At 39.4% G+C, this 72,089-nt stretch overlaps 2 long non-coding RNA genes across 2 annotated transcripts; one reads left to right on the top strand and one right to left on the bottom strand.

Annotated features, from left to right (window-relative positions):
• Positions 1–26,382: 26,382 nt before the first annotated feature.
• Positions 26,383–35,431, bottom strand: Gm35615. The gene is made up of 3 exons (XR_382030.2): positions 35,345–35,431; positions 28,658–28,700; positions 26,383–26,831 (listed from the first exon to the last, which is right to left on the bottom strand). It is a non-coding gene; the product is annotated as a predicted gene, 35615 (long non-coding RNA).
• Positions 35,432–53,572: 18,141 nt separating this feature from the next.
• On the top strand, positions 53,573–66,064 carry Gm35671. Its single transcript, XR_382031.1, has 3 exons — positions 53,573–53,645; positions 65,603–65,639; positions 66,021–66,064. It is a non-coding gene; the product is annotated as a predicted gene, 35671 (long non-coding RNA).
• The last annotated feature ends 6,025 nt before the right edge of the window (positions 66,065–72,089 follow it).

Below are 72,089 nucleotides of genomic sequence, written 5' to 3' on the forward strand. Positions count from 1 at the left end.
GCACTACATACTAACACTGTACACACAATGTTAATAAGAAGCAATTCATCTCATCTCCTTAATAACTTGCAAAAGAGATATTGACCACATTGTCTTGTTAATGAGGGAGAAAGTGGAGAGAAAGCAGATTCAAGCTATTGACAATAAGGAGTAGACCTAGATTCCCATCCAGAGAAGAAGGTAACTGAGGTAGAGAGTTTGATGTACAGGAAGGCATGAGAAAGAGATTGATGTTGAGGCTAATAGGCAGAGGAAACAAAATTGCTGTGGTGTCCATGAGACAGGTGAGCTGTCCAGTGCAAATGGCAGACTCCAAGCTAGATGAAATAAGTAGGATTACAACTTCATTTTTTAGAGCCTGTGAAACTTCTAGAAGGTCACCAAACCCAAGAAAAGTGTTGCTTTCCTTCTCTTCATGATTTGAATGCAAACTGCCTCCAATGGGTGCATGTGATTGGTCCTCAGTGGGTGATGCTCCTTGACAGACTGTGGATCCTCTGGGTGCTGTTCCTATCTGGTAAGCACAAGACATTAAAGGTGATACTTTGATTCTTGCTTCACCATGTTTGAAGTACTCTGCTCTCCATTCCCACATCCATTGAACTAGTTTTCCATGCCTTCCTGCCAATGATGAACTTCCTCTCTGAAACCATGAGCCAAAATAAATCTTTTTGACCCTTAAGTTGCTTTTGTATAGTTTTGTAGTCAGAGGAATGAGAAAAATAACCAATGTATTTATTTGTAGAAATTGGATAAAGTTAGGAGCCTGAGTTTGTATTTAGACTGAGGTACAATGACACGTGTAATGTTCTAAGTATAATGTGACTCCCTAACACATTCCTGTCTTCTCAGTGAGCTCTCAGCAGGCCTGTCACACAGAGTCCACAATCAGCAACAAGCAGGATGCACTCCATCAGTGAGACTGTGGAGGTATTTACAAATCTGACAGCCAAAGAACAAACACCAAGAGGTCATAGACATTCCTCAAGATGGATCTTCCAGCTCTTTTAGTTCAGGCCTACGAGTTCTCAGGATTTGAGGATACAAGAGGCATGATGTCTGCTTTCCCCCAAGGGGTTGATTTTTCTATAAAGAGAAAACTATGAGGTTAGCACGCAATGTGTCGGCTTACTCATCTGCCAAGGGAGGCAAATTCTAGTGGGAGTTTTGCCCATAGGATTTCAATACACAATTTATGGGTAATGTCTTGTGAAAATAAATGAGTTACAGTTTATACACACATACACACACTACACACACAAACAAAAACCCCAATAACAACAACAACATAATGGTTTTAACAGGCCTCTTATCACCTGAAATGGTTCAAATTATCTATAGACAGAAGTATAAGGAGAGGTGAAATTGACATCTGATGACTGCGAATAAAACAACCATTTGTATGGTTCCTTTTAGATCTGTATGAGTTCATCCATCTGGCAATTCTGCCTTGGGAATGAGCCAGCTGGGTGAAAGGAAGAGGACTTAACTTCCTTGTCCTGCACCTCGGGATATCCCCACAATGTGACCTTGATCCTTTTCTCTACATGACTCAGCCATATGGGTTGAAATGCACTGCGTATAATTGTCTTTCCAGACCTTTCCCTTGCAGAGGCTCATACAAAGTCTTCAAGAAGGTTTGTCTTCAAACAGCGTTCAAGCACAGAGACACATCGCTACTACTATTGGCTACCCATGGTATTTCATCTAGCCATGGGAGCATTGAGAATAGTAGAAAGTAAGACCACAGGGATTTGACATTACTTTTTAATATAGAGTGTAGGATCCATCCCCTGATGGGAAATCTGAATACTCATCCAGTGACATCATCTGAGGAGTTGATTATATGTCACTTGAGAAATATCTCATGTCCTACCTATTTCCCAATATGTATAATTCCTCTAGTAGAATTACTCCTCTGCCTTGGACTACCTCCATAGCACTTAGGTTAAAGTCAATATAACCACACTACCATTGAGTCATGTCCTGCTTTCTATCCAACAAGATAAGAATAAGACTCCTGAAAGGCAGGAAATGAGGTAAGCAAGTATGTGTTAACCTTCACATTAGTTAACTGTTCTCATCATGACCAATATATGTCAGAAACAACTTTTCATAAAAATCTGTATGTGTGTGGTGCATGCACATTTGGAGAAAAGAGGTTGACATTGGTTATCTTTCTCTATCACTCATTACCTTATTTGAGGGAGTGGTAACAAAGTCTCTCACTGACCCTTGATCTGGATGTTTGGCTAAGCTTACTGAACAGTGAACTCCTGGAGTCCACTTGTCTCTGACTCCTAATTAGGTTGGAAATATGTGCTGCTATGCCTGGCCTTTCCATGGGTGATAGAGATCTAAATTCCAAGTCCTTATGTTTATATAGCAACCAAGCACTTTACCCACTGAGTCATCACTCCAGCCTGACATAAACAACCTAAAGTAAGGGTTTATTTTTGCTCAGGATTTCAGAGGACTCAAGCACTTCATAACAATGTGGCATGTGGCAAACGCTTTTTTACATGAGGGCTGTCACAGTTTTAATTGCCTAGTAGACATAATTTAGAATCACTTGAGAAGAGAGGTTCAATTAGAAATCTTCTAAATCTGTTTTCCTGTGGGCATGTCTATGAGGGTCTTAATTATTAATTAATATAGAAAGACCTAGTCTACAGTGGGTGGCACCATGCTATAGCCAGGAGGTTCTGTCTGTGTAAGTGTAGCAAGGGTGCTGAGCATGAAGAATCATGTTTACACTGATACTTTCTCTGCTCTTGAATGTGGATGGGATGTGATTAGCTATTTTAAATTCCTGCCACCTTGCCTTCTTTTTTATGATGGATTGTAACCAGGAACTGTGAACTAAATAAACTCTTTTTCCCCTAAGTGATTTTTTTTTTGGCTAGGTTATTGGTATAGCAACAAAAAAATTTGAGCTAGAACAATACCTAACCAAATAGTGGAGGAAATGAGATGAGAATCAAGGGTGGTGAGTATCTCCATAGTAACCTATTTCCACAACTCAGGTACCAATCTATAAAAACTTCTAGCCTTCAGCATGGTGCTACAAACATTGGATTACATGTTAAAATCTTGACCTCATGGGGAGAACATTACAGAGAAAAACCATCATAATGTCTCAGATACAAGGCAGATACAGGACCATTAACTAAATCAGAAGCACTTGAGAAACTTTGTCTTTTCTGCATATCACAGCATAGTAACATTCAGATAGGTTTGGATGACTCATTTTAGTTTTATGTACCAAAGTCAGAGCTATACCCTGTCCACCGCTGGAGTAGTGAGTGAGGAAGGTTGTGCTATACCAGAAATGCATGTCTGCTTATGGACAGTTCTACAAAGATGCCTTTCAGCCTTCATGTACAGTGTAAGGAGACAAGCTAGGGCAAGGCAAACATTCACGATCACCCACTCAATGGACTTGCCTTTCCCTAGAGCATACAAGACATAGTAAAGGCTTCTGTAGAACTCTGCATGACAGAAACATTTCCCAAAACTCATCCTCCGCCTTTTTGCAGAAAACCACAAAAATGTCCCATGAGACCCACTGAATATGAAAGTATTGAATACGAGAGAGAGAGAGAGAGAGAGAGAGAGAGAGAGAGAGAGAGAGAGAGAGAGAGAGAGGGAGGGAGGGAGGGAGGGAGGGAGGGAGGGAGGGAGGAAGGAAGGAAGGAAGGAAGGAAGGAAGGAAGGAAGGAAGGAAGGAAGGAAGGAAGATTATATGGTCATGCATATGGAAACCAGAAATGTTGTCTACATTCTTTAATATGAGGCCTATCATTCACCTGAGGCTCACTAATTAGGCTACCCTGGCTAGCCCTCAGGATCCACCTATCTCTGCTACATTAGCAAAGGGATTGCAAAAGCATGCCTTCACCATGCCCATAATTTTCATTTAGGTTCTGGCAATCCTACTTGGATCTCTGTGCTTATAAGGCAGCTGCTTTACTGATTGACCCACCTCCAGCCCCCTGGCCCAGGCTCTAATCAAACTTGTTAATATGTTGTCTAAGGTCTTTTCAGAAGTATGAGGTTTTGACCTGATGCTTTGTCATAGTCATGGCAGTGGAGCCATTTGGACATTAGTCAGAGTATATCCACTAAGATTACACACCACACACACACACACAAAGAAATTTATATATAATTTTAGCACCAAGTGCAGGATCCTGAGAAGTTTATGGAAAATATCTAATGGAAAATAATTTGTCCCTAATGATCCTCATCTCTTCTGTATAATCCTTTGTTATTTATTACAGTATTGAGAGTTGTCACTTTTGAGATTAGGTTATGATTAGGTTTTGCCTCCTTTTGTCTCTCCCTGGCTTTCTTCTATGCCTTATCTATTAGAGGATCCACTGGGTGAGGACAATAGGGTTGTCTCAGCTAACAGTCTAGATTTTACTAATTTAGACTGGAGATAAGTCTACCAATCCTGGAGAAACAATCCTGGCTATATCCATGGAAGGGAGCTCAGAAGCAGAGGACATTGAAGTAGAACTTTCCAACGAGAACTCCACCCTAATTGTGAGCCTCTAAGGAGCCCTGGGCCAGCTTGGCTCCACAAAGAGTCATGTTCTACAAAATATGTCAGATGATAAATGTGTGTTGTTTCAAGCTGCCAATACTGAGACAACATATTGCACAGTGGGAGATAACCAGTAAGCCAACACACTGGTCTGTTTCATATTAGAAGCCACCCTAAGTATTTTTTTCTTCTGTTTTCTTCAACAAGATTGCCATCAGCCTTTCTCTGTGACTGTCTGATTCTATTTTTCAACATCAAGAAAATTTCTGTCAGGCCCTCTGAAGATTCTGATTACTTCAGTTCATATTGAATTTTTCATCTACAAGGCACAGACAGTATCTATTGTCTTGACAAGGCCAAAGTCACTTTGAGCACTCATTCCTGACCTTTGAATACCATAGCACAAAGTAGCTACATGTGGGATTGACTGACAGCAATGTTAGATGTGGGACTCAGAACCATGCGTATGCTAAGTACTCATCTACTGAGCTACATCTTCAACCCTTTGTTATTGTTGCTATAATTACTTTCATTTTGGAGCAGAGTCTTGCTAAATTCTGCAGGCTGTACATGAATCCTCTGGGTAGACTACATGGGCTTGTAAGGTGAGATCTTTCTGCTTGAGCTGCCCAATTAATGGAGTTTACCATCATGTGCCATCATGGGTTTTTTGTTTCCATTTTTGTTTTTATACTTTCTGTGTTCATCACAACTCTATGACTTCCCTCTAATTCTTGTTTTGAATATTTTGAGAACATGATGCATTGATACTTATTATATTCGCTGTACTATACAATAGACCTCTTGAATTTACTCTTCTAATCTAACTGTAAATTTGTTGATTTGACCAACATTCCTCCATCTTTCCAAAACCGTACTCATGAAGAGGTCAGCTCAGGAACTTTAGAAAATTCTACAGGACCCCTCCCCTCTGGAAGGGAGGGACTAATTACATTCCTCAGACCACAGGGAGGAGGAACCGACCACCAGATCTCATAGGCACATTCTGCTATCATTGGCCACCCACCTCATTCCCTATAGACCAATTAGTTTAAAAGTCATACTTTTCTGCGAATCACATTGTGCCTAATGGCTGCTACTTGTAGAACTGTATGGCTCGCTGGACAGGCTACGCATGGCCTTTCTCTCTCTCCATGTGCAGGGCGACCTCAACATGTTGAAACAATAAATCCCTCTTGCTATTTGCATTGATTCCCATCTCTGTGTCATTCACTCAGGGAGTCCCTACTAACCTAAGGCTCGCCAGAGTCTTACATTCACAACCACTATAACTACCACTCTGATATTGCATTCATAAGTTCAACATTTTCAGATATCTCCTATAAGTGGGGTTATGTAGAAGTTATCTTTCTACATTAAATTGAACAGTATATATCCATTATCCAGTTATCTGTTCTTTCATTCTTTCATACCTCTGCTCATTCCATACTCTGCCTAATTTAAAAAGTGCTGCTGTAAGAAACATGGGCTTGTGGATATCTCTTTGACATATGAACATCTATTTCTTGGGGGTAGATTCCCAGAAATGATATTTCATGATCCAGGAAGTGTTTAATCACAAACAGATGAATTGTCGTCATCAGCAGGAATCACATTTCTTTAGAAGCAAAACAGGAGGAGAACAGAGATTAGAATTTGGGTGAGGATTAGTTGTCCAAATAAGGCAATTATAGGGCTAAGAACAAGGAGCAAAGGGCAGACAACAACTGGAAATCAGGAGCAGAAAAACCATGAGGCAGGAAGCAGTTAGTTTGAGTGTGGGATATAGAACTTGAGGAGACTAGCAATGACGGAAGTGGGAGTGATGTTTGCTGGACTGGCTCAACTTTCCTCTGAGAATACCTCTGTTGATCTCAAAGGGAAAATGTTTAGTACACTGTGTGTGTGTGTGTGTGTGTGTGTGTGTGTGTGTGTGTGTGTGTGTGTGAATGTTGAACTTCACTTTAATTTAGTAATGGCTCCCAAGGGAATGGGCAGCTGGTAAAATGGAGTGCTTTGAAATTCCCTTGGTAAATATTCCAGAATATGGAAATAGAATCCTTGCTCATTCCTTGCCTTCTTGGCACTCTTTAAAAACAAAAAGAATATTTATATCTATGACTAACGGTTCATTTATAGACTCAGCCCTACTCCTCAAGCTATAGAGTGATTTTTAAAATGTGCGAAAATGTTAAAAGTCAGTTTATTTTGATGACTACTTAGGCTGAGTTTGCATTCAGTTTAGCAAAGCAAAACAACATGTTCAATAGGAATGCAAAGGTATTATAAACAACCTAATAAGCACAAGGTTGTTTTCATTTGGTTCATATTAAAAGCAGACTTAAAGAATTATGTAAATCCATACTTAATACCAAATATGTTTATGTATGTACATTGCATTGTCAATTCATAAATATTAAGAAGCTTTCTGAATAAGCTACCTTACTGCCTCCTAGAAGGTGTAATTCTAACTATGTAACAGTTTAGACAAGCCAGGCTTAGTCAAGTTGTATCTATATACATAAGCACCTTTTTCTACATTAATTTAACAGACTAGAAATCAGTAAATACAGTTGTTTTGGATTTTGGTTGTTGCTGTTGTAGTGTTTACAATGGTAAATTACTGATCTGACCAAAGTCCTTGTTGGTCTGTAGTGTGCGTTGTTACCAAGAAGACAGTGAGAAAAGGGGAGCCCAACAGTCAGTCATTTTAGACTGCTGGCTGATTTCCCTAATAGAATTTAAATTCAGACATTTTAGAGAATGGGTTCTATTTATACTGGCTACAACCAGTTTATAAGAAAAGACATAACAACATAGAAAGAGATTTGGTTATTTTTTTCAGTGTAGCCAATAATTTGAGACACTGCCGCCAACATTATTGAAGGTTGACTCATCTTGTTTTGTGACCAGGGCAACCCCTTCATCATCCTTAATGTCTACATACTCTTAGCGGTGCTGTTCTCTTCAAGTTAATTTAGACAGAACTCCTAAAGGAAGAGTGAATGTAATACATTAAGTATTGAAGCAAAATGGAAATGATCTGGAATAGAAAAACTAAAGCGTGTGGACAGAAAGAACAGTTCCTCTCATACAGTCAAAGTGGAACTGAGAGCGTTAGTGAAACTGGGAGATGCTAAGCTTTAGATTTCAGGCTGTATTTTCTTTACTTTGCAGTTTAAATAAGCATCCTGCATGCAGATGGATAGGGTTTGTAATTCGATTGGAATGTTGTGACTACACCTGTTGTTCTTATTATGAATGCCTAATTCTTACTTGAAACTGTTTGTCACAATAATATCCTGTAGCAAAGACTTATACCAGGTAATTGCTTGGCATGTAAACAGTACAATGCTCCTCTTAGCTGTTTTAAATGGGATGTCTTCTAATTTTATCACCTCCCTTTTGTTCATATATTACCCGAAAGGTAAATAAGAACCAGGGAGAAGCCTCCATTTGTTATCATCCCTTCTACTGTAATCTGAAATTAACAAGCAATACTTAATGCTCGCCATTTCTCTGGGCTTATAAACATCAGCTCCCATTGTTTTCACACAAAGTGAAAAGAATATTGAGTTGAGACTTTTGCTGTGAATACTCGGAGCTGGGTTTGTGAAATGCTCCTCTGATACTACACCGAAGAGAGTACTGTCCTCTTCATATTGTGTTTCACCCTGAGTTGCTCAGTGCTCACCCGGCAGGGACAGAGCGTAGAGGTGTGGTTATTACCATCCTTGTTCTTGAGACTCTTAAAACCTAGCAGAAAAAAAATCAAGAAAAGAATAGGTTTATCTGGGGGTACAATTTGGGGTATATTCCCCACATGGTGAGAGTGGCTGGTTACATTGTATTTCCAGTCAGGAAGCGGAGAAAGATGAACACCAGTCACTGGCACTCAGATGTAGCTTTCCTTCCATTCTCTGGAACTACACACAGCCTTGGAAATGGTGGCTCACATATTTAGTGTGTGTCTTCTTACCTTAATTAAAGTAATCTAGACACTACCTCCCCGACACCCCCAGAAAGTTGTCTCCAAGATTGATCTAGATCATGTCAAATTGACAATCAAGATTAGCATCATCAGAGGCAAGTGTGGACTTCACTCTGTTCTCTTTCCTTTTCTATTTCTCCCCTCCCTGTTTCTTTCTCCATCTTTTCATCCTCCTACCTTCCAACATTGACAGAAGAATCCCTATGAGCAATGCACTCACTTCATAATTAACAAATATTAAAAATTAGAAAAATAAGCATTTAGGACATTGAATACCTTATCTGTTGTTGTGCATCTAACAAGTTGAAAGTTTGGGATTTAATGACTATTGTCTGTCCCTACATAGCACATATTGTTACCCATTCACTTTATATCCTTTGCAGTCTGACACACTCCAGCGAGAGCAATAATGTCACTGGAGACTATCTGGAGAGCATCCAGACAAGGGGCTCTTTCCCCAGAGTCAATTTTCTTACTCTTAGAGCTCCTTTAGCTACTTCACTGTGCCACTAGCAGAGGACATTACCACACTTCTCCTTAGGGCCAGCAGCCTTCTACACTTTGCAGCAACACTCATCTCCAAGGTTGGGTGGGGGGGGCGTGCTCACTTTAAAGGCTTTCAGATAACAAAGGCATCACTTGAAAGTGGGGACTGAGCCTGGGAAAGCTGAGCTTTTGTTAGGGGTTGATCTGATGGAGCCTTGAAGGTCTGTGCTGATGTGGAAGGAGATGTGAATTAGCACAATACTGAACAAGATGTGCACATCCACGAAGCTTTGCTCAAAACCAGGAAGGTTCTGGAACCCATGCACAGCCTCAGATCAGTTGTCTTGTGAAAGCACAGTTTCATCATTGCATGTAGACGTAAATAGCCTACTCATCTCCATAATGACTTCATTTGGCCTCCGGGTAAGATATGTTTGTTTGAGTGGCCATGTAACATAGCATACGTATGGCACTCATCCCACACAGCCTCAGAATGCACAAAGTGGGATGTTAGAACACCTGGTATGGAGAAGACCATATGTTATTCCTGGAGTCAGTAAGTGTGAGATTCCTGTGTTAGGACACTGGTTAATTAGTGCCCCCCCCAAGGTAACAGTATTTGTCAATTAATATGATTAAGATTGTTATAGTCTCTTGACTTGTAAGGGTTGCACAAGGCCAGAAAAGGTTGTATACACCTGTCGTCTCAATAGTTTGGAACATGTGGCAGGAGGATTACCATGAGTTTGAAACCACCCTGGGTTTTATAGTGAGTACCAGTCCAGTGAAGTCTACATAGCAAGACCTTGTCTCAAATACAGGGAAAGGTACTACATGGTGTTTTCATTGAAACAAGGCGGAAACTAAGCAGTGTGTGATGTAATAATGCATGTGTCTTAGAGAACTGTTTCCATAGTTCTGTGCATCATCACTCCAGAGGGTTAGAATGTGCTAAGATGTGATTATTTCACTAGGTCATCCATGTACTTGTGAGCATAGTGTGTGTGTGTGTGTGTGTGTGTGTTTGTGTGTGTGTGTGGTGATGAGTGTATATATGCATTAATGTGTTCATTTATGTGTACATTTGCATGTTCATACATATGTCTATCACAGGCAGCGATTGTGAAAAGCTCCTAGATAATTTTGCAGTTCCCATTCCACAGTAAACATTTCTCCAAAGTCAAGTATAATATGAATTATGGTTAGAATTTATCTAAAATAAGTTTAGTTCATTAAATGATAAGCTTCTAGCAAGTAAATGCCAGGTGTTGTGCTAAATATTGCAGACTGTTTTCTTTAAAAAAAATGACATCACTTATAACTTTAAGATTTCTGAATCTTCAAAATATGTACTGAGACCCTGGCCTCCAGAATAACTATGTTTGGAGATGGGGTTGGGTGGGTGGTGTGGTCAAGAAGTGGAGTACTTTTGCATGGGATTCCTGTTTAAAATAAAACCTGGAATCCTTGTTTTCTTCCTGTCTCTGCTTTCCGATGCCCTCTGAGGACATAGCAAGAAGACCGCCCTCTGAAAACCAGGACTTTCATGACATTCTGAAACTGCTGTCTCTGACTTTGAACTTTCCAGACTGAAATTGTGAGCAAACTTTTTCCAATTGTTTAAACCACCCATTCTGAAGTATTTTGTTTCCATGATCTGATCCACACCTGCCATTCATTCTAAATCAGACTTCGTTATTTTTTTTTAACTCTCAAACTGTGTATACAAATCTTAACAAAAATAGTCTCCTAAATGCTAATTGACAAAGGAGAACCATGGAGTATGACTTGAAGCCTTGATTCTTAAAACCCAACAATCCAGACTCTGTGTTCCCCATTTCTAAACGAAGGGCAAGATATGAGTGCAGAAGAGGAACCCTCATTCCATGTGGTCTTAAAGCTGACTTTTAAAAATGTGGATGCTTATGAAATATAATTACTGCCAGCTCCCCTATTCATTCATGCCTTTCTTCCTTGTCCTTGCATGCATTAGGCATTCACTGGATGCTTGTGTTATCCTAGACAGTGTTCTAGTTGCTGATGGGTGTGCTACATCTTAATCCCTGTATGACATTGAAAGGACTCCAGTCAAAGAGGCTACAAAAGCTCAACAGCTGGTCATGGAATAACCAAGATTTGAACCTGAGTCATTAAGATGCCACCTTCTGTGCCCCTGGTTGACTAGATGAACACAATGACTTTCAAAATATCTCAAACTAGTAAGTCTAATTGGGATTCAAGGAAGATATCATCTGATTTATTTGCTATTTTAAAGGACATTGTACAACAGAGCATTCTGAACGTGCTGTATTAGAAAAAACAATTTAGCAAATTTTCACGCAGTCATAACTCGTCTTCAACAATTTTCAATGATTCCCTTGGTTGATACACAAATCTCCACCAATCTTTATTCTCCCTTTCAATAAATGAAATAAAAGAGCTTGCATTTGAAATCCCTGTTCTCCCTGTAATGTTGGAGCAGAGCACTAGTATCAAGATGCCTAAGCAGGATGGGACTCTCCCTGGAGTCAGGCATAAGCGTCTTATGACTGTCCTTTCTCCTTAGACGTCTTCCCATTTCCTGTGGTTTATATTCTCACCTCTATGTGCTAAATTTCTGCTTCATGCCTAAATTCATTCCCAAACTAGCCCACTCTTAAACCACCTTCTTAATTGTGCTCTGCATCTTATTTATTTATTTATTTATTTATTTATTTATTTATTTATGTGGCTGGAGTGTGTGTGTATGTGCACGTGTGTGTGATGTACACATTCTGGTGTATGCATGTGTGCAAACGAGTACACTTTCAAAGGCCAGAGCAAGATGTCAGCTATCCTGCTTTGTATCACTCTCCATTTTGTTGGTTTTGAGACAGTCTCTCACTGCAAGGCTACGTACCAGCAAGCTTCAGTGAGCCTCCCATCTCTGTCCACCTCAGAGCATGCTTTACAGGCATGTGAGGGCAAGCCTTGTAGGGCTAACTAGACTTATGCCAATGTGACACAAGCTAGAGTTATATGAAAGGAGGAACCCTCAACTGAGATTCCTCTGTAGAGCAATTTCTTAGTGATGGCTGAGGGAGGGTCCACCCCCTTGTAGAGGGTGCCATCCCTCACCCAATGGTCCTGAATGCTGTCAGCAAGCAGGCTGAGCAAGCCATGAGTAGTAAGCCAGTAAGCAGCACCATGGTCTCTCCATCAGTTCCTGCCTCCAGGTTCCTACCCTGTTTGAGTCCCTGTCCTGACTTCCTTTGGTGATGAACAACAATGTGAAGGAGTAAGCTGAATAAACCCTTTCCTCCCCAACTTACTTTTTGGTAATGCTAACCCTAAGACAATTTGGTAGAGTTGTTTGTTTCTTTGTTATGGTTGGTGGTTGTCTGTTTTTTGTTTGTTTGTTTGTTTTTTGTTTTCCTACCTGAGCTCTAAGATCCAAACCCAGGTCCCTATATTTAGACAGCCAGAATTTTTACCCACTGAGACATCTCACAGCTCCTCTATTGGAAATGAAAATGTGCTTGACTTCAGTCAAACTCCTGTTGATTCTGTAGAATCAAATGATACCTAAAAGCTCCTGATTGTGCCAGTAGGCCCTTGTAAGACTCAGTTTGTCACCTTTTCCTTCTACATCCACTTACCAACCCTTATTCAAAGAATCCTTTTCTTGAACAAAGAGGAAATATGCCCACTGAGCACAACTCTCAGACATCAAAGAGGGACATGATACCCTCTCTATCTTTCCTCTGTGTGTCACGGGGACATTTGATTGTATGGAATTCTTACACGTGTTCACGCGACCGGCCAGGAAGAACGCAACAAACCGGAATCTTCTGCGGCAAAAGCTTTATTGCTTACATCTTCAGGAGCCAGAGAGCAAGAGCGCTAGAGTGCAAGAGCCAGAGCAAGAGAGCAAAAAGAACAAGAAAGCAAGAGAAAGAATGGCAAAACCCCGTCCCTTTTAAGGAGAATTATCCTCCGCCTAGGACGTATTACTCCCTGATTGGCTGCAGCCCATTGGCCCAGTTGTCATCATGAGAAAGGCAGAACACATGGCGGGAAAACTGCCCCTGCACGTGTGCAGATTATGTTTACCACTTAGAACACAGCTGTCAGTGCCATCTTATAATGGCAAATGTGAGGGCGGCTTCCCACAGATCCCCCTTTTCTTTTAATAAGAGCAATAGGCCACCCATATTAATGAGAGTGGAGATAGAGGTCAAATCCCCAGTGTGCAGGTAAAGGAGCCATGTACAGGATTAGCTCTTAGGCTCACAGGCTTTTACCCAGAGCAACCCTGACCTGCTCCCGTGTCGTTTTTCCTGGGGAGAAGGACACTTGGACACTCAACCTTCTTGAAAGATGACATGTCTCCCTAGAATAGGCTCATATATGCCGCAGAGCCCTTCTATTGCAGTGCTTAGCCGTGCAACTCTCTCGGGCTGCTGAAGCACACTCACTCTATCCCGTGCAATGAGACTAGCCTCGTGGGGTGCAAGAGCTGAATGGCCAGCGACCTATTGCTTAAGCATAGATAACCATATATCAGGGGAAGCACCATGTTCTAGAGCTGCAAGTGCCTGGGCAATAACCACCTTGTCTCTCCTAGTTTGGGCCTTAAGCTTACAGACCAACCAGAGAAGCAACACTAATCCACAGCAAAGTATATCTCCAAATAATCCCACCCATACCCATTCTTTAAAGAAGGAAAATGCTGAGGAGATCCAATTGGGTAATCCTTTGATCAGGGACAGGTCCAAGCACGTGGAGTTGACCTGAATAATGGCAAGTCTCAATTCCCGAAGGGTCTGTTCAAATTCAGCCGTCCAATTCTGTAACATATACTGAGAAAGACTTTTTAACAAATTAGCTGCCCTAGTAAATTTCTCATACTGAATGGAAGTAACGGACAATCCCGGAAACTTTTGTTCACATCCCAGCTGAGCTATTTGCCATAATACATCTAGTTTTTCCTGGACAAGATCTATGCGTTGATTAATTTCTGCCCATGGAGCGTTTTTGGGATTGGAGGATGGCGGCCGCTAAGCCTGCATTGGTGAGAGGTCCCCCAAGCTCCCGACAAACCCTGAGCCAGTCTTGTAAACCTTTGTTCTTTCTTGGGGCTATGGCCGCTCTGCATTCCTGCGTGGCTTGCTCATAAATAAGCTATTCTACCAGAGGTGCGGCTTGCTCTGAATCTCCAAAAATACGCTCTGCTGCCTCTGTCATTCTGGCCACAAAATCTGAGAATGACTCCTGAGGTCTCTGGACGATCTTTGTTAGTTGTCCAGTGGCTTCACCTGCTCGGGAGAGCGCCTTCCAGGCCCTAATAGCCTTTTCATCTGATTCAGAACTATTAAGAACTGGCTCCTTGAGCTCATCTAGTGATGAGTATAGGCTCCTTCTCCTAGAAACCTCCGCTAATTGATCTTTTTTCTTTTCTTTCCTTCTAATCTCTCCCCAGGTATTCTTACCTGACCTAAACTTTTCCTCGGGTTCAAGACCCGTGGAAAGGCCTGTATACTTATTTTGTGTACCATATTTCCTCTTTGCTCCTACTCTCTTTCCCCGCTTTACTTCTGATAGATTGCCCTGAATTTCATCCAGAATTTTCAGCCCTGCCTTAACCACTTGATAACATGTGAAAAGGAACAAAAGGGCTTCTAACACTAGAGAAAGTTTAAGGCCAAACATACCTTGTAAAGCTATTTCCCACTTTACTTCTGATAGACTGTCTTGAATTTCCTTAGAAAGTTCAAGGCCAGACGTACCGTGTAAAGCTATTTCCCACTTTACTTCTGATAGACTGTCTTGAATTTCGTTAGAAAGTTCAAGACCAGACTTACCTTGTAAAGCTATACTTACGGGTACCCTGTTCCCCAGCTGAAGAGTTCTGAATTCACGCAGTTGAATCCTTCTCAACAGTCTGTTTTACGGGAACACTTCATTACCACCGTTCCCCAGCTGAAGAGTTCTGAATTCACACAGTTGAATCCTTCTCAACAGTCTGTTTTATGGGAACCTTTATGACCGTGACCCGCAGTTCTGGTTCCGGAATGAGGGATCTTCCTTGCGCCGGTGATGGTAACCGTCCCAGGTTTTCTCGTCCCAGGTCTTCTCATCCCGGGTTTCGGCACCAACTCTTACCCACGTTCGCGACCGGCCAGGAAGGACGCAACAAACCGGAATCTTCTGCGGCAAAAGCTTTATTGCTTACATCTTCAGGAGCCAGAGAGCAAGAGCGCTAGAGTGCAAGAGCCAGAGCAAGAGAGCAAAAAGAACAAGAAAGCAAGAGAAAGAATGGCAAAACCCCGTCCCTTTTAAGAATTATCCTCCGCCTAGGACGTATTACTCCCTGATTGGCTGCAGCCCATTGGCCCAGTTGTCATCACGAGAAAGGCAGAACACATGGCGGGAAAACTGCCCCTGCACGTGTGCAGATTATGTTTACCACTTAGAACACAGCTGTCAGTGCCATCTTATAATGGCAAATGTGAGGGCGGCTTCCCACATGGAATGGATGGTCTGTGAACAAGGAACAAGGAAGCACATCACAAGCATATCACTAATCCCAGTGAGTGAATATCCTTTTAAAGCAGTCACCTGGTTCAGTGAATTAACGTCAAGTAACATTTAACTATTTGCAAAATCCAAAATCAGTTCCCAAGGCAAAGCCTAGGCATCACTGAAAGAAACCCCAGGCCTATTATCAGACTGCTAAAAGCTGTTTCAGAAAAGTAACTATTTAGGCAAATTCTCCATCTTAAGGGCCTTACTTTCTAGGTAGATATTTGAAGATATCTCAGGTATTTCCTTCCTTGTTTGGCATTTAACGTTCAGTGTTTTTGTGGCTAAGTGGAAGCCAATGTTTTCCAAGGCAAAGCATAGTCTGAATGATATCATTTGGTGTTAGACTGGCTTTAAAGTAGAAAATATTTTGCAGGGAACTACTAGTGCTCAAAGATAAACTACTATACATATTTTTGAGTCACAACACTTTTGGGTGGTTTTCATGTATAATTTTTACAAATAGAGCTCAAAAATCATCATTACTACCTACCTATGTGTTTTTAAATGTATAACGGGATTATTTGGCAAATACAGCTAAATAAGCATGATTACTACCTAGATATAAAGCAGTCCAGTGACCCCCATTTTTTTCTGTATGACTTTTTCATCAGTTCTCTCCCATAACCTATGGTCCCATGCTTGTATTGCTACTCTTCCTATGATCAACTTTTTATGAAGGACATAATATAGCAAGTTCTTGTGTTTGGTTTCCTTAACTTGCATAATTTTAAAAACCTTTATTAAGTTGTGGCATGCATTACTATTTTTGCATTGCTAAATAGCTTCTAATGTGTGGATATTCGATAATGCTAATCCATATGTCAATCCATGGACATTTGGATGGCTTCCAGTATTTACTATTAAGCATAGTCCCACTATGAACAGCTTTTGTGCAGCTATGTTCAATACTGTATTTTCATTCCTGGTTTTGATTGTCTGCCATTTCAATTTTAAGTGGTGAAATGTGGTCCGAAAATATTAAATGGAATTTCCCAGAAATAGATGACTTTTGAGTTTTAAATTGCATTCTATTCTGAGTAGCTTGAAGAAATCTTACATTGCCCTGATCCTCCTTGACTAAAATATAAATTCTTTCTTTGTCTGCCATATCCACAGTGTATACAATCCCACCCTGCCAATTGCTTAGCAGCCACTTTGTTTATTGGATTAGTTACCATGGTACTAATGGCTTTAGTAGTGATAACCCCAAGCATCAGGGTAGCTGTGATGGAGTTCAGATATGCTAATGAGAAGTTGTTCCTTTAAATGGAAAGCATTAAGTGCTCTTAATCAGAAAAAAATCATTGAAAGTGCCAAAATCCCTAGAAAAATTACATATTTTGATAGAGAATCAAAGGTAACACATTCAAGTAATATTTATTATAACATATTGTTATACTCACTCAATTTTATATGTTGTTAGTATCCTATTGTGCCTAATTTACTTTTTATAATTTTAATTTTATTGAAAATTATTTTTTCACACATAAATACTAATTACTGTTTTATCTCCCTGACTCCTCCCAGATCCTACACACATTCCCCACTGACACAAATATATACCATTTCTATCTCTCTTACATTATAAAAAAATAGTCAACTGAGAATCAATTAAAATGAGGACAAAACAAACAGAAAACAACAAACAAAAAGCACAAGAAACACATACACACATATACACACATTTGTACATCCATAAATCCCATAAAAACGTAAAATTACAAACCATGATGTATAAGCAAGAAAGCTGTAAAGTTCTTCCAAAAATGTCTAAATAAAGCATTATGAGAAACAACTCCTCGAAAAATGCCGTTGAGTTTGTATTAAGCACCTACTGGTTATTGCACCTGCTCTTAAGTGTGGTTTTATACCCAGTGAGACTCCCTTGAAGAAAATTAGTTTACTTTTATGAGCTGTCATCAACTGGAGATAGCTCCTGAGTTGAAGGGCCTGTGTTGACTTCCCTTCTCTACGCTGAGGTATCCTCTGAGTTCAATCTGTCCAGGCTGTGCGCATGCTGCCACAGTCTCTGTTAGTTCATATGTTAAGTCTAGAAGGCCTTGTTTCCTTGGTGCCTTCCAAAGTCATCAGTGGTTACAATCTTTCTACCTCCTCATCAGAGAGTTTCCTGAGGTCTAATGGGCAGGATTTGATGGAGATGTGCCATATATGACTGAGTGTTCCTATGTCGCTCACTCTCTAGACATTGCCATTGAAGGTCTCTATGTTTTCCATCTACTGTAGAAGGGAACTTCTCTAATGACAGCTGAGCAAAACACTGTCTTGTTCATCAAATTTTGCTTTATTATAGGTAATGTGTAATGAAAGAACATTGTACTGCCTATGATATTAGATACACACTATACTTTTTATAACCACTGAACAGAAAAGAAAGCTCTGGTGTTTCCATTTTTCTTAGAAAAGGAGCTTAGAGTAGCTTAGAGCTCATATGGTATAAAACTTCCTAAGATTCGAGTGTTCTATTCTCCAGAGTACCTGTACTTTCTATACTTCCATGATGCATAGATAAAAGACTATGTCTCCCACATTTCCACCTGCACTTAGTAATTTTACTTTCGAAAAGTTAGATTTTTAGTGGCTATAGTAACACCTTCTTAGGATTTCTATGTCTAGTGGTTGGCAAAGTATCTATAATTTGTCAACCACGTTTGACTATTGGATGCATTTTATTCTTATTAGTAAAATAAATGGCAATGAAAATGATAGATAAACAATATAGAAGGCAGATAGATAGATAGATAGATAGATAATAAGACAGACAGACAGACAGATGGAGATGGCACAGAGAGAAAAAGAGTTGATATATGATAGAGTGCTGAAGTTGCTCAGGTTTACATAAAGTGATATATTTTGAGGAGAAAAAAATAGAGAATACAACCATACAACTTTGATTATAGTAATTGTTATAATTCATTTATTTATTTGTCATTATTAATTTCTCATACAGAGATTTATTTATTTTATTTTTTCGGGACACGTGCCTGTTTTAAGAAATACTTTGTAAACTTTTCTACCAGATTGAGAATTGCTTTTTACTTCCTCATCAATAATTTGTCCCATTATTTAATTTATTCATCTCACAACCTGATCACAGTGCCCCGCTCTCTTCTTCCCAGCCCCCCTCCATACATCCCAGTGCTCCTTCTCTTCTGAGAAGTGTAACCCCTACCTTGGGTACTAACCCATGCTGGCATATCAAGAGACTGCAGGACTAGGCAAATCCTCTCCAACTGAGGCCATACAAGGAAGCCCAGTTAGGGGAACAGGATCCACAGGCAGGAAACAGAGTCAGGGATAGCCCCCTCTCTAGATGCTGGGGGGCCCACATGAAGACCAAGCTGTATATCTGCTACATATATGCAGGGGGCCTAGGTTCAGCCCATGTATATTCTCTGGTTGTTGGTTCAGTCTCTGAAAGCCTCCAAAGGTTAGTTGACTCTGTTGTGGAGTCCCTATCCCTCTGAGTCCCTCAATCCTTCCCCTAACTCTTCCACTAGACTCCCGAGCTCCATCTAATGGCTGGCTGTAGATCTCTGCATCTGTTTCAGTCAGCTGCTCAGTGGAGACTCTCAGAGGACAGTTATGCTAGCCTCTTGTCTTCAAGCATAACAGAGTATCATTGCTAGTGTCAGGGATTGATCCTTGCTAATGGAATGGATCTTGAGTTAGGGATTGCCCTTTCCCTCAGTCTATGCTCCATTTTTGTCTCTACACTCTTGTTGGCAGGACAACTTTCTAGCTGAATGCATTGTGGGTGGGTTGGTGTTCTTATCTCACCACTTGGGGTCCCGCCTGACTACAGGAGGTAGACACTTCAGGCTCCATATTACACATTACTGCAAGTCTCGCTTCAGAGTCATCCTCATAGACACCCTGAGGCTTTCCTCATCCCTGGTCTCAGGCATATCCTAGAGATGTGGCCCTCCTCCACCCCCACCACACCACCATCACTGATTTCCATTCACTCTATCCTGCTCTTCCTACACCTGTTCCTCCATGCTCCCCACTACCCTCCCTGCTCCCCTCTCCCTCCCAGGTCCCCCTCTCCATCCACTTCTGATGACTATTTTATTTCCCTTTCTGAACAAGATTCACACATTCTCTCCTGGGCCTTTCTTGTTATTTAGCTTCTTTGGATCCGTGAATTTTAGTGTGGGTATTCTGTACTTTATAGCTAATATCCACTTATAAGTAAGTACATACCATGAATGTCCCTTTCAGTCTGGGTTACCTCACTCAAGACGATATTTTCTAGTTCCACCTATTTGTCCTCAAATTTCATAATGTTCTTGCTTTTGGTATTTGAGTAGTATTCCACTGTGTAAATGAACCAGATTATCTTTATCCATTCTTCAGTTGAGGGATATCTGGTTGTTTTCAATTTCTGGGTACTGCAAATAAAGCTGCTATGAACATATTTGAACAAGTGCCCTTGCGGGATTTTAGAGGATCTTTTGGGTTTATACCCAGAAGAGGTATAGCTGGGTCTTAGGGTAGACCTATTTGCTATTTTCTGAGAAACTGCCAAATTCTCTGATTTCCAGAGTGGCTGTACAATTTTTCAGTCCCAGCAACAATGGAGGAGTGTTTCTCTTTGCTCCATATACTAGCCAACATGTGCTGTCGCTTGATTTTTTTTATCTTAATCATTCTGATGGGTGTAAGGTGGAATCTCAGAGTAACTTTGATTCGTATTTCCATGATTACTAAGGACATTAGACATTTCTTTTCTTGTGTCTCAGACATTAAAGGTTCCTCTGTGGAGAATTCTCTGTTTAGCTCTGTACTCCATTTTTTTAATTCAGTTATTTGGTTTGTTGGTATCTAACTCCCATGCTCTTGAATCATTAGGATTAACATACTAAAAATGGACACTGTACTGAATGCAATCTACAGACTCAATGCAATTTCCATCCACATTTAAGCACAATTCTTTACAGACCTCTAAAGAGCAACTCTCAACTTCATTTGGAAAAAAACAAAGATCACAGAAGAGCTAGAACAATCCTGAAAAGTAAAAGAACTTTAGGAAGCATCGTCATCTCTGATTTCAAGCTGTACTACAGGGCAATAGTAATTTTAAAAAACAAAAAACAAAACAACTTCATGGTACTGGTATAGAAACAGTCTAAACAATGGAATTAAATAAAAAACTCAGAAATAAACTCACTATCTTAGTTAGGGTTTCCATGGCAGTGAAGAGACCAAAGCAGCTCTTGTAAAGGACAACATTTAATTAGGGCTGGCTTACAGGTACTGAGGTTCAGTTATCATCATGGCAGGAAGCATGGTAGGGTCCAGGCAGACATGATGATGGAGGAATTGAGAGTTCTATATCTTCTCTGAAGGCAAACAGAAGAAGAGCAACTCTTCCACACTGGATAGAACTTCAAAGCCCACTCCCACAGCGACAGCCTTCCTCCAAGAAAGCCACACCCCCAAATAGTGCCACTCCCTGGGCCAAGCATATTTAAACCACCATACTCACACACCTACAGACACCTAATTTTTGACAATGAAGCCAAAATGATACATTGGAAAAAAAGAAAGCATCTTCAACAAATGCTGCTGGTCTAACTATATGTCTACATTAGAAAAATGCAAATAAAACCATATTAATCACCCTGCACAAAACACAAGTCTAAGTAGATCAAAGACTTCAATGTAAAAATGGATACACTAAATCTAATAGAAGAGAAAATGGGAAATAGCCTTGAACTCATTGGTACAGGAGACAACTTCTTTAACAGAACAGTGATAGCTCAGGCACTAAGATCAACAATTAGTAAAAGGGACCTCATGCAACTGAACAGCTTCTGTAAGGCAAAGGACACTGTTAACAGGACAAAACAACAGCCTACAAATTGAGAAAGGATCTTCACTAACCCTGCATCTGACAGAAGGCTAATATCCAAAGTATGTAAAGAATTCAAGACATTAGACACCAACGAGCCAAATAACCCAATTAAAAATGATTTTTCAAAGAGCAGAAATTTTCACAGCCTTTCTTGTGATTTCCTAATTAATAGCATTCTGGGTCCTGCGGAGTCCTGCCATAGGGAGCTCAACAGAGACCTAAACCCAACACGGAACACTCAGTCATCAGGGATTTTTTTTTCTAGTATGCTATCCAATTTCCTAAAGTCAAATGCTTTTAGAATGTCTCCACATGTATCCCACTCCTCCCTGCCAGCTGTCCTTCTCACACACGACTTCTTCACTGAAGCTCAACACTGAGAGCTTGAGTTAATACAGGGACAGATAAGACCTAGCAAATAACATCAAAGTGGTTTGTGCAGAGTCAGTGACGCAGACGAACATCTCACAGTCTTACATCAAAATCACTGTAGTCACACTTAACAAAGGTTAGAACAACAGTTCATAAAACACAGTTTGTCTTTGCTTTGGTTTCATAGGAAACATTTATTTTGTTTATTGAGGACAGATTTATAGACGATGGAGTTAATGAAACTTGCTCTTCAGAGTCCTTAATTTCTAGAAACTCTAAAGTTCCATGACAAGACATATACAATGTGTTTTACTATTTATTATAAATGTGTGGACTTTATTTTCATTTATTGTATGTTCATACTTTTAAAAAGGTCTTCATCCTCCAGATGTTGTACTTTGCATTCCACAAAATAATAGAGAAAAAAGGTAGCTAATAATGTCTGAATGTTTTGGAAGCATAGCCACAAAGAGGCATATGCATGAGCGTGTGTGTGTGTGTGTGTGTGTGTGTGTGTGTGTGTGTGTGTGTGTGTAAGAGAGAGGGGAGAAGGAAGGAGAGGGAGAGGGAGGGAGGGAGGGAGGGAGAGAGGGAGAGAGGGAGGGAGATCTATGTACTATGGCAAGTTCACAGAGCCAGTGTAAATAACCACAGGTTCCAACAACTGCTGAACTCTAGGACCTACCTCTGAATCTATGATATTGGTCACATTTTTCATGGACTGCACCTGGTCAGCAGCAGCATGGATGGTACTCTAACCCAGGTCCTTTGTACAGAAATGAAAGTTTCCTATGAGTAACTTGTGTATAGAGGCCTCCCTTATAGCTATGTCCAGTTCTCCTAGAAAGAACACATTCTCAGGTGTTTTCATCCAAGCTTCTTTCCTCCTCTTCTCAGCCTGGAGTCAGCCCTGCATGGAGTGAACTCTCTTGACCTGCCCCAACTTCTTCATTCTCCAGAACAAGCCTTGCAACTAAGGAAGCCTTTTGATGGAATCTTCTTCTTTCAGCACCTCTTGGGAGGTGTCACAATCTAAAGAAGAACACTGAGACCAGTTTTAAAATGTAGCCTAAGAAGGAATGTGCCGAATTGTGTGTATTCACTTGTACATGCATGAGTGTGTGTGTGTGTGTGTGTGTGTGTGTGTGTGTGTGTGTGTGATGGGTATACCCACTCATGCAAGTGGATATGGAAACCAGAAGACATCAAGTATCATGCTCTGTTACTTTCCACCTTACTTTTGAAGATAGTTTCTCTCTGAACCTGGGGCTATCTGCTCAACTAGACTAGCTAGTAACCAAGACCCTGGGATCCTCTTCTCCCCAGCTTTCATACTCTTGGGGTCATTGACACAAGCCAACATGACAGACTTTTCAAATTCAGACCCTCATGCTTACACAGTAGCACTACACCATTTGAGATATCTCTCCAGTTCTGTTTTATATTTATTGAAATAATATTATTAGCTATTTACAAGATTTTGGCTTCCTTCTGTTTGAAAACATGTTAAGAATGCATAAAATATTCTGTACTTTTAACCATCACTGCAGAAATGTTACCATCTAGTTCTCAGCTCCTCCTAAAATTCTAATTATATCCATGAAATAAATTCTAAGGACTTGCTCTCTATGGTGGCTGTACTTTTTAAAAATGTTCGTCTTCTTGTCTGTCAGGGCCAGATTCACTTCAGACTGTGAAAGGATGCATTGGAAACAAGGAAAGCCTTAGCTGGAGGCAAATAGTTCTCCAACAGTCTTTGTCCATTCTTCATGCTTCTCACAACAACAACAATTCCTCACAGATAGTGAATCCGTGACCATCCTAGGCTGTTACTTACCTCCCCAACAAGATTTTGCATTTTATTGGATATGCTCACCTTTAGAACACAATTTTAGGTCTTTCTTTTAGAGGGGTCATACACTTCAAACTAACCAAGAAGACTTCAGAGCTTAGGATAAGAATCACTTGCCATAATCTTTTCGAAGCTTAAAGTTGGCATGATTGCTAGTGATTTATTTAAACAATGATAACAAGATTTTGAAGACGCGGAGGTTGAGAACTACAATGCCTATAATAAATCTGAAGAAATAACTTTAAAGGATCTTTCCCTTTATAAAACAGTCATTCTATTTGGAACTTACAACTATAACTCACATGTCAAACAAGCAAAACGTTAAGGTGTGCTTTAGTTCTTTCCCTAAGAAAACTGAAACTAAGAATTATCTTAAATGAATGAAACTCAATCTGGTGGGGGGGAGGGGGGAGGCAGGGGAGCCGCTGCCCCAAACTGCAATTACTTAACTTTAATAATTTTTAACAAATTGTTTAAGTTCCCATTTCTCGATTTTTATCCTTAAATTGCTTTTTGAATATAGTCATATTTATCTCTTTTCTCCTCAAATTCTTTCATTATAAGAAGAAAGTATGCTTCATGGTGAGTTAAAATGTGTAGTAGAAAGCTTAAGCAGCTTATGTTAGAATTTGGGCTTGATAGCATAGTGGAGAACTCTCTTGGGTAATTAATGAACACAGGAAGAATTTAAAATGCAACTCTGATATTCTTGCTTGCTTGTTTGCTTTATTGATCGATTGATTGATTGGTTCATTCATTCATTCATTCTGTCCCTTTTTTTTCCATGAGATTGTAAATATACCTACTTTCCTAAAGGTAAAACCATCATGATATCATGTCAAACCAACCGACTCCTCTTATACTAGTCTTATTTTGTTTATCCCTGTTAACTGACTGCAACACTCAGAATTACCTTCCTTCAGTTCTAAGTTATCTATGTCATCTATAAGCGACATCACTTATAACTAGTTAATAAATGTATGTGCTGTTCTTTTCATAATATGTCTTTGTCACCCTCCTTTCAGATCAAACCAGAAACCCTGAGAAGGTCAGAGAAACACCTTTCCACACCTACACTTTCTTCTCTAAATAGATAAGGAATTAACAATTCCCAAATCTGCATGGTAAGTTGAGGCTGGTATGGAATAGCTTATACAGCTGCCTCAGCAGCTTGTGTCCTGTGGCTCCCAGCAGTATTTATTCCCTTTACATGCCCACAGGCATCTGTTCTGCTTTTCTGGCCTCTGGAGTACATGGCCCATTACCCAGTTTCAATGGCTCCCCAATCTCTTCCAACCACTAGAGATCAGGAATAGATTAAATGAAGCCATCTGGAGAAATGAGGACCTCCAAGTGAGTCTTCCCATAGATATAGCTGTCTCAGGGCAGACAGGAGTGAACCTTGTAAATAGTTCACACCATCATCCAAATCTACCTCTGTGTACTGCCTAGTGTTCTTTCCAAGTCATAAATGATATTGCTTACTGGATGCTCCTGGAGGGAGAGTAAGATTCTGAAAATTATACAGAAAAAAATTAATATTAAATTGATCACTGGTTCTATATTGGTATAGCAGATTTAGATGCCAGCCATTCTAACACAGTTGCTTATAGGATGTAGCTGAACCAGTGAATGGTGTGTGTATCTGATACGTAAGGACAGAACAGTCACGTGGCTTAAGTGAAGACCAGGTATGTAGATGCATTTCTGGAAAGGTAGTCAAGAGTACAACTGGGACAAGACTGCACTTTGGAATGCCAAACCAAGACCAGTGATCCCTAAAAAGCAGGAAGGAGCTGTATGATCAGGGGCTCAAGTCAAGATCAGAGAGAGAAATTGTTTTCCTGCTTGAGAAAAAAAAAAAAAAAGACAAAGATGGGTGCTTTCTTGGACCTGTGGCTCTGTTCCTTCAAACACATACTGTGGGAGCCAAAGTCTCCAAAGTTCCATGAACTGTACTTGCTAATGTGAAACACAACCTTTGTCGTAGAGTGCATAGTATGTGGGATAAACTCAACCTACTCTATTTTTATTAAGCACTCCTCTTGATTTTTTTTTTCTTTGTGCAGCAAGAACTATGCTACTCTCTTTATACCAAAAGCTACATGGGCAAATTGGATGAAATAAGGTGGTCAAACCCTGAAGTTCAATAATGGCTGCTATGACTCAAACTCTTAGCAGGCGATATACTCCACAGCCCATCACCTTTCCCACATTTCTCTGCATTCTGCTATTTTGGCCACATGCAAGGAATTGGAGGAGATTTTCTAGCTTCCCCTTACTCCCCACTATTTAATTAGGCTATGCTAATCATGGCAATTCCATTAATTTGCCATTGGTAAAGAATGAGCATGATGTCCAATCTCATCCCATGAGAACATCTAATGTGGCAGGTTCTTAGACTCTTAAAGGTAGCAAAACATGAGCTCTTCTCCTAACACCCTTGTGACTTTTACTGTGAAGATGTGATGCTTAGGGCTGCTATAGATGTGAGGTGAGGATGCCTTGAGTTCTGTAAGGGAAGATCCCAAAATAGAAGCCCACATGCTGTGAATAGAAAGCCAGAGAGCCCCAGGGATGTATTATAGAGCTGCCAGGCTGACTAGCCTTGAGTTGCATTGCCAGCCTCTGCCCTCTCATTTCCTGGAGCGGTGTATTCCCTGCACTGACTGAACAAGCTTTCATTTTATTTGGTTTTTATTACCTATATGGCTTGAAAGAATGTTTTACTTAGTAGAGCAAGGTCTGTTCACTGGGTCTTGAAACTTCAGGACAATCTGTGTGATCACTGATCAAAAGATTTTCTTTTTTCAAATATTAAAAGTAATATCCAAAGAGCATTTCAAGGCTGCCAATCCCCGTGAAATCCCCAACACATCTAATGCTTTCAGTCTTTTCCCAAAGGTGAGAGCATTGAAGGCTCTAGCTAGCCCAAGGTCAAGCTCCTGATGATCCCTTGAGTGGGAATATTCCCCCCAGAGGCTCTGTATGTTCTGCCTTCATCGTATTCTCACCACCAGCTGCAGGAAGTACAGTCTGAAATTCAAGCACTCATCCGAGAGAGCACAGCAGCAGCTTCGGAGACTGAATACTTTGATCCAGCCCCAAGATCAAGAGAAAACTCTATAAGGTGCTAGAGAAACAGAGGGAAAGAAAAAGAAATTGAGGGAGAGTTAACTGAAAAGGAGGAGGAGGAGGAACAGGAGGAGGAGGGGAGGAAGAGGAAAGATAAGCATCTTATTTTAGATCCACCTCAGGAGGGAGTCTAGTGATCTATTATGCATCACCTAAAGTAATGCCCCTACTTGCCTGAAGATGCTTAGTCGACATCTTTTTGTCATAGAGCAGACGAAGGGAGAAACTTTCAACTAAGCAGCAACATAGTTTTCTCCAGTTTTTAGGTAAATTTTTGAGGTTAAGGAGAAAGTTCTTAATCCAAACCATAATTGGAGATTATTCTTCTCTATTTTGCTCTTTTCATTTGGCTCCCTCCAGAGGACCATGGACGCTCTTCATAGGCACTATCCCTTCTATTGGATCCCTGAAGGAAGCTTGACTATCTCAAAGCTTACTCTCTAGCTCTCCACTCTCCTTTGTTCAGTTAGACACTTGGAATTGAATTCAAGCCCGCAATTAGTAGCAAGCAGAGCCTTGAACTGCATCTCTATGGTTGGCTTCTTGTGGGAAATAATTTGCATTTCTAGTAATTTGTTTGAGGAATCCTGAGATTCAAACTGGATCCATGTGGTAAGAATATTATCTTAACACACACCTGAATGTTTGTGCCCAATTGTATAAAATATCACCTTCTTTAACTTCTATGAGATATTTGACTTTATTCATAGAAAGGTTTAGGGTGTTCAATTAAACTGAGGCATTTTCACAAGAAAATCAGCCACACTGATTTTTATAAAATATCTCCAGATTTATAATGCGGGCCTTAGTTTTTGCTTATCTTTCTACCAAAGAAAAGGATATGATCAACAAATTGGATAATTTTCTTTTTAATACAAAGTAACCTGTCTGCTCCTGAATAAATTGCATTCAATTTTTCTTGGCATAATGGTTTCCCTTAGATGTAATGTGCCTTTTTATTTTTGAAAAATGTGTACCATGTGAACTAATGACTTGAATAACATTTTTTGCATTCATTCCAGATGTAGGTATGGTACAGGCAAAAGAGCATCTTGTAATTAATAGAATATTAGTTGGTTCAATCATGTCTAATAATAGACTGTATAATAAATCATAAAGCACTTTGCAATTAGGAAAATTCATACAAAAAAGAAAGTACTGCTAACTTAGTAACCTCCACAAGTATGGAGCAATGCATCATAGAACAACTGCTACAATAAAGGCATTCCAATTTAGAATGACTCTCCATTTATCAATTGCAACAAACCTCTTGTTTTTATAGAAACTGCTGTACTGGCTAAAGGGCACTAGTGAAATACTTACCTAATATCTCCAAAAATGCTTGTTTCTCCTCCAGGAATTTTCCATATTGTCAAAATACTTGAAGAGCTTACCCCTCCATTCCCTCACAGGTAGTGATTAAAGGCTCCATTATTCCAGTAATGTCCACCAGCACTGCAACATTTATACAGCTTTCAGCATTCCCATTACCAAGTGCTAATAAATGACCCACTGTAAAGCCAAATTGAACCAGCTGGGGACAACACTGGCATAACGGATTTCAGCCTGATCATAGGTGTTCTTTTTATGGAGAGATTTTCCCATTTACTATACACACACACACACACACACACACACACACACACACACACACACACATATATATATATAAGTTTGGGTTATTTTTGTTTTGTTTTGTTTTTATATTTGCCATGTACAGGAAATAAATATTGAGAGAATTTTGTTACTCTAGGAGTTTTGCTTATACTACTTCCTAAAAGATAAGCTCAATGGAGATAGGCTTAACTTTGGATTACTACTTACTTAATAGGGTTTTTCTCCATCTATGCCATGTTCTTATTTACACCTATAGAAATATAAAAAAGGTGTACATTTGGTTAATATCATTATTTAATTGAATATATGATAGAGAGTTTCTTCACGTTATTTAACACGTAATCATTTGGGAAATGAGGGGATGCAGACACGTCAGTCTCTGATGATACTGTACTGTATGGCCTACAGTGTTGTGATTTCCTCTTCTCATCTTTCTGTCCAACTGGCTGCTCTCAATCAGCTAAGATCTGTAATTCTGAGAACCAATCCGCACAGCCAACTGTTGAGTGCAATCTACACGCAGGTCACCCTTTCCACAGCCCTGTGCTCACCTAGTCCCTTATAGTGACTCTGTTGGGGTGTGACCAAAAGCTGAACTGCTCAACACAAGTTACAAAGACCATGACCTTCCCACAATCACCTTTAACATGTTCCATCACAAACTACAAATGAGTGGCTCTCGCATGCTTAATGCTATCACAAATATCACGTGTGCTTCATCTAACCTTCTTGACATTAGCGTGAGCTCTGGGCCACAAATCAGAGGGAAGCCCACCAGTCAAACTCTATGTCTGCTGGTTATTCCCACCCCTGCTGCTCAAACTTCTGCTCAACCTCCACGAGCAGCTTTGCCCAGATGAAAGCATTCTTCGATAAAAATCACATTTTCTTAACTAGCTTAAGTGTTTGTTCTCATTAAGTCACACCATACTCTTAGTGACAGGATTTCCATGTCTTGGTAGGAATTTTTTTTCCTTCTCCTTTCATTATTCTAAATTGCCAGCTTTTCATGCAAAATCCAACTCTAAAACATGAAGTGTCTGATTTTTTTTCTTTGTTGAAGACATATATACATATTTTCCACTTTTGCACAAAATGAAGTAATTCACTGTAAACAAGTCTATTGCATGTACTGTGTAAAATAGAGACAGCAGAATAAGAATGTGCTCTATACTTGAAAAAGAAGAGGGGACTGAAGTGTTCTTGTCACAGAAAATAAGAACACAAGGTAGGAAATGATTGTAATTTACATGGAGACACTACACAACACGTACATAGTTTAAAAGATCATGCTGAATATCAGAAATAAATACATTTTTTACTTGATAAAAACATGAAAAATATTTAAATGCCACAGCCAAAGGTAAGCAAGGAAATCAAATATAATGTAGAGTACCCCCCTCCCGGAGTCCTGGAGGTGACAACACTAGGTAAAAACTAAGAAAATGCAATCCAAGGAGAGAGCACACATTAGCACAAGGAGTGCTTGCTGCTTAAGCATGAAGACCAGAGTTCGGAGTCCCAGAACTCAAGTGAAATATTTGAAGAACACAATGCTCCATCTTTTCTTTCTTTTTTTTTAATTAGGTATTTTCTTTTTTTACATTTCAAATGCTATCCCAAAAGTCCCCCATACCCTCCCCCCTCACTACCCTACCTCCCTACTCCCACTTCTTGGCCCTGGTGCTCCCCTGTACTGAGGCATATAAAGATTGCAAGACCAAGGGGCCTCTCTTCCTAGTGATGACCGACTAGGCCATCTTCTGCTGCATATGCAGCTAGAGACAAGAGCAATGCTCCATCTTAAATCCTATTGCATGGAAGCAAAAACAGATTCCTCGAGAGTAAGCTTGATAGCGAGACAAGAAGAAACAGCCACTCCAGGCTCAGGGAGAGGCCCTGCCTCAATACCTAAGGCAGAGAGTAATCCAGAAAGAGACCTGATGATAATCTTTGGCCTTCTCCATAGGTATTTGCATACATGTGTACACTTACCTGTCACACACAGGTATGATTACACACATACAGACATGCATATATTCATAACACACATGCATGCAGACAAAAAAAACTAAAAAATGTTAATAAGGTACAAGCTTCCATTCTAACATTGTATCTGTATTGGACCATTGACTGTGAGAAATATGGTGAACTAATATAAGATAATAATAACAGGAAAACAGCAATATATATATATAATATTATATATTATATATAAATATTATATATATAAATATCCTCTTAGGAATGCTTATCTTCTCAACTTTTCTGTAAAAATAAATTACAGTTTTAAAAAAGAAACAGAACACACAGATTTGCTAAAGGAAAGAAGCCCATCAAAAACAAACTCATTTTATGAGATTCCACTCCTATACAATGTCCATAAGGGGGAAATCTAAGCCATGTGAATCATGATTAACATTTACTAAGAGCTGCGGATTACACAAGGGTGGGAGGAAACGGTAGCTAGTGTGCCCAAGCCTTCTGTTTAGATGATGAAAATATTCATATTTTATAAATTGACTGTGGTAATGGTTGCACATATTTGAGAACATACTAAAAACCATCAAATTGTGTAGTTTTGTTGGGTGAATTATACAGAATGGGAATTACATCTCAATAAAACTGCTAATAAAATGCTATAAACTAATTGAAGTCAGAGAATGCTATTGAAATGTACAGTCAGTAATGAGACCTTCTTGAATTAGTGTTCTCAAAGATTCAATAAAATAAATACTAAATATGAGTCTTTACCACATCCCAATAGTCAAAGAAATAGATATAATTGAAAATATGCTCATTTTTCCTGTTAAATAAAATCTATGCAATTTTAAGGACCTGATAAAAAACACATTGATATATTTTTGAAGTTTTAATAGCTATATTAAATTATTCTTTATATCAAAACATCTAGGAAAAAATCACAGCTTTTAGGAATCTATATTATTTATTACATATGCTGGAGTCTCTGGCACAATATAGATATTTTACTTTTTAAGGTGGATGGATAAGCAATTTCAGTCAGTTTGCAAAGACTGAAGTATTATTATAGTTGACCTGTAAATAGTTTCTAGCAAGGAAATCAGAGTTCGTCCAGAGTGCTAGCCTAGCGTGCATAGAGCCCTGGGTTCATTTCCCAGCATGGCTCTAACTGGTAGACATGGTAGTACATGGTTATTATCCCAATACTTGAAAGATGGGGCAGAAGTATCAGAAGTTCAAGGTTACCCTCAGCTACATAGAGAGTTGGAGGTCAGCCGGTACTACAGGAGACCTTTTGGGAATAGAGAGGTGGGGAGGGAAAAGGAGATAGGGAACTGGGAGGGGGAGGAGAAGAAAGAACAGGGAAAGGAAGGAGGGAGATAGCAAAGAAGGAAGAAAGAACTCATAGTGAAAGATAGATAAGAAGGTGGCAGGAACACATTGGGGCAAGTGTTCCCTAATGCATGCTTTCATTTTAACTCCTCCAAGCCCAGAGTGTGAGCATCTCTCTCCAGTGTTTTCATATTCTTTCTTTCTGATTTTTGATATGCTTTCCTGATCCTATATGCTTTCTCTCATCTTTGGCTATATTCATGTCTCCTTTTCTCCCTCACAGATCTGATTTTTTCCCATTAACCATTTCACCCAATCTATGCAAATATAAGCTTACAGGGTATTATTCAAAACACTTTATCATTCCTAATTACAGTTCTATTCCTAATCCTGAATTAGAAGTTTTGTAGTTGTATAGGATGGAATCTGGCTCCTGGTCTGGCTTATTGGGACCATCTATTACACGCAAGAGTATCAGACCCATCCAAGGCCTAAGGCACACTGATCAGTAACTTTGCAGTGGTATCCACAGGCTGTTTTTCTCTTAAAATAAGCCAGGCATATTGTGTGTGTTGCATGTGATATATATATATATATATATATATACACACACACACACATACTGACTACATAGTGTTACTTTTATATATGTTTTCAGGGCTGACTGTTAAGAGGTAAAGAATGGAGCTGTAATTAAAATACAATCCCAGAAATAAACAACAACAACAACAACAAACAACCCCTGTGAGTATGTATGATGCACCCCCATGTTTGAGCAACACCTACCAAAGAAAAACCCAATTTCTTCTTTAGAGGATTCAAGATTTTTGTGTTCTACAGGCTAAGAAGTAAGCACATCTTTATCATAGCTTCTCAACGAATGAGAAAGGGACAGATCAAGTCCCTCCAAAGGAAGGACTTGCACAGTTCGTCTGCTTTTATGATTAAGTGATGGTAGGTGCTCCACAGGTCTCCATGTATGACTCTGGTAACTATGCCTGGATCATTCTATGATAGTCTTCCACTCTGTTCCAGAGATGAGATTCTCTTTAACATCCCAGGATCACTGTGTAGCAGTGTTTGCAAAGTTCTCTTTGTTTCTAGTAGCAGATCAAAGAGGATTGGACTGTCCTTTCCATCCTCTGGATGAGACATGTCAGATGTGTTTCCTGCAATTCAATCAAAGGCTGGGAAATGAGTCTTTCCACAAACAATAGTGATGTTATAAACATCTGGGATCTACAATGAAAATAGCCTCACACCTATTGTTTTATTTCATCTTCCTGAAGCTCTCAGAGAAAGGTATTTTCAACCCAAGTGATGGTGATTAATGAGTTGTGATCAAGAGAACTAGAGACCACATAAATGTTTGCTGCCAGAACTACAACTAAAATCTGTTTTTCTGGCTCACTGTTCCTGTCTCTGTGTGTGTGTGTGTGTGTGTATGTGTGTGTCTGTGTGTGTCTGTGTGTGTGTGTGTGTGTGTGTGTGTCTGTGTGCATATGCTCTCTCTCTCTCTGTGTGTCTCTGTGTGTGTGTGTGTGTTGAATATAGACATGGAGACTCAAGTACCTGCAGCCCTGGTTGATGTCAGAAGACAATCTGAAACATCAATTGTCATGTTTCACTTTGTTTCGGAGTCTCTTTGTTTCTACTTCACAGAATAGGTTAGCTACCCAGATATTTACCAGGGTCCTGGCGACTGAGATTCAGGATCTCAAGTTTGTGTGACAAGTGCTTTTACCTACTAAGCCACCCTTCTGCCCTTCATTTTTGTAATTCTTTAGTGAACTAGTCAGGATTCCATATTGCATGGAATCAATCAGTGCCTGCATTTGAAACTCATTATCTAGACAACTTTTGTTTTGTCTTCTTAGGAACCAAACCAAAGCAACCTGAGTAGTTTTGTAACTTTGAATATGTTGGATCAGCCGCTCAGATTTGTTTTGGAATTGAGTTTGAAAGTGAATTTGAACTAACAAATCTACCCACATAATCCAACAGAAAAACATGCTATTTTTCCATAGTTCAATTTTAATGAGTATGTGCTAAGAATTCTCTCCCTGCTGTGATGAATGCTACAGAAAACAATGACTAAAAACATGGTTTCTATCTGACAGAAGCTGGCAGCCTGGTGGCACACGGTGGGGACAGAGGTGGATGTAACCAAGGTTACCATGAAGTCATGGATCTGTACTCATTAAGGACAGTATTACAAACTGTAATGTTTGGCTAATTAAGAGTCAGTTTTATTTCTTGTTTCCCCAGGTTTAAGAAACTGGAAGTTAAATAATACTGCTGACATGGTCTAAGGGATGGTTTATCTCCCTTCTCTGGGGTCTTTTATACCATCAGCTACTACACGTGATTCCATTTAATAATAATGGAAGTCACACTTGGGTATTGGAAAGAGAATCTTCCCCTCGTGAATTTGTATGGGGAAATCCCTTAGGAAATGACATTTTCTACAACCAACTCCTTGCTCTGTCTGGATCCAACAAGTTACTGTGCCCAGTAATTAAGTAAGCACAACAGGCAGATTCCGACTTCGAGTGTCTGCCTTTTATGGTTACAGATGTGCTCTGCATAGCCTGCTCAGCAGTTCCTGGGGTCATAAATGTTTAATTTTTAATCTCTTTTTTATCGGTTTTGTGTAATGCAGACTGCTAGTATACCAAAAGAAATTTTATTAGCGCAGTTTATGTGCATGAAGTTTGCAATAATAAGAGCTTTAGTGAAATAAAATAAGGTGTGTTCCCTTAAGAAAATGATTTTACTTTAACTCAAAACCCTGATGTTATATCCTTGTTATGGAACATGAGTTATATGGACTGCATTTCCAGTATTGTGTTCAATGACAATCTATTTGAGGTCCTAATGTCATCCTAGGGCATTGTGTGACTTACCTTGCAAATGTATTGTTTCAAGTACACTGAATGCCATCATCTGTCTGTACTAAGAATGCCCTTTGAAATGACTGAGGGACTTGAAACAGTCATCATTTTAGCACATTTATCTTCCACAGCACAAGCAGCTGCCCCATCGCCCAGGGGACCTTGTGACACAGACAATATGTGCACATGAAAAGTGAATTGTTTGTAAAATACCACAAGAAAGAGCTGAGAAACACAGCCTAGACATCACATGTTTACATGTCTACTCGTTACTAGACACCTGGATTTTCATTGTCCTGACACCATCATAACCATTGCAATATTGCCTCGGTGTAAGGCTTTGAAGTGAAATTTTCGGATATGTATTTTCCTCTTACATATAATGGATCATAAGATCTGAAAAGCTGAAATTCAAACCCCACATCTCCCATTTAGTATGGCATACCCTAAAGTTTTTATCTGCCTCACCATCTACTGATGGAGTGAATTAACTATAACATTTTAGTTACTTGTTGATATACTGGTTATTAGGGTGTATCTGAAACGCTGTAGACCCACACTGAGAATGTTAGATTTCCTGGTACATTTTACTTCCAGGCTTCTTTTTTTGATCATCTGGAAAGTTGAAGTTATAGTTGCCTTCGGTTATTGTGAGATCAAATCCTTATAACTTATATAGTCATACCTGCACCTGTGATTGCCAAACCCTTGGTAACGCAATGACCCACAGCAGATGTAGCAGATGCACATCTTCAATAAACTCTTATTGTGGCTTCATGAAAAAAAAATAATAAAGAAAGCAAACTTACTGAGGGAATAAAGATCCAACAAATTTGCTTCAAAACACTCTTAACAATGGAGTTTAAGAGCATAAACTGTGTGGTCAAGATCAAACGTTTTGCCTCCTCCAAAGGATGAATAAGAAATTGGCTATGAAGTTGTAAATCTGTGCTCTCAGTTATATTTTCCATTTAGTGTGGAACCCCTCTGACCAGCCTGGACCATGATCCATTATTGGGTCTTCCTATAAATTGTAGATTCAGCTTTACTTTAATAAACTGGGTAACCTCAGAATGGAAATGTCCCCCATCTGCTCAGGTATTTGAACAACTGTTCCCCAGTTGGTGACACTATTTTGGGGAGGCTTAGGAACTTGTCCTTGTTAAAGCAAACATGACACTGGATCAGACTTTAAGATTTTGTAGCCTCCCATGACGACCAATTCCTTCTCTCTGCATCCTGCTTGAGATTGAAGAAGAGAGCTCTCAGTTTCTTGACATGCCTGCCACCCAATGCTATGCCACCATACTGTAATATGGACTCATGTACTGTTAGACCTTTAAGTACAAATGAACTTGTTCTTCTGCAAGATGCACTGGTCATGGCATTTCATCACAGCAACAAAAAAAAAAAAAATTCACCAGTACATTTACTTAGCATTAATAATATCTTCTTTTCTCTACATTTCTCCAAAGTAAAGCATCATGCTGTGAATATGTGGTTAATGTAGATCTGCTCTGTCCTCCTTTTCATGATTAACTTAAATGAATACTGGGATTCTTAAATCAGTGAGACCCTCTCAGTTCATCTGTGTCCTGTGAGTTGTTAAATGGTGATTGGTTTGGTATAGACTCATTACAGGTCTGAGCCTTTTGATATGCCCAGTGCTTCATAGTTGTTCTAGTTTCTTGCTTGTTTCTGTGGTAAAATATTTAAGAAAAGCAGCTCAGGAGAAAAGGGGTGTGCCTGGCTCACAATTATACCTTAAAGTTCCTATAAGGAGATATGGCAGGAAAGTTACAGCAGTGGGGACTTGAGAGACCTTCCTGAATGCACACGCAAGAAAAACGAATTAACATGCACATACTTAGGGATTACCAAGCTTCTTTCTCAGCTGTCATACAGCCCAGGTCCTAGTCACAACTAATGACTTGCCACATCAATTAACTTTGTCATGACAATCCCAGACAAGCAGACTCGATATGACACATTTCCCTGTTGATTCTTTGGTTGAGTTGCCAATTAACACTAACTTTTACAGTGTTAAACACAAGACAAAACAAAACAAAAAACAAAAAAGTACCACCACCAACAACAACAACAAAAACCACCATGGTACTTTCTGTTGGTATTCAGGTAGAATGTTAGGCTACCTATGCTTCCCTTGAACTCTGACCTTCCTGCCTCTATCTCTAAGGATTAGATTTTCCCCTACTTCTGGCTTTGGTATTTATCATATTGCAATGAACCATCTTGGAAAAAATTTAAAATCTCTGACAAATCTGGAAGATAAGACTCAGATTTGCAAGATCTCCAGTTGATCCAGTAAAACCAAGCAGCAATGTAGAACCCTCAAGTGGGTATGAGGAGGTAAAAAAAAGCGAAAGTTTCGTTAAAAGAAGAGGAAGGGGGAGGATCAGAAGAAGATGACAACCCACAGGACTTGGAGAAAACAAGTGCAAATGAAAACCATTACTTCTCCAGCTATATCATAAACAGCAGACATCTGAGGGTACCTCATATTTGCTTAAATCCTGAATCATAATTTGTATGAGTAATGGGCAGGGGAATGGGTACTGTTGTCTACACAGTCACAGAGAAAGACTGTTTATGGCTTTGATCTTCTGAAATGCTGACCCTCTTTACATAGATTGAACTGAAAGACAAACAAACACAGACTGGCACATAGTTCAGTCTGTGGAAAAAAAAAATTACTTTGATCCCTGTGAAATAAAGCTGTCTACTGAGAAATTTGGTACATAATTCCCCATTATTACCAATGAAAGTTAAATGCTTATTTCTTTTCCTCTAATTGATAATGTTCCATAGGTAAGCTTCTGTCTCAGTTAGCTGTTCATCTGTGACCACATACTCTAAGAAAGCTAATTGAAATGAGAAAGATTTATTTGGGATCACAATTTCAGGGGATAGGATCCATGGTTTCTAAAATCCATTATTTCTAAGATTGTGATAAGGAAGAACCTAATGAGGAGAGAGTATGGTGGAGCACAAGTGATCACCTCTTCATGTGGTGGCCCAGAAATCAATGGGAATGAGAAGGCCTCTAGGTCAATGGGTACCCTTGCAGGACAAGCCCCTGGTAACCTACTTTCTCAGTTAACACTACGTCCCTCTACTGCCATGAAATCATGACTTCATGATAAGATTGATGCACTCATAAAATAGAGCCCTCTTGATCCCCTTCCAAGAGCTCCATTCTGAATACTGTTTATCTCTGAACACTACTGCATCATGGACCAAGGCATTATGAGTTTTGAGGGGAACAGTTTAGATCTAAACCATTAAAACTTTCAAAAAGCTTCATTCATCTGAAATAGCATCTACATCTAGAGAGAATAGAACCTATGGAGTTGGTTCCTTTTTTCCTCCTGATGTGGTTATTTTGAACAATGGCAATCATCTATTATAATGGATAATTTACCAACATAAGTTTTGCATGCCATGTCCATTATTTTGAAAATGCCTGAGATACTAAATTGGAATGCAAAGATGCCAATCCTATCTTAAAATAAACTTACAGGGACAGGAGATGTCTCAGCATATCCTGCTCTTTCAGAAGACTCAAGTTTGGTGCCCAGTGCCCACCAACAGTGGTGTTCAACTTTTTGTAACTCCAGCTCCAGGGTATCTGCTGCCCTCTTCTGGACTCCATGAGAATCGAAACTTACATATGCAAGTACACACTCACATGATAAACACTAAAATTTAGGTGAATTTTGAAAAAACTCACAAATCTGTAACGAATAGAAGTGCATATTTCTCTGTGATGAGAAAACCCAATGTTCACTGTGTTCAAATTTTGTAATAATTTTTCAACGTGAAACTTTTTGAAAGTAATTTGAAATAGTAAAGAAAAGAGACTAATTTAATTGGTCATCATAATAATTCATATTTTTCAAGCTATAAAGAAAAGCAATATTATGATCATGGAAGAACCCTTTATATTAAATTCTTCATTTTTCCCTATGAGCTAAGAAAAAATACAGCGTGCTTATGTCTTCTCAGTAGAGCAATGGGCAAGAAAAGGAAATACCAAAACATTGGAAACCCTAACATATATAGGAATCAAGAGTTCAGGGGAGAGCTCTGATTGAAGTGTACACTTGGAACAGCTTTATAAAAAACAATAGAAATAGAACCCTTGACTTTTCTAAGATAGGTTTCCATCAAAACTGTCTGGCTATGGCCCTGTGAACATCCCCAGTCTAGCTAGATCCATTTCAGCTCATCAAAGTTGCCACTGGAAGGTCAAAGTGTGTGCTTTGTTCAAAAAGTGTATGCTTATGTTCTTCAAGTAGCTCTTGCCCTTGGCAGCCTTTGGAATACTTTGTAGTTGGAAAGATAAAAGGGAAATTCTCAATTTGGTACCCAGTGCTTGGGTACAAGAGATATCCTTCACCCTAACTCTTTCACCTCTCATTTTTTTCTTTTCTTTGCTCCACTTTTCTCGCTTTCTTAAACAGATGACTACTCTATGAGCAATATATATCATGATGAGTATTTATTTAGCAATATGATACTATCTGGAGTCTTTCTATATTTAGTCCTCTGCAAATGCCTCAGATATATCTTGGCTGATGCCCTTTATCCTTGAAATTATACAGGGCCTGTGTAAAATGCATACATAACTTAGTGCTTCAGCTTCAGTATTCATACATATATCTTAGTTTTATCCTAGCTTAGATACAATGTCCATGATACTTCGACAACTGCTAATAATTCTGCTGCCTTCTCCACAGAACTGAGATCTGAAACGGTGACAGAATGAGCTGACTTATAAGTGAATTGACTGAGGAGACTAGGAAGCGACCCCAGCAAGTTTAACTCCATAGGTTAGAACATTGATAAGTGATGGAGGCCCATGTCACTCAAAGAAGAAAGTGGTTGGCTTAGAACTCAGAAGATTTTATTTGTTTATTGTTAAAATTTTAAGAATCAATAGAAGCAGCAGAATATCAACAGAAATGCTTTTTGGTAAAATCAGTAAATATTTTCTCATAAATGAGAGAATAATTGACCCAAACAGAATTATATCTTTTATAGATTGGAAAGATGATGGACATGACATTAATAGCCAATAAATTATAAGGAAGTAAATGGAAAAAGCTATAAATTCCTCACCCATGACTAGCATAAGATTCAGACTAAAAATGAATTAGAGAGTTTATTTCTAGGTCCTTTACACTATTCTGGTTTTTTACACCATTTTCTAAAAATAATATTGCTTTCTACTATGATTTGAGGACTAGTGTTATTATACCTACACCACTACAAATTGTGTTAAGGATTATTTTGACTATTTATGGTATTTCACATACATACATACATTTTAGAATTACGTTTTCTACTTTTGTGATGAATATTTTTAGTATTTTGTCAGCAATTATATTGAATTTGTAGAACACTTTTGATAATGTGGCTATTTTCACAATATTAGTTCTGCCAGTTTGACTAAGAGAAATCTTTCCATCTTAATGTGCTCTTACATTTACTTTACAAATGTTTTAGTGAGATTTTTGCGTTTATGAAGATCATGGAAATTGGCTTATAGTTTTCTTTTTTTGTAAGTATCCAGCACAGAAAATCTGGCCTTTTAGAATGTGTTTCTTTCTTTCTTTTCTATCTTATAGAATATGTTGAAAGCATTAATATTGGTGTTTCCTTAAAGATTTAATATAATTCAACAATGACAAGTTGACCTGAATTTATTTATGACTGGGAGACATTTACATCTCATTGTGGGTTACAGGCCTTTTCAGGCTGTTTATAACTACTGCATTTAATTTTGGTAAGTCATATATGACTGTGGGGCAATGGGCTATGCACAGATGGCCTGGTCTCCAGTCAAGCTGAGGTCTTGAATCCCAAGGTACCCAATGGGTGGTTAATTTTTACCTACATGGGACAGAAGGCGTTCCTTCATGTCTCCTGGACCCCTGGCTCCTGTCGAAGTTGCTGCCCCTACAGCCCCAACAAGAGAAGCATGTGGCTACTAGTCACATAGACAATGTCCCCAGCTTCTGGCCTTCTGGCTGAATCCTCCACACAGTTACCTAGCAACAGCAAGATAACACAGCCCACTATAAGAGGGGCTGCTTGGCTCCACCTCTCTCTCTTAAGCTTTTACTTTTCTTACTCTCTCATTAAGCTTTTACCTCTCTCTCTCTCTAAGCCTTCATCTTTCTTACTCTCTAGCTCTCTTTCTCTCTTTCCCTTCCCCTTTCCCTCCTCTTGGCCATGGCTGCTCTCTCTCTCTCTCTCTCTCTCTCTCTCTCTCTCTCTCTCTCTCTCTCTCTCTCTCTCTCTCTTTCCCCCTGCCTTTCTACAATAAAGCTCTAAAACCATAGACTGCCTCTGTTCATCAAGGCCGTGCTTGGACGACGAGATAGGCTCTCTTCTAATGAGCCTCTTCTAACCTCCTGATGGAAGGCCTGCCTGTGCTCCAGCCATGGACCAGACTAAAGACTCTTGCCTGCATGGGAGCCACCCAGTGCTCCCTCTTTCCCCCTGACCTCTCTTCTTGTATCTCAGGTGCCTAGTGCTGCCCTGGGGCCCCTATTCTGTTCTCAGCTCCTCTGCCATATCCAGCGTGGGATTCCAGAGACTGAGAACCTGATACGGGGGCTGCCCTTGTCCACACCCCCCACCCCCGCCATGTGGGGTCAGTGGCTTTACACAGCCCACCTGGGGCCGCATGGAAAGTGTCTGGCAGTCCACTCGCGTCTGCCTGCCAAAAGCACAGGAACTCTGGCTGGGTGTGGGTTCTCTCTCTCCCCACTCTTCCCCTACACCCACGCCCCACATATGACTATGAATTTACCCTTTTCTTTTTTACATATTTATTTTATTTTAGATATATGTGTTTTTCCTGTATGTATGTATGTATGTATGTATGTATGTATGCCATAAGTGTGCCTGGTGTACATGAAGGTCAGAAGAGGGCATCAGATCCCCTATAAGTGAAGTTAATGATAGTTGTAATCCCTAAAATGGGTGCTGGAAAAGAAATCCAGTTCCCTTGAAGAGCAACAAGTGTTTTAAATGGTTGAGTCATGTCTCTAGGTCATTTCGTTCTAATGTAAGTTTTCTAAGCCATCCTTAATCGTTCTCTGGATTTCACTGGAATCTATGGTAACCTGCATTTTTGCATCTCATGTTTTAGCCGACTCAGGTCTTCTCTCTTCTTTCTTCTTTCTTCTCTCTCCCACGCACCCCTCTCTCTCATTTTGACGTTTAGCAATCTTGCATTTTCCCGAGAATTAACTTTCTGTTTGATTTTATATACTGTTTTTTTAGTCTCCATTGCATTAATGTCTCTCCTGGTCATTATTTCTTGTTATAACCTACATCAGATTTTGCCTTGGTTTTTCTTTTTCTTTTTTTTTATTAGATATTTTCTTTATTTACATTTCTTTTTTAAACTATAATCTTTATTAGATATTTTCTTTATTTACATTTCAAATGTTATCCCCTTTACTAGTTTCTGCTCCAAAAATCCCCTATGCTCTCCCCCTGCTCCCCAACCCACCCACTCCTACTTTCTGGTTCAGGCATTCCCCTATACTGGGGCATAGAACCTTCACAGGACCATGCCTTGTTTTTTCTTATTTCTCTTCTGTATATCATAGCCCTTTAAGTATCTTCTATAGTGCTGGCTTGATAATTATGAGCTGACTTACTTTTAATTGTTTCAAAAGTTCCTTCTTTGTGAATTTTAGAAGATACTTTTGATAGATTCAGCAATCGTGTTTGACAGTCATTTACTTGACTTGGAAATGCATCTTTTCATGTTTTCCTGGTGATTAAAGTTGTTAATAAGTGATTTGATGACAATCAGATTCATTCCTTTCATAAGTAAGTTGGCACTTTTCTCTTGGAACTTTTAATATTGTTTCTTTGCTTTGTATTTTTTATAAACTGATTATAAAATGTCATGAGGAGATTCAGTTATGATCACATGTTTTGATGGTCTATATGTCTCCTGTGCTTGAATGTCAATTTCTTCCTCTAAACCTGGGAAATTTTCTTCTAAAATTTTATTGAATAGATGATCAATATCTCCAAGGTTTATCTCAGCTGCTGCTTCTGTTTTATATGCCCTTCAATTTCATCTCTTGATTTTCTCCCAGAGTTCCTTGACTTTGTTGTACTTATGTTTTTGTTCTTATTCATGTTTAAGTCTATTATTTTGACCTTGTGTTCAATTTCTGGTGGGTTTTATTTTCTCCTGCTTACTTCATACTCTATTATTAACTTGATTGAGCTCATTTTTAAATTATTTTATTTACTGTGTCAAAAATTCCAATCTTGTTGAATTTCTCTTCCATGTTCCTGGCATTTCTTCTACATTGCTGATCTTCACATTTATTTTATCGACATTTTCTCTGTGTCTCTGTCTTTCTTCCCTGGGTCCTTGATTCAGCTATCTGTCGTGTAACCATTTTTTTTTCTGGTAACTTATTTATTTCAGTCTCTTTGTGTTCAGTAGTTTAAGAGTTATGATTTTTGAGAGGAATCACACACCCTGGCTTTTTCATTCTTTGTGTGTTTTTATTTCATTTTTTTTTCTACTTTTGCAGGCTCAATCCCCATTACCTCTCAGAAAAGAACAAACGGCCTTTAGAAGTGGCTCTCACTCCCATTTCTGACCAGGTAGTTGCAGAGCTCAATATGTGTTTGCCTTATTTTTACTGGCTGAATCATTTGTCATTTTCTTCTACATATCATTTCAACACTTTTAATTCTTTTAAGCAGTCTCCAAGTCTTCCCCCTCTTTCTCAATTAGATTTCTATCTATTAGAGTAGATATTTTTCTCTTAATTTGACCTTCTCTTTCAGTGATTCACACAAAGGGAGCTTCTATCCTATCATCTTACCCAGAAGTCCTGGTGGGATAGGGGTTGGACAGAATCCTTCCAGGAATAGTCCTGCTTCCATTCCTCTGTAAGAGAAATAAGATCCACAACAGCCATAATAAACCTACTAGTAGCCCTTCCCATAGAACTGTACTAATGGCTTAGGGCTGTAACTCCATGGTAGAGTATTGTTCTCATATACATGATGGCCTTGGTTCAGTTGCTAGTAATGCTCATAAAATGGAGTAAAATATACTATTTTTTAAATAAGGTAATATATTTGGAACTTTTTTCCAGGAATAAATGAAAATTACTATTTGAACATGTATAAATATAAAACTTCAGACCAACAAATCATGAAATTTTAAGGTGTTTGTTATCCTGAAAGGCAGAGGCAGACACATACCTCATGGAGGAACTCTAATCTGGTCATACAGAAGGGAGAGAGAACTGGAAAGAATCTTTATAATGAGTTTTATGGGTAAGGATAGACAAGGCAAGATAGGCTTGTTTAGTCTTGGTTGAAAACATCAGGCTATGAGGCATAGAAGCTGTCCAAAAGTCTCTGGTCATTTTCCTGGGGTGCTTCTTCTTTGGGTAACACTTGGTTAGTATTCAGTGCTACTCCTGAGCATGTTACCAAGTGGAGAATGTGGCTGTAGTGGAGTATCTGGGTTCGTTAGTGGTTAAAACATATGTATAAAAAGGCTGTCTATTAATGAAAGGATGTGCTGATGAGGAACCAGGGAGCCCAGACTATGCAACTCAGGTACATTAGTGGGTGGTCCAGTGCAAGATGTGTTCAGAATATAAACATAAGTAAAAACAACAACCACAACAAAAAGCCCTGTTTGTATAACTAAAGCCATGGCCATACAGGACAATTGATATAACACGTGTTCTGAACTACAGGAAAAGTGTCAAGAATGCATTTATTATTTTTCACTGGCTTATAAACCAGATTTTACCATTAATAGCTCTGAGTATTGGGTCCCTATTGAAATAGCAGAAATATGCCTTGTTTTGGAACATAAAGTAAAGCCTACAGCTGGTGCATTGCCATTTCTACCTTGAATAAAGAGGCTGATTCATAAAGAAGCTGATTTACAAACAAGCGAGCGGAAGCTAACAAGTGCCTGAAATAGATGTTGATTGTAAGTGAAATAAACTGTAACTACAACATTGAGCCCATAACCCTGGTAGTAAAATAAAATGAAGTGGAGAAAGCCATGCTGTAATAACAATTTAATATTCACCAGATTGTAAAGTGAATCTAGGAGGAATCATTGCACATGCAAGAAGAAAATTACCACCCAATATAATCTGCTGTGAGACATATTCATGGTCACCAAGAGCTCCAAAGTCTGAATAGTAATTTTCTTTAAAATGATGGCTGAGCATGGGTAAAATTTAACTCCTTTATCCACATCCTCCAGAGCGGAATAAAAATTGTCTGATGATGAGGATATATGACACAAGCTACTTCCATGGCATATGGAAGAGGAATGAGATAGTTTTCACCAATAGATCTTTGAATAGTTCCATGTCAGAAAGGCACAGCTCAGAAACTCAGAAGACCGGGTTAAAATCCAATGGCTTCACTCTCGATAAATGTTCAGTCCTTTAAAAACTTAATCTTTTCATCTGATAAAATAGTGAAGATATTCTGATTCGCAAAGCAGTAGGTAGAATCAAAAAACTACTAAGCATTCTTCTAATTACTCAGTTCAGAAAGACAAATGAATACTGTTTGTCAATTAAATGTTTGATGTTTGAAAAAAATAATCAAAAGCAGATGTTTGTAGCTCATATCCATAACAGCATTATTTCCAGTGGCCCCCACATAGAAACATCCTAAGATCCATCAACACATAAAAAGGTTTGGCACAATACAATGGGTTTAAAAAGGAATTATTCAGTGTAAAAGGCAAGGATATTCTAGAATGTGCCATTATATGGGTGAACCTTAGCAAAGATATGCTAAGTGAAATAGGCTGATCATAATATAAAAATATTTTATACATATTTATATATATGCACACATATATATACAGAGAGAGAGAGAGAAAGAGAGAGAGAGAAAGTAAAATATTAAGGGGTAGTTGCTCAGTTGATAGAGAAACTGAGTTTAGAATGATTTTTTAATTTAATTTTATTTATAATTCATTTTTTACCCTCCATATTCCATTCTCCATCCACCCTCTGACTGCTCCACATCCCACACCTCCTCCCCACCCCACCCCGTCTCCGCGTGGATGCTCCCACCCCCACCCCACCTGACCTCTAGGATAATGGTTGAACAACAGTGTGAATGTACATACACCAAGTTACTAAATGGTGATGCAAAACTGGTGATACTTTTTATATTGTGTGTTCTGTCTATTTTGCTGCTCTGAGAAGCACTCCAACTCTCATTCTCTGGAACGAGAGCAATGAGCAGATGCATCCTGAGATTATAGCTGGGATTCTCGGGATGGTGATCGTTAGTGACCAGATTTGGACATGTCTTTGTGTTCTGGTCACTGATGCTGGGCAACATGATGACCAGGCTGTGTAGAATAGAAAAAGATTCTCCTCTTTTAGCTCTGCTTTTAATAAGTTGGGAACATTGACATATTTATGCAAAACCAAAACAACAGCAACAAAACAACAACAGCGTCTTCTTCTTGGGTTTCTAAGAAGAATCAATTTACAAAGAGAACTTCTCTTTTTTTATTATTTTAAAATACTTATATTTATTTTATGTGTTTTACCTGCATGTATTATGTACCAAATGTGTACAGTGCCCTTGGAGGCCAAATGAGGATATTGGTCTTCCTGAAACTGGATTTTATAGAAGGTTGTAACGCTACCACATGGATGCTGGAAATTGAACCTGAGTCCTCTGGAAAAGCAACCAGTGCTCTTAACCACTGGACCATCTCTCCATCCCCCATCAGTATTCTTAACAACAAAATTGTACTTTATAACTTATTTTTCTTCTTAGCTGTGAACAATATTCCAGTTATTCCTGAATTAACAAGTAGCTTTTAACACCCACATTCTATTAAATTAGTAGATGTTCCAAATTAGTAGCTCTACCACAATTTAAGCAAATCATTTGACTGGTTTGGTAGGATGGTAACTATTTGGGAATTTTTCACCCAGTTTCTCCCAAATTTTGTGTTTGATCCTGCAAAAACTGTATTTATACAGATCTTAGAAAGTATTTATCAATCATATTTTTACTTAAGAATGAATTATGAGGCACTACTTGCTTCTGCAGAGGACCCAGGTTCCATTCTCAGCTCCCATTTGGCAGCTCACAGCTGTCTGTAACTTCAGTTCCAGGGGATCCATTGCCTACATCTGACCTTTGAGAGCACCAGACAATCATGTAGTGCATATGCATACATATAGGCAAAACAATCAAAAATAAAATGAATAAATCTAATTTTAAAAAGAATAGGTTTTAAAGAGGGATGGTTGTGCACACTTTTAATCCCAGCAGCAGGGAGGCAAAGGCAAGAGAATACCTGTGAATTCAGTGTCAGCCTGGTATAGGAACTTAGAGAATGCAGTACTTTTATATGGACAGTTATAAATATTGTACAGTCTATCATCTTTTCCAGTGGTATATGGCCAAAGAGAACTTCTCAATCTGCAGCACACACTCACCCCCCTTCAGTCCCCTTGGTTTTCTATAATCCAATCAATGAAAGGAATAGAAACAACACATATTAGATCAAACTGGGCTTTTTTTTTACTATTGATCACCCACTAACTCTCTGCAAGTGTAGGCATAATTTTTATTTTCTAAAATACATAACTAACTATAACTCCTGTTGAAGAAGAAAGCTACTTTCCCAAAGAGCACTCTACTTGATGCCCTATTAAGATTGGATGACAATTACAGTCTCCCACCAGAATTGATGCTTCACAGGGCTACCTGCATATCAGTCTAGTTCTCCTTCTTTAGCACGGTGTCATCCCTTTAAAACACATGACACACGATTCTTGTATATTGTAGAATCATACCCTACTTGTTACAGATATTCTCTGCATGTCTGACCTTTTGCTGTCTACTCAGCTTCTAAATTCCATTAATATGTCATTTTATTTAAAAAAATATAAGGTCTGTAAGAACAAACATCTCAACTGTATAGCTCTTTGATTGGTTTTGGGTTTGGTTGTTGTTTAGATTTTGGTGTTTTTGTTTTGTTGTAGGCTATTTTTTTCCTTCTAGCTATGATATAAGAGAATCTGGAGAAAGTAAGTCATAATTACCATGCTCTTGGATTGTGGCACTTTTTCTTGTTAAGATTTGTATATGAAACATGAATATTAAAATGTGTATTTTATGGTTGATAAATGTTTATAATGTGTATAACCCGTGCTCAATTCATTATTATTGTGTTGATTTCTTTTCTTCTTGGTTTTTAAAAAACACTGAAAATAAAACATTTCCATATACTTTTTTTTTCATATACTTTTTAAAGTATTTCAGTCCTCGGCAACGTGCTGAATGGAGGCATGATCCTAAGTAGCTGTCAGAGGATAACGGGCATAGTGAAGAAGAGCAATAGGCCTTTTCCTCCTTTGTCAGAAATGCTCAAACCAGGGCAGTTCTAAACCACAAAGAGAAAACAAACGACAGATCTAATCAGACAAAGCCCTGTGATGGCACAATAGACCCAGCAGCTGTGGAAATATAATGGCGTTCTGTATTTGTACAGGTAAGAGACCTTAGGAGTCCATATTCTCTAAGACTAGCCAGTAGTTCCTGTGTTGAAACATTTTTTCTCCCATTATTTTTAAAAATTATCCTAATTTAAGATATTCTGTTATAGCCATAATGGGCAAAATGATCACACACACACACACACACACACACACACACACACACACACAATGCCTGGCATTTCTACAGTTATTACTGTCAGTGCTGTGGTAAAGATTCCAAAACAAGCAAGACACAGCCACAGGGTTTCAGGAACTCACAGCCATCCATGCCCTTGTTCTCACCCACTAGCTGAATCTTCCCAGAATTTCCAGGAATAACTCTGAAGGCTTTCCACCAATTCCAAGAATAAATGATCTTTTAAAATGTGCCCGCATGACATCCTCTTCATTCTGTCTTCTCTAGGACAGTTATAATATTTACCTTTGGGATGCATCTATATTAATGATAATTTAGTCTTTCTGTTTTATATTAAAATTGTCAACAGCTTACTTTCTTTTTCACACTACAAATTCCTCAAGACAGAGGTTCATTTATTTCATCATCAGTGAATCCATAATGAACACTGTTCATTCATTCGTTCATTCATTCATTTTTTCTTTAATAATAAAATATTTGCTAGAGATCTACAGTATTTTATGTGCTAAAGCATCAGAAACAAAAGTAATGATATTTTGTTTTAATGATCATATTCTATGGTTTTGACTAAAGGAGCAATAATGGAAGCTAACGGAGAGAAAGAGCTGCTATCATGTTTTATGTGGAATCATCATTTTCTCCTGTATTTCTCACATACAGCATTGTCTTAGTTACTTTTCCTGCATACACAGTCATGGGAAAAAGAGCAAGGAGTACTTGCTGTTATTCAGCATCCTAACTACACTTGCACGTCTAGGATACAAGCCAGGGATTGCCTCTGCCCACTCTGAGCAGGTCTTCCCACCTCAATACAACCAAGATAATCTTACAGGAATGCCTAAAAGCCAAGATCCAGGAAGATTCTAGATATTGTCAAGTTGACAATTAACTCTAACCAGGACAACATTAACTGTTAAGCTATACAAAGAGTTGTATAAGACATGACATGGATTGGAGTTGCCTAAAGTTTTAAGAAGTTTCAATTCTCTAGCATATGAGATGAAGGGCAGGAAAATTATGAAAGGTATTGCAAAGGAAATGGTTACACAAAAGCAGCAGAAACTAATAAGATGCTATGGGAGAAAGCAGAGAAGCAAGGAGATGAGGCATTAGAAAGTAGTAGAAAATAAATTATCATAGATGTAACAAGTATTGATTTTAAGGCATTGAAGATAAACCTATACATTATATTTCAAGAGAAATCAAGACCATACTAAAGTATTACTGAGTCATGGAAATTCAAGTAACAATAGTGTTAATTTTTTTTTTTTACCTAGTTTTTGCCTGTCTCCAAAAACATCAATGATCTCAATTGGTTCTTGGCATTTCCAGCCTCTTCAAGGAACTCGTCAATGAATGCCTAACTGGTGGTCAGAGGTCTGTCCATGAATGGAAAGTGCATGAAGCAAGCAATAGCTCTTCTCCCCTTCACATCCTTGGCATCCTGTCAACAGGTTTGAAGGACTGTGGATGCGAGAGGATTCTTTCAGTTAATAGGTGGAGACTTTCCCCATTCACTCTTTCCTAAGCCAATATAAACTTGAAAAAGAATAGTTTCCTGTCTTCGCACATCTTGTCCTACTTATACATCTGTATACCCCAAAAGTAGACAATTTCCTTCTCTGTCTGAAGGTCATACAATGCTTATGATACAGGTTAGGATCCGAGTAGCTGCATGTGGCATTGTGCCCAAGTTCACACAACTCAAGAGACCAATTAAAAACCAAAGGTATATTCAAGTGCTTGGAAGAAGCTGGCTTACCCACATTTCTCTCTCTGTTACTTTATAAAAGATATGTTTGTTTGTTTGTTTGCTTGTTTGTTTTAAAAAACAAGCACAGCTTCTTCTCTGGTGCACAAAATGTATTGCAGAGGTAATCTCAACTTTTCTTCCTTCTCTTTCTTTGTCCCTCCAATAATGAATGACTATGGTGGTTAGGATATTGAATGTATACAACTCTGAAACAACAATGATTTTAGACAATGAAACTAAGGTGTAAAGCAGATTTAGGCTTTTTTCCCTAATCTTTTAATATAATTAAAATTAGCATAATAACCATAATTCTAAAAGGCAGTACCTTATTTTTTTCCTTGGCAACAATTTATTTACTCTGAATGCTCCAGGATTCATCTCTCAAGAGAAATGAAACAACAAGATGTAATGTTTAAAATGTATGTGCCTGACAGCAAAACATAGATTTCTTTAAAACAATCATAACATTTCTTGTTGATTAAAAATATGTTAATTTATTCTAGTAATCCAGAATCTCGTAGGCGATGATATGAGATTCTTTAATTGTTTGAGTAATATACTGCTAGTGTTTTCACATCTAAAAAATTAAATTTCCATGAGACCTACTCTAAAGAATTTTCAGAAAGTAACAGTGTAATTCTTTCTCTGTATCCATAAAGAATATATTCATAGTTTTTCATTTAGATTCATTTCTGCTTAGGTTTGCTGTGACAGTTTTCTTGCCTTGTGCTGTCATGAGAAAACAATCCTTCTGTTGCCCAGGAAAAAATGGTTACAGGCAACGTGTACTTGTATTCATTTAGATCTTTTTCTCTAATTCCTATTCTAAGTATTGTTCAATCAGAAACCTGTCTGTAAAATGGAAAATTTGAATATTACATTTGTAGAATATGTTCATAGGCTGAGAATTATTTTTCTGTGTATATTATTTAAGTTATTTATCTATTAGATATTTCATAGGTTCAACTTTTTAGAGTAGAATTCTCCAATACTAGGTGAAGCTGTGTTTACCAATTTTAAAATCCAAGTGAGCACCTTTGTTTTGATGCTTTCATTACTATGCTCCAACTCTTCCCAGGTCATTTCCCACCAATCTTGTAACCTTTGTTCTTATTACTATTATTAGAACACAGTGCATCCAATTAATGCTGCCCATGTTTAAGGATGTGAGGCCATCTACTAGGGCATGGTCAACCTCATAATGACACATCCCACTTGAAAAAAAAATGATTGTTACTTATCAGCAGCTATCAACTGGCAATAGCTCCAGAGCTTGGGCCACAGCCCCTGGAGCCACTTACTTGTCCATGCTAGAGCATTTGCCTGTCTGGATGAGGCACAGGTCTCACACAAATAAGCAGAGCTGCTTGAGTGTGTGTGTGTGTGTGTGTGTGTGTGTGTGTGTGTGTGTGTGTGTAACAGTCATGTCCTATTCAGAAGACAGCCATTCACAGTATATACCATTCTCTGGCTTTACATTCTTTCTTCTACTTCTACAATGTAGAAGCCTTGGGTGGGGATAGGATGATACGATTGTCCCATCACGGATAAAACATTCCAGCTGCTTGTTTGCAGCACTATGAAGAGTTATGAATCTGCATTAACTACATCAAGAATCTTCTCTGACTAAGCCTGAGAGCAGTGAGCACAATCTGAGCAGATACCATGGGAGAGTCTTTCAAGAAACAGGATTTCAAAAAGAAAACTTAGCTGTGACAACACTCTTGGTGTGGGGGGAAGAGAATTCTTGAGGAATTCACTACATCTCTTGGTTTCTGCTGCTTTTCTAACTCACAGCTTCATTTGTATCATGATGTTCCTGCTGCCTACTAATTACAGAGTTTCTATAGATGAGGCCAAACATTTATAGCAACCCTATGTCTTATATATCTCCAGGAATGTATATTGTACAACAAAAGATTGTATGCCTTTATTGCTATGAATTCACAGGAATGTAAATGTGTTCCCAATAGAAACTGAAGACTGGAAGGCTTAGGGAGATGGCACCATGAGTAATTGTTGTACAGTGGTGAGGACCTGAGTTAGAGTCTTAGCAGTCACATTTTAATGTGACCACACATTGTTTAACACAAGCATGGCATATAGGAGACACAAGAAAATCAATGAACTTTGCTGGGTGGCAGGTTCATGAGAGTTCCTGTCTCAAGAGAGTAAAGTGGAGAATGTTAAGAGGAGGGCATTCAACGTCTTCTCAGGCCATTGCATATATGCATTAGTATACATGCCTTCATTCATATGTACCTACAGTGTGAACACACACACACACATTATTGAAAGAGTAAAGTACAGACAATTTTCTCTGTTTGCCAGATTTACATTTGAACCTGCCAACCAAAAGATTTGTGGAAGAAACTTCATGTCCATAACACTCACAGAGTTTTAGTAAGTAGGTAATATTGAACTGTCCAGGTAAAAAAGGGGGGGGGGGTTGGGGAATGTCTTGGGTTCTAACTGCACATCCAGCTTTGATCTTATGATTAGTTAGTCTGTTCTGCTGATGTCAGACCCAAGGCTGGATGCAGGCAGGTTTAATGAACAGTTGCTTCTGTCAAATATAGCAAAATCCCTGAAACTAGCTAAATCACTGCTGATTTGAAGCACCTGGGATCTATCTTACCCACGTGTTTCCATTTAAGCTCTAACTCACCCCCCACCAAAGCTCAAACGGAAGCTCTAAAATATATTATGGTGGTGACGCTAAATTTAACTAATCGGCATGCTTTTAATGAAGAGTAGACATTTTGCAGGATACATTTAAATCCTTTATTAATGGTGTCAGCTGTTGACAAATTAGTGTAACTGTGGCATGCCAGGAAACATATCCCACTGCCCAGTGCTGTGTGGACTCCATCTATGTGAATGGGGAATAAGCACTTGCAGTCTTTCCCTGCTCTGAGCAGTTAAGAGCTGAATGCAACAATCTTATTTAAATATCAATGCTGCTGTGTTCCCTATGAATATCTATTAGGCTCCTAAAGCACCCAGATTCAATTCCTCTTCTACACAAGTCTCCTTACTGGGCTGACTATGACTCCCTACTCTGGTACCTTCACACCCTAATGTGTTAGACATCCAGATAAGATGTACTTTGCAGTGTATTGGCTGGCATGCTCCCAGCAGTCCCCAGGGCCTTCGATTGGTCTAAAGATCATGACAACAATAGCTGCTTTATAGGAATCATGTGCTGACGGTCTGGACAGCATCGCTTCAAACGCAAGATCAAAATGAGCACAGCTAATGGAGCCATCAAAGAAATCAGTTAAAAGTCCCGATTTGAAAAACACTCACACATGGTGCATTCCTCATCAGAATTTTTCCCAGGGGAAATGGCCTGAAAAGGTTGGGGTGCAGCCAAACAGGCTACAGCCTGTGCTGTGCCAGGCTGCCCTCTACCAACTTTCATCTGGCTGAGTTCATCCCAGGAAACCCTAAGGATTCCAAAGGATACAAGAGGAACCGAGGATTCTCACACCTCCTGGTGAGCACTGTGGCATTATGCTCTTGAGAGCAGATTCATACTGGAATGCCCAGGGTACAGAAAAGAAGAGCACAGGGAGACAATTGGGCACACAGTGGAAGCATGTGGGTCAAGATCAAAAGTGGCCCACATTCAAACCAGGACACAGTTGTGCAGCGGGGTCTCAAGAGCCAGATTTCCACTCCAGAGTAGTAACCATGGCATAGGCAAGAACTTTAAAAATTTGGACTAAGAAAACCTATCTCAAAAGAGGTTTTTATAGCATAGTGGGATGATTATTCAGGTCTGTTAACCAAACCCCTTAGAGTCTAAGAAAGAGGCAAAAAACTTTTTTTATTTTATTTTTTTATTAGATATTTTCTTCATTTACATTTCAAATGCTATCCCAAAAGTCCCCTATACCCTCGCCCCATCCTGCTCCCCTACCCACTCACTTCCACTTCTTGGCCCTGGCTTTCCCCTGCACTGGGGCATATAAAGTTTGCTAGACCAAAGGGCCTCTCTTCCCAATGATGGCTGACTAGGCCATCTTCTGTTACATATGCAGCTAGAGACACGAGCTCTGGGGGTACTGGTTAGTTCATATTGTTGTTCCACCCATAGGGTTGCGGACCCCTTCAGCTCTTGGGTACTTTCTCTAGCTTCTCCATTGGGGGCCCTGTGTTCCATCCTATAGATGACTGTGAGCATCCACTAACGTGTTTGCCAGGCATTGGCAAAGAGAGGCAGAAATTTTAAGATAAAGTTTTAACAAAGATCAATCCACTCGGGATCCAATGGGATGAGTCGATCACTTATAGACAACTTCAATATTGTGTTTGAGACAGTGATTTGACATACTTACAACTTTAAAAAAAAAACTGGCCCAAGAAGCTGAGGCTAGACCAAAACCTTGACAAACAGTTGTGTTCTTTTGCAATGCTCTGAATTAGTGTAAACCTATTTTAATAAGCTAAACTAGTAGTTAGGGAATGTAGCACACAGGGTAGAGAGTGTGTGTGGCTTTCAGGAAGCTGTGTTCAACCCCTAGTGCTACAGAAACCAACTATAGTGATGAGTGTTGTCTTACTTGTTACTTACTCATCCTATTACTAGGATAAAAGCCTGTAGTAGATAGCCCTGGTGCTGTTTGTATTTTGATGCTAATTCAGCTTCCCCCAGAGGATCTGCCTTGAGTGAATCTTGTACTCAGGACTTCATGTGACCCTCTCGGCTCATGAATAAAGAAATCAATCTTCTGAGGAACCGCCAGACTGATTTCCAGAGTGGTTGTACAAGCTTGCAATCCCACCAACAATGGAGGAGTGTTCCCCTTTCTCCACATCCACGCCAGCATCTGCTGTCACCTGAATTTTTCATCTTAGCCATTCTGACTGGTGTGAGGTGGAATCTCAGGGTTGTTTTGATTTGCATTTCCCTGATGAATAAAGATGTTGAACATTTTTTCAGGTGCTTCTCTGCCATTCGGTATTCCTCAGGTGAGAATTCTTTGTTCAGTTCTGAGCCCCATTTTTTAATGGGGTTATTTGATTTTATGGAGTCTACCTTCTTGAGTTCTTTATATATATTGGATATTAGTCCCCTGTCCGATTTGGGATAGGTAAAGATCCTTTCCCAATCTGTTGGTGTTCTTTTTGTCTTATTGACGGTGTCTTTTGCCTTGCAGAAGCTTTGCAATTTTATGAGGTCCCATTTATCGATTCTTGATCTTACAGCACAAGCTCTTGCTGTTCTATTCAGGAATTTTCCCCCTGTACCCATATCTTCGAGGCTTTTCCCTACTTTCTCCTCTATAAGTTTCAGTGTCTCTGGCAATACCTCTTCTGGGCATATATCCAGAAGATGCCCCAACCGATAAGAAGGACACATGCTCCACTATGTTCATAGCAGCCTTATTTATAATAGCCAGAAGCTGGAAAGAATCCAGATGCCCCTCAACAGAGGAATGGATACAGAAAATGTGGTACATTTACACAATGGAGTACTACTCAGCTATTAAAAAGAATGAATTTATGAAATTCCTAGCCAAATGGATGGACCTGGAGGGCATCATCCTGAGTGAGGTAACCCAATCACAAAGGAACTCTCACAATATGTACTCACTGATAAGTGGACATTAGCCCAGAAACTTAGGATACCCAAGATATAAGATATAATTTGCTAAAAACATTAAACTCAAGAGAACGAAGACCAAAGTGTGGACACTTTGCCCCTTCTTAGAATAGGAAACATAACACCCATGGAAGGAGTTACAGAGACAAAATCTGGAAGTGTGACGAAAGGATGGACCATCTAGTGATTGCCATATCCAGAGATCCATCCCATGATCAGCTTCCAAACGCTGACACCATTGTATACACTAGCAAGATATTGCTGAAAGGACCCAGATATAGCTGTCTCTTGTGAGACTATGCCAGGGCCTAGCAAACACAGAAGTGGATGCTCACAGTCAGCTATTGAATGGACCACAGGGCCCCCAATGGAGGAACTAGAGAAAGCACCCAAGGAACTAAAGGGAACTGCAACCTATAGGTGGAACAACAATATGAACTAAGCAGTACCCCGGAGCTCTTGTCTCTAGCTGCATATGTATCAAAAGATGGCCTAGTCGGCCATCACTGCAAAGAGAGGCCCCACTGGATTTGCAAACTTTATATGCCCCAGTACAGGGGAACACCAGGGCCAAAAAGGGGGAATGGGTGGGTAGGGGAGTAGGGGGGGTATGGGGGAGTTTTGGTATAGCATTGGAAATGTAAATGAGCTAAATACCTAATAAAAAATGGAAAAAAAAAAATCAATCACTGGGTGGGTGAGTAGGCGGGACAACCGGGTCAGAGGGAGGAAGAGAAGAGGCAGGAGAGAGATACAGGTTTTAGAAAGGGACAGCAGGAGGACAAGATGTACCTATTAGTGACCCGTGGTTTAGATGGAGAATCCGCCAGGGTTCGACATCGGAGGATTTAGGATTAATATGGTTTACAAGATTAGGATTCTAGTTGTTCTGCCCAGCGATTGACTTACAGTTGATTCTGAACTAAGTTTGTGTGGTGTTTTCCCTCATCAGCGGCTATTGGGTTCCAGAGAGAAAGGTATGGAGGCAAACGTGGGTTTTCCAGAAGTGCACGCCAAAAGGCCATGGGAATTTTGCAGCATGGGGTAGTTACCCACCAGTGGGAACTTAGCTGGGGCGAGAGATTTTGGAGCTCTGAGTTAGTCCCCACAAGATGAGAACAGGTCCGCCAGGCAGTGTATTGTGAATTGCATTTCTTAAAATTTCCCACAACAAAACCTAACAACCAAAAGCAAGTTTGATAGTTTATGTTTCAAATGTTGTCCCCCTTCCGGGTTTCCCCTCTGCAAGCCCCCTATCCTATTCCCACTCCCCCTGCCTCTTTGAGCGTGCGCTTCACCTTCTTCTTCTTCTTCTTCTTCTTCTTCTTCTTCTTCTTCTTCTTCTTCTTCTTCTTCTTCTTCTTCCTCTTCCTCTTCCTCTTCCTCTTCCTCTTCCTCTTCCTCTTCCTCTTCCTCTTCCTCTTCCTCTTCCTCTTCCTCTTCCTCTTCCTCTTCCTCTTCCTCTTCTTCTTCTTCTTCTTCTTCTTCTTCTTTTTGGTGGGTGGGTGAATTTGTAAAATGAATGACTTTGATAAAGTTTCATGCACAGGCAAATATTTTCATTAGATTCTGTGTAGTGATCTGCTTTCCCTTTGTAATTTGTAGTCCTAAAAAGATTTAAAAAAAAAAAGTCCATCCTTACATCTTAAAAAAAAGAGAGAGAGAGAGAAAAAGGCCTAAAGAGGATGCATGAATCATCCTTAGAAAGGAAAACAAAATAGTCAGAGAAGGTGGATGGAGAAGGGAACTGGATGAAAGAGGTGGGTGAGGAGGGGAACAGGGATGGAGATCAGGTGTGGGGGGATGGGATTTTGATGGAGGGCAGGCAGTAAGAATGGAAAAGGGGAGTGGACATCTCTGGTGACTAGTTGAAGGCCTGAGATGGTGGAGCCTACTAAGAATCTATGGGGATGACCTTAGCTGAGATTTCTACCAGCAGGGGATAAGGAGACTGAAGAGGCCACATTTTGTAGCCCAACAGGACTTCCAGTGAAGGGAGGAGTATATCAATGCACCCAAATTGACCTGCCTATAAGATGTGCAGGAATAAAGATGGAGCAGAGACTAAGGGAACAGCCAACCAATGCCCCAACTTAAGACCCATCCCATGGGAGAGAGCCAACCCCTGACACTATTAATGATACTCTGCTATGCTTGCAGACAGGAACATAGCATATCTGTCTTCTGAGAGGCTTCATCCAGCAGCAGATGAAAACAGGTGCAGAGACCTACAGCCAAAGATCAAGTGGAGCCCAGGGAAGAGTGGGGGTTAGAAATGAGCAAGCTGGAAGGGTCAAAGACGTAACAGAAGACCTACAGAGCCCACTAACCTAGGCTAAAACTATCAACCAAGGAGCATACACAGGCTGGACCTAGGATCCTACACATTTGTTGCAAATGTGCAGCTTGGTCTTCAAGTAGTCCCCCTAACAATTGGAGAAGGGCTGTCTCTGACTCCGTTGTTGCTCAGTGGATCACCTCCTGCCTAGACTGCCTCAGTGGAAGAGTAGATGCTGAGTCTGGAATTCTCCTAAGGACAGGACTGGGTGGGGGGTTTGGGGTTGCAATCAGGGTATAAAGTGAATAAAAAGCAATAAATTACTGAGGAAAATTCCTTAAAGTCTTGCCTATAACCTGATTTTATGAATTTTCTCAAAGGTTCCATTATTAATTTTATTATTTTTACTACTACTACTACTACTATTATTATTATTATTATTATTATTATTATTATTATTATTAATTTTACATCCCACTCATTGCCTTTCTTCCAGTCACCCCCACCCACAGTTCTTCATCCATCCCCCCTCCCCATCTCCTCTGAGTGGGTGCCTCCCTCCAAGTATCCCCCTACTGGCACTTCAAGTCTCTGTGAGGCTTCCTCTCCCACTGAAGCCATACAAGTCATCCCAGCTACGAGAACATATGCTACAAACAGACAACACTTTGGGAGTATCCTCTGCTCCAGTTGTTTGGAACCTGCAAGGAGACCAAGCTGCATGTCTGCTACATATGTGCATAGAGGCCTAGGTCCAGCGCATTTATGTTCTTTAGTTGATAGTTCAGACTCTGAGAGCCCCAAGGGTTCAGGTTAGTTGACTCTTTTGGTCTTCCTGAGGAGTTCTTATTCCCTTTGGTCCCTCAATTTTTCTTCCCATTCTTCCATAGGAGTCCCCAAGCTCCATCCACTGTTTTATGGGTGTTTGTATCTGTCTGAGTTAGCCACTAGGTGGAATCTCTCAGAAGACAACATGCTCTTGTCTGCAAGCATAGCAGACTAGATGAATAGTGTCAGGGATTGGTGCTTGCCCATGGGATGGGTCTCAAGTTAGGCTGGTCATTGGTTGGCCATTTCCTCAGTCTCTGCTTCATCCCCCATCCCTGTATTTCTTGTAGAATATATTTTGGGTCGAATGTTTTGTGGGTGGTTTGATGTCACTATTGCTCCTCTAAGGTTCCTGCCTGACTACAGGATGTAGTCTCTTTAGGTTCCATATCTGTAATATAGTGAGCCACAGTTAAGGTCACCTTCATTGATTCTTTGGCACCTCCCTTATTCCAAATCTTTGTCTTGTCCTGGAGATACCTATCCACACTTCCTCACCACTGTCAGTTGCATACTACCATACATTTTCATGACCATCTAGCTGTCTTTACTGTCCTTCTCTACACCTGATCATGAACCCCTCTATTTTCTTCCTCATCCCTCTCCAAGTTTTCTCCCTCCTTCTTACTCTTATGACTATTTTATTCCCCCTTCTAATTGAGATTCAAGCTTCCTTGCCTATGCCTTTCTTCTTGTTTAGCTTCTTTGGTTCTGAAGTGTATCACAACACCTATACTTTATGACTAATATCCACTTGTAAGTGAGTGCATATTATGCATGTCCTTTTGAGTCTGAGTTACCTCACTCAGGATGATATATCAAGTTCCATCCATTTGTCTGCAAATTGAATGATTTCTTTGTTTTTAATAGTTGAGTAGTATTCCATTGTGTAGACTTACCACATTTTCTTTATCCATTTTTTAGTTGACAGATATCTAGGTTCTTTCCAGTTTCCATTACAAAGAAAGCTGCTATGAGCATCATTGAGCAAGTGTCTTTGTGAGAGATTGGAGCATCTTTTGGGTGATCCCATTATTCTTACAAGTAAGGCTTCACGCCATTTCTTCACTAGTCACAGATCTAGTCTTGCTCTAATCTGTTCTGGTTGGTTTATTATGATGTCCAATCATGGAATTACTCCTCTTTCCGTTCAGTATGGACCCCCATATCCTCCAACTAATTTCAAAACCATCTAAGAGAAGCCCAATTCCTCTAAGTCCTAGACTGGCTGGCTGAGATGTGCCATGTTCCCCATGTGTTCGTACTCTCACCTCAGTTTGCTTATACTTAAAGTTGTCCTGACTGTCCTTGATGGAAGGGTGCTGATGTCCACACTCATCAGAACATGTCTGAGCATGGTCCGAGCTTCAGCTCTTGACAGATTGCAAATCTCCATTTCTAGCTAACTTCTGATTTGGATCACACTCCAATTTTCAAATGCCAACTAAATATTCTCAGATGCCACATTGCAGAAGGTTTCAAATTCAATTTTCCCCAAACCAAACTCATCCTTTCTCCTCCTGCAAAATCTCTAACTTCTCTGTAATTCTCATATCATATAATGATGTGATGGACTTTTAGTCTCTTGGGCTTTAAATATGAAAGAGAACCTACGGGAAAGTTAAAAGTTGCCTAGTAATATATCAGGAGCACTTAAACTCTTAACCAAGTGTGAAATTGTATTTGACTATTGTCAATGGGAAAATCATTCTGGCACTTTTAAAAGACAATGTGGTTAAGACAATGTGAGAAGGGACTGTTGCAATAGAAATTTGTAATTTGGGAAGTGATTTGCTCAACTATAAATAAACCAGGAGAGGTGAAAATTTACAATTGAGAACCAAAGACAATTGCCAAGAAGAAATGGGAGGAATGGCACAGTTAGTCTTACCAAGACAACTACAAGAACTCTTGCTGGAGACAGAGCAAACTGTTAAGATAGTGAAGGTAAGGAACAATGAGTTAATATAACCAGATATTTGGGATGGGGGAGAGGTTCAAAATTAGCCCACCTCAATTTCTGTCAAAACTAAACTAAAATGACCTTGGACAGAGCACAAGGTCTAGCTTTGAAGGATTCAGATAAGAGCTGCTCAACTTTGGTCAAAGAATGTCTTTGTCAGTATATATAATTTTATTAATACTTGACAGGTTTTTGTTGTTTTTAAGACTTCCAAGAAAAATGTCAAAACAAAGTTAAAAGATTAAAACACAAAAGAACAGAAGATACTATTCATCTATCTAGATCGTGATTAGTTGTTAAATTCTAAGATGTGAAATTTGCTCAAAAAGGGCATTTTCTTGTTATTTTGTTTCTTTTATTTATTTGTGGTGCTATTTATATATGATGGCTATCTTCATCATTTGCACTGTCCTCATATCAAGTGTCAATGGGAGAGAGTTGTCATTTACTGAAACAAGTAAAATATTATAGTGATGCTACTGCCACTATACTGGAACTTCTCAATACCCAGCACTGAAAAGGGATTTCATTCCTCCTGCCATACAGGGTACCCCAGGGTCAGTAGTAATGTACAGGGTGTACCAGGGTAAGTAGTGATGTACAGGGTACCTCAGGGTCAGTAGTGATTTACAGGGTGCAGCAGGGTCAGTAGTGATGTACAGGGTACACCAGGGTAAGTAGTGATGTACAGGGTGCACCAGGGTCAGTAGTGCTGTACAGGGTACACCAGGGTAAGTAGTGATGTACAGGGTGCACCAGGGTCAGTAGTGCTGTACAGGGTACACCAGGGTAAGTAGTGATGTACAGGGTACCCCAGGGTCAGTAGTAATGTACAGGGTGTACCAGGGTAAGTAGTGATGTACAGGGTACCTCAGGGTCAGTAGTGATTTACAGGGTGCAGCAGGGTCAGTAGTGATGTACAGGGTACCTCAGGGTCAGTAGTGATTTACAGGGTGCAGCAGGGTCAGTAGTGATGTACAGGGTACACCAGGGTCAGTAGTGATGTACAGGGTGCACCAGGGTCAGTAGTGCTGTACAGGGTACACCAGGGTAAGTAGTGATGTTTGGTAAGAGTCTTGCAGCATACCGTGGTATTTTCTGACTATGTTCGCAGAACATTCACTTGGCAAATTTCCCTTTTCCTCATTTTTTTTCTCTTATAAAAATTTTACTTTCAGCAACATAGCTCCAGGTCCTGTATAACCATTGTGTGTATCTCCCCTAGGCTTCTGGTTCAGAAGGTTTAGACAATGAAAAACAGGATTGTCCATGAAAATCAGAAACAAAACCAATCACTCATTCAGGTAGATAATCAGACAAGACCCAGGCATGACTTATTAAACAGTACCATTTACTCACAAGTAATTCTCCCATTGCTATTTTAATGAGTTTATACATAAAGATAAAATATTATTTTACATCAAAATTTGAAAAGCTGGGCCTATAATATTAAATATAGAAAGCATGCTCTCTGTAAGTGCTAAAAAGTAAAATTTGTAATACTAAAGAGATATTTCAGAAATAATTTCTTTTTTTATTATGTATACATCATTCTGCCTGCATGTATGCTTGCAAGCCAGAAGAGGGCACCAGATTGAAATATAGGTGGTTGTAAGCCACCATGTGGTTGCTGGGACTTAAACTCAGGACCTTTGGAAGAGCAGCCAATGCTCTTATCCTCTGAGCCATCTCTCCAGCCCTAGTTTTATTTCTTAATGTATACCTTAAATCCTACTTGTAAACTCCAACTCTGTTCCCAAGAACAATTATATAACAATTGTTATAGCAATTGAACCTAGCTTGCTTATTTGGGTTTGCTCATTTTAATGAAACAAAGGGGCCTGGAGTGTAGCTTGGATAAAAAGTAAAAATACAAAATAATGCAAAAAAATGCAAAAAAGTAAAACAGGTACTAAACTAAAATATCAAATAAAATGAAATGACAAAGCCTATTTCCACTAACGGGCCAGTTCCTTCTCTTCTAGCTCCCCTGCTTGCCCAAAATAGTCTTAGACAAGTAAGATATGCTTTCATCAGGTTGTAAACTTCTTCCATGCAGAATGAAGGCTGCTCATTAGCACAGCTCTGCTGCGTTTAACAGTGTTCACCCAGCTCCTGTGAATGCTTAATAAGTGAGAGGACACATGTGCGTGGCAGCAAGCAGAACTAATCTCTGAGTTAGGGGTAAATCTGCCTTTTTTAAACCACCTTGAAGTCACTTGCCCTTTTAGGGAAAAAAAGACTACCTCTCCCTTCATGAGCTATGTGTCACATTGACATAGATGTCTCTAGAGAAGCTTATTGTAGAACTTAAAAGTGTGTGGTCATAGGGAACCACTGAGCATCAGGTCACTACTAAGGACAAGATGCCTATATCATCTGCAGAATAGGGAGTATAGTAAAGGGCAAAGGTGCTTCCAAAAACAAGAATTCAAGGTGCACATGAGTCACTCACTTAACCGTGAATGTCTACTCTGCATTTCCCCTCTCGCCATGCAAAAGTTGCAATAACCTCTTGGTTATTATCGACACAAGGATCCTTGTTAACGGAAAGCTGAAATGCAGATTGTGGAATTGATGGTGTGAATGTGGTCATTGTGTGAAAAGAGAAAAATTAGAATGTCTCCGTGGCCACCAATTCAGATTATTTTGAATGAACACTTACTACTCACTTGATAATGTCACATACTGCGGTTTGATTATATTCACCCCCACCTCCTCCCAATAGCTCCCAAATAAGCCTTCACCTCCCTAAGACAATATGCCTGTTTATCTTTTTATTTAATAGTCCATCAATTCCAACTGTCTTCTGTCTGTATATTCCTGGGTATAAATCCTGTGCTAGAGCACAGTCCACATACCAGGACTTACTCTTAAAGAAACTGATTCTCCTTCCCTCAGTACCATCAGCTGCTCATAGCTCCTTAGTTACAGGTGGGGCTTTGCACTGTCTGCTAGGATGCTGACTGACCTGACCCTGTGCAAACAAGCAAGCTGCTGAGCTTTGGTGATTGAGGGCAAGGGCCTCTGCCCACTGGGCTATCTCGCCAGCCCAAGATCATGTTATGTAAAATGTTCCCCCTTTGTCATCTTTCCTCTTGTTGGCCTCATATTTCTTCATTTAAAAATTTTATTTTACTACCACATTATCTTATGCTCACTCACTCCCATTATTCTCTCTCTCTCTCTCTCTTTTTTTTTTTTAAGTGTTTCGGATTTGAGAATCTGACACTAGGCTGCTTCATTGTGTGTCCTTTCCCTATCACAGAATTTTATGTTTTAGGAGCTCAGTACAGTTTTATGACTAACAGATTAAGTAGATAAAAAGTAGGAATAAAAATAGATCAGCACTGAAAAAAATCACAATAAAAGAAAGCATATCCATATGCAGTACTTTGAACCATTAAAAAAAAAGATCTTTGTTTTGTAACACTCTACATTTTTAAATACTGATGGCATATAGAGTGCAAACTTTGCAATGACAACCGTCCTTAAAACTACAATTCAGTGGTATTAAGCCCACACTGTGTAGACATAGCTACCTTCTTTCACCAGGATGTTCTCCTCTTCATGAACTGAAACTCTATTCACCTTGGACATCTCCCTCCTCCATGTTTGTATCACCGCCATCTTTTTCCAATGTCTCACACTGCTATAGTCATGGGAACATCTGCTGGGGCAGACCATGTTTCTCCTCCTTTGGTTTTCATATGCAGAAGCGAGATTACAGGATACTGTAGTCATTCTACGTTTAAGTTTTTGAGGAACCTTCAAGCTGCTTTCTACATTGCTTCATTTTGCATGCCCACCAGTAACACGATAAGATTACAATGTCTCTGAACTCTCATTAGCTCCTGTTATTTTCTGTGGTTTTTCTAATTGGCAGTCTAATGGGTGTCTCACTGTGGTTTTCATTTACATTTCCCTAATGATTAGTGATGTTGATCATCTTTTCTTGATCTTCAGGCTTATTGACTATTTGCTCTCATTTATATTTCTGCTGAGGCATTTATGGTAGTCAACACATATGGTCATTTGAATTTTCAATTGTGTCAATTCAAGAGTTATATTGATTTCTGTGTAAATATATATACATACACACACACACACACACACACACACACACACACATATATATATATATATATGCATGCACACAAGTGTAAGTGCATACGAATGTGGGTGGGTGTACATTTAGAGATCAGACATCAACTACAAGTGTCTTCCTTAGTTTTTCACATTATTTTTGAGACAGACAATGTTACTGATTTGGAACCTGACAGATTCAGATAACTTGGCTGGAAAATGTGCCCTGGGGATCTTCCTGTCACCTCCTCTTTCAAGTATGCTCCTCTATTTCCAGATATTTTAATGTGAGTCGTAAGGCTGAGACTGCTGTCTCAGGAAGCGCTTTACCAAGTGAGCCATCTCCTCACCCCTCAAGTGTTATGCTATCACTTCATTGTGGACCATGACTTAACAACACATGTGTTGTTGATCAGTTGTTTCTCTGGTGATGGAGTTTTCTGAGTCATCTAATTTGATTGTCTCCAAACTCAGTCCCCATTGCAAAGAGGTAGCTGATGTGGCTTTTCCAAGAAAGCATCACTGATTACTGTCCCTGCTTTAACACAGACTCTGATGAGTAAGGCCAAGATAATCTATGATATGAACATGTTATCCTCACTGTGTTAATGCCATACAGGTACTGACTATTAGTCAAAAGCAAATCCTTCAGCTAATTTGAGTATTCTTTCACACTTCAACTCATCTTAGGTAAGAGACGACTCTGGCAATAGAATGGAGATAACAGGTAAGTCCTTTCATCTTAGAGCAATATGAATGCTGATTTATACTCCCCACATGCTTTGTTTTATGCCCTCATATAGCCAGAAAAATTATTTAAGTTTCAATAGATGGTTCTTGAGCTTGATTAATGATATTAACAAAAATGCTGTTATGCATAAAGGAAAAACAAAGTAAAGGATATAGTTAAGCACTTTCTTACAATTAGTCTTAGGGCAAGGTCATTAACCATACTAAAACTGTTTTGAGTGATGTATACATTATCTTCTTGTACCTATAGTGTAATAGAAAAATAGATCATCTACTCAGTTAATAAAAGACACATCATCTCTCCTGCTGGATTGAATCTCTCAGTGTTTTTCTTACAATATTGACTTTTCTATCACAGGCATGAGAACAGTCTTCCTAAAGGAATGACCATCCAGACACTGCCACACTTGGGGATCCATCCCATAAGCAACCACCAAACCCAGACACTAGGCAGATGCCAACAAAGCCTGCTGATAGGAGCCTGATATAGCTGTCTCCTGAGGGGATCTGCCAGTGCCTGGCAAATACAGAAGTGGATGCTCACAATCATCTATTGGATGGAGCACAAGGTCCCCAATGAAGGAGGCAGAGAAAAGACCCAAAGAGCTGAAGGGGTCTGAAGCCCAATAGGAGGAACATCAATATGAACTAACCAGTACCCCCAGAGCTCCTTGGAACTAAACCACCAATCAAATAAAACACATGATGGAACTTGTGGCTCTTGCTGTATATATAGCAGAGGGTAGCCTAGTCAGTCATCAATGGGAGGAGAGGCCCTAAGTCCTGGGAAGGTTCTATGCCCCAGTATAGGGGAATGCCAGAACCGGGAATGGGAGTAGGTGGGTTGGGGAGCAGGGTGAGGAGGAGGATAGGAGATTTTCAGAGGGGAAACTAGGAAAAGGGATAACATTTGAAATGTAAATAAAGAAAATATCTAATGAAAAATATATTTAAAAAAGAAGCATAGGTTGGGTTCAGGAAAGATTGAATGCCATTTTAAGCAGAAGTAAATGAATTAGTATCCTTAGTATCTCTGAGTGATTTGTTATTCATAATGCCTCATAGCTCTTCTGTCTACCTGAAACTGAACATTAAGGACTTATGCTACTTCCCTCCTCTGCTTCCTTCTCCACATCTGTTAGTTCTGATACTCATTCTTTGACGTTAGGTCATTTTATTTAAGAAGAAACCCAAATAATTCCTGATGTTTTCATCATCGAAGGCCTTCTTCTAACAATCCCTAGTATGCTCTCAAATGTCTAGACTTACTTGTGAAGTAGATTCTTACTGGATTTTTCTGTATGTGTTCAAGCATGTGCAAGTACACATGTATATTCAAATGTGTTAACATGTGTACTTGTGTATGGAAGCCAGAGGACAACCTTGACTGCCATTCTTCCAGCACCTTCTATCTTGTTACTTTGGTGAAAGAATCTATCGTTGACTCCAGGGCTTGCTGATTTGGCTGTGCTGGCCAAGCAAAGAACCCAGGGATTTGTCTGTCTACCTTTGCCTTCCTGGAGCTTAGATTATGACTGTGTGCCACTGTACCCAGTCTGCTGTTGTTATTATCTCTATTTATTTTCATGCATGGGTTCTTGGAGATTTAACACTTTACCAACTGGGCAATCTCTCTTGGAAATAGTTGAAAGTGGATTTATCCTGGTAAGAAACCTTGGCAGTCAAAGGATGAGGCTGACCAGGCCTCACACTTGCAAAAGAAGAGCTCAAAGGTCCTTCATCTGAAAGCTCTTCTATATGGACCACCAGGTACCTCCCAGCTTCACTGTGGACACATTCTCCAAACAGATGAGTCACTTATGTGAGGTAAAATGAAATGGATAATATATAAGAAGATCTTCTGATTACAGCCTACTATCATCCAGCAAAGAGATGGAGCCAGCTCAGGTAAATAAAGGGGAGGAAAGATTAGCCTGGACCCTGTGGTGTCTAAAAGCTACACTAGACTGCTGCATTTCTTAGCATCATAAATGATGCTTAAAAAAGAAAATGGACTAGGAAAGATGTAGATGAAGTAGAAGCATTTTAAAATTTCATTAATTTACCAAGCAATTAGATGTCGTCTTAAGAATGGTCTCAGTGCACATTTAATGAGACAAGATGTTGATGATAAGTAGTCAATCAAAATGTATGCTTGTGTGAGAAACGCAGATTTCTAAAGTAAAACACGCTAGTAAAGTGGTGGAGCTGAACCAGCTTTAAGTAAATGATTTCAAAAATTTCACCTGTCTAATAGGATAAGTCTGGGCCAGAGAGGATTGTTGAACACACAAAGTCTGGCTGATGCAATGAAAATTCATACATGCAAAACTGTATACTCAAAGGGGTAAGAACACGGTTGCATGAATCGTGTGCTTGCTGTGAGATCTTGAGCGCTGGAGTTCAGAAGGCCAAATACAGGTGAGGCATATTTGTAGCGTGCAATGGCAATCTCTTGTGTGTAAGATAGGAGAGAAAAACTGGAGAATTTCTGGAACCTGGAAAGCACTTTGTTCATCAATATGTAGTTTATGGGTGGACTGCCATCTTTTAAAGAAAAAGAGAAAGTAAAAGGCCAAGACAAGTACAAAAGGCTGTCTTTTGATCTCTGTACATAAGCCATGGGATGTGCACGCCCACATTCACACCACACACACACAGACACACACCACATACACACACACACACACACACACACACACATACCACACCACACACACACACACACACACACCATTTAGACATAGACAAAACTGAATACCCTTATGCCTTTTTCAAGTACAATGGACTACACGCAGAGCCTTACAAATGAAAGGTAATCACTCACCCACCATGATGCAACCCCAACCTATGGGTACTTAAATTCTTAGTCATAATATATAAATAAGATTATAAAATATCTCATTTATATTTTTATGTCTTAATATAATAAGATTTGGAATACATAGGACGAAATATATTATAATTTGTTTTTCTTATTCCTTTTTGCTTTTCTGTGTTATTCCAAGAAAACTTTACATGGCATAGTAGTGTACCTACCTCCTAATGGGTACTGAGGCTACAAGACTGCCCAAGATCAGTAATTTGCTGAATACCTCATGTGTTCCTGAGAGATTACATAGCCGCACCATTTTCTAAATTAACTTGACCTTCCTTTAAACTCTATTTTGTGAACATGTATAAGTCTTCATTTAAACAGAATTTTCCCCACAGTAATCAGTAAGAACCAGTCATAATAACATCATCTTGGGCTCAGTCTAATTCAGACTCAACAACCTATCATAGCCCATCTTCTCACACATCCACAGCTTCATACGTATTATCAAACCTGTTAACTGGCAAGACCAAGATATAGTCAGTAAGCAGGCCCATATACCACTTAATATTCAATCCATTTACCTAAACATCTGCTATACCATTAAGTCTTGAAATATTAAGTGGCAACATGTCTATATTCACATGACTTTATTTATAAACAATCAAGTTTATGCCATACAACTCTGGATGACATAATTGAAACCATCACTATATAGTTTAAAATTACCTCACAGAAAAGGAATATGCAAATGACCAAATAAACAGAAAGAATCATTATTAAGAACTGATGGCTCACTAACCAGTACCCCGGAGCTCATGACTCTAGCTGCATATGTATCAAAAGATGGCCTAGTCGGCCATCACTGGAAAAGAGGCCTATTGGTCATGCAAACTTTATATGCCCCAGTACAGGGGAACACCAGGGCCAAAAAGTGGGAGTGAGTGGGTAGGGGCGTGGGTGGGAGGGTATGGGGGACTTCTGGGATAGCATTGGAAATGTAAATGAGGAAAATACCTAATAAAAAGTATTAAAAAAAAAAAAGAACTGATGGCTCAACTGGTTTCAAAAATACTGATTTTTTTAAAAGTTAAATCTCAATTTAATCTCATTTTTTTAGGGGTTGGAGGATTTCAGAATATTCAGTGTGTGTGTGTGTGTGTGTGTGTGTGTGTGTGTGTGTGTACATATGGAAGAGCCACTGCCATACTACTGATTCCCAACCCATAGCCAGGAAACAAGGAAGACATGGCCACTCATTTGGCAAAAACTACAGGCTACCTGTTTCACTGGCTACCTAACACCTATGAACAGCTGTACATGCACTGCTGTGTAAAATCTATAGAAAGAAAAACAAAAAAAGGAAACTTAGTATTCATTTCTTTGGCAAATTAAAACAAATATTTTGTGCCATAAAAATGGATAAAAGGAATTGACTTCTGTGCCTTTGGCAACCCATCAGATAAGCCACGGGTCCATGAATTAAGTGTAGATTGTATTAGAATATGTGAATTACCTTTCGCTTTCAGTACACATGGCTTTCAGCTTCTAAGTAAAAAAGGCATTGACACCATATGCTTTGAATTTTTGTGAAATATTTGGAAGGTGCTTGAGGAAACTTACCTCCACCTTCTGCTGCATTCCATAATTGCTGCCTGAGCTATGCTTACATAAGCTATTTTGAGACTGACTCGTCCTGTATGTGCATTTGTTTCTTCCAAACACACCACCTTTTCACAAAGCCAGCTGGAGTAATTATAGCTGAGAGATATAATCTATCTCTCTAACTCCTTCTACATCATTAAGTCAAGCACTAGCAAAGGTGTGGAGTAACTCTGTGCTGGACTGAGGTGGGTGCACATTGGGACCTGCTTCTGTCCCAATTGATCATCTTCAAATTCTTTACCAGCCACCAAAATGAAAGAAATCGGTGTCACCAACTGGATGTTGAATGGAAATTCAGAACCTAGTCTGACTTGTTATAGGCTCTTCCCAAGGCTGCCTGATTGTGCCTCAGTTAATTTGTCTAACAAGCAGAACTGACAACAGCCGCTTTTTAGATGTAGCACAAGCCTTCAATGAGTAGACTTAAAGCTTGAACAGTAGCATCCAGTGGAGCATCCATATTTGAGAAACAGTGGATCTAATCATGCTGGCTTCTTGCCAAGTAGAATGGTGCACTGATAAGAGGAGACTTGTGAGATGAAATACAGTTTATTTTTGTATCTTAAATAAAAGATGGATCATTAGTCTAAAAGAGATATATAACTTGCAAAAATCTATGTTGTCATTTGCTGATTCTGCAACCCAGTACCCCTGATTCTTCCTTCTCAAATTCAGATGCCAAGGCCTAAAGGAGAGCTGAGGCCACAATCATCTCCGAAAACATACGTTTTTTCCTGCCAGTAGAATGCCCAGTGGATATCAGGGCCCTGTGCCTCCTAGTCAAAAGTATTAAGAAATTCCTGATATCCAAGATGTTATTTCAAAGCCCAGCTCACGAGTTAATTCTGTGGTTTAAAGAGAAAAACAGTTAATATGCTTCAGACCATGTACTTTATCTCTAAGGCTCTTAAATGAAACCTTCTTTAAAGGCACAGTAAGTGTTCTACACTGATCCCATTCCCCTGGGCTTATAATTCTCTGTTATTTTTCTTGATGACTAGGGATTAGCATGATAAAGAAAATATTACGGTTTTGTTTATTGAGTACAAATGATTACCCTGCTAAGACTTCTGTGTATATGGATTTAGTGCTTGCAAATCTCCATAAAGTGGATATTATTCATATAGCCTCACCAGCAGACACACACTTATATTAGATATGGAAGTAAGTGGAGACATTCGCACAACTGATCTCCAGGAGTGGCTAAGAAACCTTTAAAGCTAACATAGAATTTGAACCCAGTTCTTTCTTGATGGAAGCTGCTTTTATTGTTCTGCTGTGCTACCCAGGGAAATTTATTTAAGAATCAACTGTCCTGTCCTCTACTCCCTATCCCACCATCTCTTCTCTTGTTAGACAGAAGGAACTAACATTCCTCATTTTTAAAGGCACTGAGCACAGTAACATCTATGACATTATGACCTCCAGGAAAAAGTCAGAGGTGATTTCAGTTCCACAGCAGACCAAATGCCAGGACCTGTAGGGAGTATGTGTCTCCCTGAGCCCACTCCTCAGCCACTGCACTCACACGACTATGCTTTGTCTCTTTCTAGAATCTGCACCTTTATTTAGACTTGAAGGCTCCTGGGGTCCTATTGCCCCCATGCAGATTTTAAAACTCATGCAGCATTTTACCTTCATTATCATGATATTTTGCTGCAATGCAGAGGATCAAACTCAGGGTTTTATGTGTGCTAAGTCAGCCCTCTATCGCTGAATTCCATCCCTAGCCCACAAGGATTTGTAACAGTTTTTCATTTTTCTAAGCTAGCCTGGCTTCTGATAATCATTGCTTTTAATTATTCATTAACTACTCTTGTCTTTGCTTCTCCAAAATGCAGTGAAGTACTGGAACATTCTGCATTTTAATTCTTCTTCTTCTTTTTTTAAAGAGTAAGTAGCCCTGGCGATCAAACCCATTTCTACATTTCAGCTGTCCATGAAGTT

Source organism: Mus musculus, chromosome 13, assembly GCF_000001635.26.
Source record: "Mus musculus strain C57BL/6J chromosome 13, GRCm38.p6 C57BL/6J".
Taxonomy (NCBI): Eukaryota; Metazoa; Chordata; class Mammalia; order Rodentia; family Muridae; genus Mus; species Mus musculus.